Genomic DNA, 71,013 nt, shown 5'->3' with positions numbered 1-71,013 from the left:
ACTACAGGTGCACCGAGCTACTAGAGCTACACCGAGCTACTAGAGCTTCACCGAGCTACTAGAGCTACACCGAGCTACTAGAGCTTCACCGAGCCACTAGAGCTTCACCGAGCTACTAGAGCTTCACCGAGCTACTAGAGCTTCACCGAGCTACTAGAGCCACACCGAGCTACAAGAGTTGCACCAAGTTACTAAAGCTACTTGAGCTGCACGAGCTTCATATCTCGTATTGCCGTTCTCCACACACACATCTAAATTATGTCAATATGAGAAGAAACATCATTAAAATCAACATCTTAAGTTTGGTATCAGCTCAGAGGAACTGTGTCTTCAGTTCCCAGTTGAAACTCGTCATCATTCTTATTGGTGTGTGGCTTCAGCCTGGAGAGAAATGCTGACAGGCATCTTCTCCACTTGGATGTCCTCTCGTTTGTGTCAATGAGAGTTTCTCAAACAATTCATGAAAATGTCCACTTCTGCTGTTTTTCAAAGGGACTTTTTATTCCCCAGAAGCTGCCTGGTTAGTGGCTCACAGACAGAGGAAGTAGATATGAGATTACATTGTGTGACCTGTTCTCCCAGCTGCTGCTCAGAAGAACTGAAGTTCCATTTCCACATTTGGTTTACCATATGCAAAGATGCCACTTACAGTCTGTGTCAGTGTCACCTAAAAAGGCAGCTACCATTTTAGTCGTATTTGGATGTCCTCTACAGAAATGTTATAGGCCTATTTCTTGGTTTTCAAAGTTATACACTAGGGGTGTGACGAGACACTCAACTCGAGACAAGACATGACACGATCACGAGATGAGATGAGACGAGACGAGATTCCCACTTGACTTATAAGAAAACTAAAATGACAAAATATATGACTGTAAAAACAGACATTTTTCATTTAACAGTCACAAAACAATACAGGTGCATTTTGTGCATAGGTCTAATGAGGGGAGCCCCTAAAATCCAAGTGTGTCCCCTGGAGACAGCTGTCTCTTTATAGGGACATGCTTTGAGGACGAGATGCAGGATATATTTAAAACAAAAGAGTTGGCGCTCATTGTTCCCGCAGTCCAAAAACATGTGAGTCAGGTTATTTAAAGCCGAAGGTTTTTAATCGGTGGCTCTAAATTGCCCCTAGGTCTGAGTGTGAGTGGTTGTCTGTCTCTGTGTGTTGGCCCTGAGACAGAGTGGAGAACTGTCCAAGTGGACCCCGCCCTTGCCCTGAGAGCTGGGATGGGCCCCAGGCCCCCGCCACCCTGAAATGGAACATGCGACCTTCGCACCGCACCGCTCTGGAAAAGCAGTTACTACTGCAACAACACATCATCAGCAGGGTAAAACTCGCCTGTCTCACGTTCCCTGTTAGTGGGTGAACAATCCAACACTTGGAGAATTCTGCTTCACAATGACAGGAAGAGCCGACATCCAAGGATCAAAAAGCGCAAAAATGGAAAGTTTTCCTATCCATCTGCTCTGCCCCTTCTTGTGCTCCTGGGACTCCTCTGGGAGGTCTTATTCCCCCGTTCTCCCGTAACTGTTAATAAAGGAGAAGAATGAAAGCATGGGGATGTCTGACAGTCATGGCAGGAGTGAAGGAGATGCAGACGAATGAATTAAAACTGTCCAAGCCTGAAACGAACAGTTTTAATTCATTCATCTGCATCTAGAGATCGGGGTTTGTGTCTGAATGCAGAACATCCAGGAGCGACACAGGTACTGAGGAATAACCTCCTGACCACTGAGAACACCGAACACCACCGAACACCGGGCCGTCTCTTTCCCAACAGTCGGACCTGCAGTGTGTAGTGTCCTGTCGTGTCCTCTGGCCTTAGGACATTTATGTCAGCAAAAAAACAAACAAGCAAAGAAAGGAAAAACGTGTTGGCAACTTCTGAGTCAAACTGAGTCGACTCTTCTCAGTGAGCCGAGTCGGAAGAACCGAGTCTCCGAGAGACAGAACCAGAGTGATGGGATTCGAACCTTGAGCCCGTTGGTGTGACAGCCTAACGACACGGAGAAAGGACAATGTTAAGGGCTGCGGTGCCTCTCTCTCCGTGCGGGAGTCGCCAGCCTGACTGGGTGCGTGAGAGACGCGTGCGGAGCCCGTCTTACCGCGCTGCTCCGGGCTGTCACGGTCCGTGACCCGCTCCCCCCGCTGCTCCGGGCTGTCACGGTCCGTGACCCGCTCCCCCCGCTCCTCCGGGCTGTCACGGTCCGTGACCCGCTCCCCCCGCTGCTCCGGGCTGTCACGGTCCGTGACCCGCTCCACCTCCATCACCTCCTCCTCCTCCTCCTCCTCCTCCTCCTCCTCCGCCGGCTCCTCGTGTCTGTCCATCGGCTGGAGGCTGAGCGCGCGCTGCAGCATCCTCGCGCCGCTCTGTTGCTGGACCGGACGCACGCGCGGCTGCTAGGCTCCGGTGCTGGACGGCATGCTGGTCCGCCGGCGGCGGATGAGCCCGGAAGCAGCGCCTGTCCCGAGCGTCTGCTCGAGACTACATCCCCGGTCGGAGAGGGGATCGCGGCGGACCGCGGCGCGTGGAAACGAGACGACGCAGCTCCCGCAAACCCCGCTAAACGCTCCAACAACCGTGCCGCGTTCACGTCTCACGGGAAAAAAGGGGACAGCCGGTTTCGTGTTTATGTTCCCGCTTCATTTGGATTTGTGGAAGTTTCATTCTGGTTTTCTCGGAAGCTTGGTGTTGTTATAAGTGGCTGTGAGCGATTCAAAATGTAATTTGATTCAATAATGGCTTTTTTGTAGAATTGTAGCCGCACTTGTTGCCAGACGCAACAGATTTCAAATCCAACCGGTTTTGATGGATCCATGAATCCATGAATGGACACACATACACCGACCCAACAGACTGATGTTATGCGGTGCATTACAGTTCTGCCTCTATTAGTTCTTTCTGTCTGCTGTCCATTGTTCCGATATGTTTTTGGAAGGCAATGATGGCTCTTCCAAACTTTATATTTTCCCACAGGATTTGAATGCACCACTGTTGTCTAGCTGAAGCATCACTTCACCGGCTGGTGCCGCCCACCTCTACCGGGGTCTCTCTCTCACACACACACACACACACACACACACACACACACACACACACACACACACACACACACACACACACACACACAGACACACACACACACACACACACACACACACACACACACACACACACACTGCAAGGTGAATCAACACAACGCATCATTTGACCTGTCGTCCTCACGTTCCCCACAGCCACCAGACGGCATGTTGCAGTAACTTATCACCCGCCCTCCATCCTCCTCCTGCTCCCTCCTCCTTCCTCCTCCTCCTTCCTCCTCCTCTTTCCTCCTCCTCCTGCTCCTGTCCCTCGATTTAATTCCATTCCACTCCTCTTATAGTTTAAGGCCAATAATATATATATTTTTGTTGTACAGTGAATTATAAAAAGAAAGACGTAAAATTTAGTTTAAAAATTAACCATCTTCCATCCTCTATCCGCTTTAGAGACTCCCTTCATGTCTAAAAATGCCACTGCTCAATATCTTCAAACTAATTGTTTACTTTTTATGTATATTTGCTGTTTTTCTTACTCTGGCGACCGCTCTGTTGCTGTTCTTGACCCGAAGCTCTGGAACTCTCTTCCTCTGCATTTAGTCTGTCACTGACCTTAAAGGTGCATTAAGGAGTTTGCACGTTTTATGCGAAACAGCGCCCCCTGCAGGCCTTGGGCGTAACGCAGCTTAGTGAAAAACTCGTCCCTGTGGCTCGCGTGAACGGAAGAGGGGAACTCCGTCTTTGCTCGTTTAGAAGCGCTCAAGTAAGATGTAAGTGTCTTCTCCCTGGTGGAGTCTGTGTGGAGCTGCAGTGCTAGAAGCCAGTCTGTTCTGACTTTCTGGAAGATCCTGCTCAGTTGTTGCTCACTAAGCATCTGGCGGAGTAATGGCGGACAAAACGAAACTCAAGGAGCCGGAGCGCGCATTACGTCATTCCTTTCAAATTCTCCCCAAAAAAACTCTGGAGCCGGACCGGCACTGTGACTTTCAAGTGACAGTTTAGCCTGTTAGAGGTTCTGGTAATGAATATGTCAGGGCACATTGTACACAGCATTAAAAATGTGTAACATTGTGTAGCGACCGCGGGGGTCACTGGAGGCGCTAGAGAGCCACTGCCCCAGAACTGACTGTTCTGGGGAGGCCCCGGGGCATGATGGGAGCTCCCCGTTCGGGACTTTCAGGGCCATATGTGGGGGTTCTGTGGTTAATTTGTGTTTCCTTTCATTATGGTTGTGTTTTGCATTATTGTTGTGTGCTGTTTGTGTCCTTTTATTTTACACGTGTCGGACCGTGGGTCTAGGGGGTTGCTTGGGGGGTGACCTGGGGCCTACAGGCGCTATTGTTTTGTCTCGGTGTTGTTGTGTCATGTTCCCTTGCTTGGTTGTTTCCACAATAAAGCTTTGGTTGAGCAATAGAGCAGACCTCGCCTCGTCTTCTTGCCCACAAGTCACCGCTCAAACGCCACAATATTTATGGTGGAAAATAAGTATTTTTAAGGTTGTAAAACTCCTTAATGCACCTTTAATGTTTTGAAATGTCATCTGAAAACGCACTTTTTCCATTTAGCATTTGAAGTTTAGCCCCTTTTAGAACTGTGTTTCTTAAAGTGTTTTTATTTATTTATTTTATTTTACTCTGTTAAGCGCCTTGTGCTCCTTTTGGTGGTTGGAAGGTGCTTTATAAATAAAATTTGATTGATTGATTGATTGACTTTTTCTTCACTTATTGAACAGCATGTGTAGTGCAACCGAATTGGAGCACAGACTGCAGAGAGCTGTGTGTTCTTGGTGTCTGTGAGCGTGACTGATGGTGTGTGTGATGGAGTGTGTGTGGTGTGACGGTGAGTAAATGGGTGTGTGTCTGTGGCAGAGTTGGGGTCCGTTACTCAAAAAAGTAAAGAGTTACCCATTACTCGTTACTTTTGAAAAAAGTAGTGTCTTACACTACTTGATTACTCCATGGAAATAGTAACGAAGTTACACTACTCGTTACTGCGTAGTGCTCCGCGGAGCTGTGCTCCGGTATATCCTCCGCGGAGCGCCGCCATGCGCAGATCTGTGGATCAAAACGTTATTTTAACTGATTTAAAAGAAAACACGTCTTTTAAAATGTTTTATCACCATTGGGATTTGCTTCACGTGCTGATACGCCGTCCCCTGGACCACTGGAAGGAGGATTTTGTCCACTTTCATAGTCCGGCTCTGACTGACTTCCAGCTAAGCTTTGAGCTAAGCTACTACGATGCTAACAGCTGGGAACCAGAGACACAGGGATTTATGAGCTTGTCTAACTTTGTCAATGGTAGGGAAAGGGCGTGGGTCCCTAGTCTTCGGAGTGTTCATTTAAAAGGGGCATTTACAGTAGGAGGGAGTGCAGTGTGTCAGTGGGGCACAGATTTTCCTGTGACGGTTCCATCAGCCCTGACCCGGAGGAGAGAGCCAGCAGCTGCTCGTAAGGCCAGCGTTCATCTACTGGTGGTAATAAAAAAAACTCCGCTTAAATAATAATACTTTGGTTGCTCTATTTGCAGTCATTGTAAAAGTAACGATCGTAGCGTTTCATTTGTAACGCTAGTTTAACTACCAATCGAGGAGGAGTAGTGCCGTTACACTACTCGTTCCCATCAAAAGTAATTTAACTACTTGTAACGTTCGTTACTTGTCTTTACATACCCAACTCTGGTCTGTGGGGGGGTATAGTTTGCTGTTTATTGTTGTATATCGTTTGCATCAGTGTTGTGTTTTATGTTTTACATCACGTCTGTACGACTGTATCTGTCAGCATCTAACTTCTGTTGTCTTGTAGATTTGAGAACAGCATGGTTCACCTCAGGAGGGGGTAATCCTCCCAACAGACACAGAGATAAAAATAAAAGCAGTAAACTCCTCCGCCTCCTTCAGCCAACAGGGAAAAGTGTTCAGACACTTTTATTCTCTCATGTCACAGAAAAAAATTATTCTTATTAAATGAAAAATGAACATCACCAAACTGACTCATTCAGCCCCCCCCCCTCCCCTCCTTCCTCTCTCCCTCCCCCCAGCCCCCGGCCTCGGGACGCTTCCAGCCGTGTAACTCAGCCTCGCGGCTCTGAGCTTCAGCTGCAGCAGAGGCGTCGAAGCCGTGAAACCCGAGACGCCACGGAGGAAAAGCCGCCCAGCGTGAGCAGGACAAGGCGGAGGAAACGTGCTGAACAGATGGACAGATGGACAGACGTGGACTCCTACCTTGTCTCCGCGGGTCAGAGCGAGGTGCTGGATCCTGGACGGTGAGCCAGGCACTGTCCTCTCACCTGTGGCTGATGGGGAGGAGGAGGAAGTGGCTCGGCCGTCCTCAGGTGAACAGGCTCCTCCCACACAGACGCCTCAGAGACGCGCCGTCGAGGACGGGGCCCGCTTTGCAACGTGACAGTCTCAGGTGTGATCCCAAAGCCCAGACACCCAGGGTGCAGTGGGACCCACCACCCCGGCCTGCTCCCCGGACGGGTCACGGGTTTGATACCTGCTTGTTGCGAAGGGTCTGTCGCCAACAGAGCTTTCAGCCGACAGGGAGTCTCCAGAGGTGAGACCAACATTCCCAGCCAGGCATGTGAGGACTCGCAGCGCAGACTGCCAGGTAGCTCCCAACACGCCTCCACCTCTGAACTCCTCCCAAATACCTCCGGCCCTTCAAGACCACGCCTAAAGAGGATCCTCGTGTTGCTCCACACTGTCTGCCTCAGGAGGCAGAGGCAGCCAAAGCCTTCACACAACAAGCAGTATCCTCCATTAAACGTGTCCTGTCCACACATTTCAATATTCAAAGTGCCCTGAGATCGGGGACGACAGCAGAGGTCAGAAGGCCAACCACGTCCTGTCCCTCCTCCAAATATGTCCAACACTCACAGCTTCGCTGCAAACTACCTGAAGAGCCAGATCAGGATGATGTGTTGTGATTGATTGATAGAACGCAGCCACGTGCCGTTTGACTGGATTACAGGCATGTGGCCTCATGGTCAGACAGGCGAGCTGAGGCGGCGTCACGTCCTGCTAGGGAAGTTAGCATCAGCGGCTTTCACAAGCCTGTCCTGGGCTTGCTGCAGTGGTCTTTTGCACTGGTCCGTATTCATTTATATCAACAACAACACATCGTCCGTCGAGTGAAACTGGCCTGTCTCTGCAAGAGTCAACCTCTGTACGAGCACCTCCGGTCTCAGCAGTTAAATCTCACCAGTATGTTGAATTTTACAGCAGCCTCCTGTCAGATCTGAGCAACCTGTGAAACTGTGTGTGTGCGTGCGTGTGTGTGTGTGTGTGTGTGTGTGTGTGTGTGTGTGTGCAGCTGCAGTACAGTCATGCCAGAGCGTTTGCATGAAGCCAGTGGATCCACTGTGTTTGTCTCTGACTGAGACTTTCATAGCCCTGAGTGTTGTTTTGCACAGACCACACCTACACTTCTCATGAAGTCTCCACAGGAGGAAGCTGTGGCTGGCACAATAGAAACACTACACACTCATGACACACACAGCACAAAAATCTCAGCTGCTAAGCAGAAAGCAGGTCTGAATTTTGAAAATATTACAGTGTCTGCTTCTGCAAATTATATCTGCATTCTCTGCAAGGAATTCTGAAAGATGGCTTTGATGAAGTGATCTTCCCATGTCTACTCAGTCACTTTACGTTCAATATCACAAATGTGACAAACAATACAAAAAACCTTTCAGAGTGGGGATTTTTAGTAACTCTACATCTCCTCTATAGTGACTCTACATCTCTAAAGTAACTGGACATCTGCTCTACAGTGTCTGGTTTGACAGCACAGAGTAAAAGACACTAGTGGTCGTGCATGGTCCTGTCACGTCCTGCACTTCATCTCTCAGTGGCTTAACTGAGTGGTGCTGGTCGCCCCATGTCATTTTTATGGACTGTTCCTTCACTGTCTGCGGTCGTGAGTGAAGATACAGTGACAGCGAGCTGCCAGATGAACATTACTTGTTATATTCGACTAATGTTGTAATATTCTGCAGCATCCCAGAAAAACAACTGTTTCCCAGGCATGGTCCCCCCACTTCCTGTACACACACACACACACACACACACACACACACACACACACACACACACACACACACACGCTCAGTCTTGTATTTCTATCCTTGTGGGGACCGTCCATTGACTCCCATTCATGTCTAGCCCCTAACCCTGACCCTTACCCTAACCCTAACCCACACCACAACAAAGCCTAACCCTAAAGAAATGTTTTTACCTTTTACTTTTTTCAGTAACAACAACATGGTCAAGAAAACACTGTTTCTCCTACTTAGGACCGGAAAAAGGTCCCACAAGGCACGTCGTTCCACGTTTTGCTATCCTTGTGGGGACATTTGGCCCCAACAAGGATAGAAATACGAGAACACACACACACACACACACACACACACACACACACACACACACAGGTTTGTATTTCTATCCTTGTGAGGACACTCATTGACATAATGTATTTCCTAGTCCCTAACCCTGACCCTTACCCTGACCCTGACCCAGACCACAACACAGCCTAACCCTAAAGAAATGTTTTGGACCTTTTACTGTTTTCAGTAACAACAACATGGTCAAGAAAACCCTGTTTCCCTCATTAGGACTGGAAAAAGGTCCCACAAGGCACATCGAGCAGGTTTTCCTATCCCACAAGCATAGAAAAAGGCGTACACACACACACACACGGGTCTGTGGACATGTTTGTTGTTGCGATGTTGTTGACTTCATAACATGTAATCACAACATAGACACATTTGCATGGTTCAAACCAGCCTGAGACAACAGCGGCATCTATGGCCCAGTTTACATGGTTGTTTTTTTCAATACGATTGAAAACAATCGTATTAAACGCATTTCAATCAATCAATCAATCAATCAATGTATTTTTGTATAGCCCAGTATCACAACAGCAGCTGCCTCAGAGGCTTCAAGATGTTACATTGGTTGGTAAAAATAAAAACAGTGAATAAGCATAATGTTAATATGTCAAATTCACAGTAACGAGACAAAACGAAGCAACCACCGCCTTACACCCTCACACCCGGCAAGAACAAACTCCAGAAACCCAGTGGGAGAAGAAGAAATCTTGGGGAGAACCACAGTATGGAGGGATCCCTCTCCCAGGGACGGACAGCTTTGGCAACAGCTAGCATGAGACAATAAGAAGTAAAGCCTAGGACTATGTTGAGTATGCAAGGAGGCATACAAAGAGGTCCCGGTTCAGTCCTGGTTCACCAGGACCCTGGGTGAAGTGGATTATACAGAGTCCTCCCAAATGGACGACACATCGGAGACATGAGCACAAAGTCTCACAGGGAATTTCCAGGTTCTGATCTGTAGCCCTGCAGCCAGCAGTCCTCGGCGCCCAGCAGAGTGTTTTCTTTTTTCTTTTTTTCTGCTGGATATCTGCTCAGTATCGTACAATCCACTCAGGTGTTTATATGACACATTTACGATCCGCTTCACCGTATATAATCCCATTACATGGCCAATGAAAGCTCAGTTTTGTGGAATGTAGATCAAAGATTAGTCCTCTTCTCTAGGTAATCCTGTTGTTGGACCTCCAGACCACCATATATATACCTTATATATACCTGGATAAGAAAGGACAGAGCAGACTGTTTTTCCTGAGGAGACTTAAATCCTTTGACCTGTGTGGTGACATGCTGTACATTTTCTACCAGTCTGTTGTGGCAAGTGCTGTTTTCTTTGGGGTTGTCTGTTGGGGTAGCAGTATGACAAAAAGAGACAGCAATCGGCTGGACAGACTGATCAGGAGGTGTGTGTCTGTGATGGGGAGGAAGGTGGACTCTGTTGGAGCAGTCCTGGAGAGGAGGATGGGGGCTCTAATGCAGAGTATCTTGAGGAACTCCAAACATCCACTGCACCACACAGTTGCAGCTCAAAAAAGTGAGCGGAGTAACAGGCTGCTGTCACTGCGCTGCAGAACTGAGGCTTCAAGAGGTCGTTCATCCCCTCAGCAATCAGGCTGTATAACAGATGTGCCTGAGCCAAACCAAGTACACTACGAGCACTTTTATTTATTGTACTGTTGTTATTTATTATTTGCATGTGAATGATCTGTGTGCTGCTGGACACCGGAATTTCTCCCTTGGGAGATAAATAAAGTTTTTATCTATCTATCTATCTATCTATCTATCTATCTATCTATCTATCTATCTATCTATCTATCTATCTATCTATCTATCTATCTATCATAAGGCCCCAGGTCTCTGTAGACCTCCTGGTAGAGCTGTGTTAACTCTCTAGTAGCTCTGTGTGTTGACTCTCTAGTAGCTCTGTGTGTTGACTCTCTAGTAGCTCTGTGTGTTGACTCTCTAGTAGCTCTGTGTGTTGACTCTCTGGTAGCTCTGTGTGTTGACTCTCTAGTAGCTCTGTGTGTTGACTCTCTAGTAGCTCTGTGTGTTGACTCTCTAGTAGCTCTGTGTGTTGACTCTCTAGTAGCTCTGTGTGTTGACTCTCTAGTAGCTCTGTGTGTTGACTCTCTAGTAGCTCTGTGTGTTGACTCTCTAGTAGCTCTGTGTGTTGACTCTCTAGTAGCTCTGTGTGTTGACTCTCTAGTAGCTCTGTGTGTTAACTCTCTGGTAGCTCTGTGTGTTGACTCTCTGGTAGCTCTGTGTGTTGACTCTCTGGTAGCTCTGTGTGTTGACTCTCTAGTAGCTCTGTGTGTTAACTCTCTGGTAGCTCTGTGTGTTGACTCTCTGGTAGCTCTGTGTGTTGACTCTCTGGTAGCTCTGTGTGTTGACTCTCTAGTAGCTCTGTGTGTTAACTCTCTAGTAGCTCTGTGTGTTGACTCTCTGGTAGCTCTGTGTGTTGACTCTCTAGTAGCTCTGTGTGTTGACTCTCTGGTAGCTCTGTGTGTTGACTCTCTAGTAGCTCTGTGTGTTGACTCTCTGGTAGCTCTGTGTGTTGACTCTCTAGTAGCTCTGTGTGTTAACTCTCTGGTAGCTCTGTGTGTTGACTCTCTGGTAGCTCTGTGTGTTGACTCTCTGGTAGCTCTGTGTGTTGACTCTCTAGTAGCTCTGTGTGTTGACTCTCTGGTAGCTCTGTGTGTTGACTCTCTAGTAGCTCTGTGTGTTAACTCTCTGGTAGCTCTGTGTGTTGACTCTCTGGTAGCTCTGTGTGTTGACTCTCTAGTAGCTCTGTGTGTTAACTCTCTGGTAGCTCTGTGTGTTGACTCTCTGGTAGCTCTGTGTGTTGACTCTCTGGTAGCTCTGTGTGTTGACTCTCTGGTAGCTCTGTGTGTTGACTCTCTGGTAGCTCTGTGTGTTGACTCTCTGGTAGCTCTGTGTGTTGAATGTCTCTCAACTCTCCCAGCTCTGTCATGACCTTTGATCTATTCAGGGTGAACTGGCTTCTTGCCAGTTCACCCTGGCTGAGGATAATCCTCGTCTCTCAGGATTATCCTAAGTCCTTGTGACCAACTCAGGGTAAAGCTGTCACAGACAATGGATAATGAAATGGATGATGAAAACTGATTAGTCAGAGCAAATAGAAACATGTTCAACTGTTGTAGTGATTTCTGAGTCAGATGAGTAACATTTCAATATGCTGTTGACCTGCACTCCAATCTACAGAAACCTGTTTGAACAGGTCTGTGTGTAGGAATCCCTGTGGGTGAAGGTGTGTCCATGGAAAAATACAGTCAGGACAGGGTCCTTCTTTCACTGTGTTCACTAGAAAACAAACCTGACGGACTGGTTTCAGTGTGTGCTGCAGGTGTGTCCATGTAGAGACACACCTGGCCTCAGATGACATGTGGGGCCACCATGGAGGACACGTGTGCTTCAATACTGACATCTAGTGGAGGCATATGGAGCTGTCTGGCAGCTGCGTCCTGGGCAGGTAAATGCTCCGGCCAAATTGGTCAGTCAGTGAATTTTATTTAAATAGCACCTTTCACAGGTATGGTCCAACAAAGTGCTTTACAGTGAGCATAATAAAACATAAAGCACAGTAAAACAGAAAACATAACCAATTAAAGTTAAAGGTTAAAAGAATTTCCTTAAGCTGGTTTTTAAACATCTTCAGCAGAGCCACCAAATCAAGAACAGGAGACCTAAGAGAGGCTATAGAGACCACAGCTCTGAGCAGCTGATTCGACAATGTGGAGAACATGGTCCACTCAGACTCAATGTCCCCAGCCTCCCTCAGGACATGAGAGAAGCTCTCCTGGAGGTGGGAGTTTCAACCCTGCTGACAGAGGGTTCCACCAGACGTTCCCAGAATAGTCAGAACAGTTACCACAGGGATAACTGGATTGTGGCGGCCTAGCATTTATAGCGACGTCGCTCTTTGATCCTTCGATGTCGGTCCTATCATTGTGAAGCAGAATTCACCAAATTCCCCCATGGGGTCCCAGTCAGAGCATTGTCCAGCACCCCTCACTGGACTCCAAGAGGGCTGGGTACTCTGCACTGCTTAGCTTGTGAGGGAGGTTGACAGGTACTGGCACAGGACACCGTCAATTACTCTACCAGTGAGCATCCAGGGACTCGACATCGAGAGAGTGAGGACTTACAAGTACCTGGGAGTTCACCTTAACAACAAGCTAAGCTGGACTGGTCAGATACCACTGACTCTCTGTATCAGAAGGGTCAGAGTCGTCTGTACCTGCTGAGGAGGCTCGCATCTTTTGGTGTGAGCAGACCATTGCTGAGGACCTTCTATGACACCGTAGTGTCGTCAGTGATATTCTATGAGGTGGTGTGCTGGGGGGGGTTGCACTGAGCGAGACAACAAAAGACTCAAGATCCAGCTCAGTCTGTGGCTGCCCCCTGGACTCCATGGAGGTAGTGGGAGAGAGGAGGGCTCTGGCCAAACTACTGTCCATCTTGGAAAACTCCTCCCACCCTCTGCACCAAACTGTGAACTCGTTAAAAAGCTCCTTCAGCAACAGACTAGTGCACCCGAGGTGTAAGAAGGAGCGTTTTCGCAGGTCCTTTATTCCACCGTCTGTCAGACTCTTCAATGCTGCTGTATAAATTCCTCTGTGTGGTGTTTTTGATGTGCTTTTGCCTCCTCCGGTCTGCATACTCAACCATCTGTTTATGGGCTGTGGCGCATGCCCCATCCTCCTGTTTCTGGTGCCAAGGATGTGCACGGTGTTGCCTGCAAAATGTGTGAAATGCTTGCCTGCAAACTTTTTTGCACTTTGTGTTCTTGTTTCTCTATTTATTGATATTTATTTGCAATGGTGGTACTTCTTCTTTGGGCTGCTGTGACAGTGAAATGTCCCCATCGTGGGATCAATAAAGTCTTATCTTATAAAGTCTTGTATGAGATATAGTGGGGCTCAACTCCACCCACAGCCTGGGCTCTGGAACTCAACCTCTCGAGAAGGGCCACTTCTCCCTCGAAAATGCCTCTACTCTGACATTTTTTTTTTTAATTTGAATTAATTATTCCAAATAAAATAGTTCTGAATTGAAGTATTGTCCTTCGTGTTAATGGGAACAATAATTCTGAACTGAATTAGAATTAGAAATTAGAAAGAATTAGAAAATTCCAGAGGAAATTTGAAGAGTGTGTGAGCGTGTGTGTGTGTGTGTGTGTGTGTGTGTGTGTGTGTGTGTGTGTGTGTGTGTGTGTGTGTGTGTTTGTAAGACTCCTCCATCTTCACTGTGAGCTCTGAGCTGAGACCAGCCATGTTTTGCTCTGACCACGTCTCACACCAGGTGAATCTAATCAGCCCAGCTCCTCAGCTGCTCTGTGGTACATGGTGAGGGCAGAAACATGACAGGGAGATGACTTGATCAGGCTCCAACCTCCCACCTCTGACCATGATAGAGTCAGCAGGTGTGTCTGTTGCCATGGAAACCAGCTGCACCCAGCAGGTGTGTCTGTTGCCATGGAGACCAGCTACACTCAGCAGCCATGATAGTGAATGAGCAGTTGTTCATCCAGTTTGCATGGTTGAAGAAATGTTGGTTCTCCAGAACCCAGAGGTGAAATTGAATTACTTTTCTTTCTTTCTTTCTTTCTTTCTTTTTTTTTTACTGTGAGCCTCAGAAGCCTTTCATGGAATTATCCTGAAATGTTCATGTCTGCAGGATCATCCATGTAGCCACAGCGAGTTTGTAAATGTGTGAACTTTTGGATTTCAGGGAGAAATTCTCTCTTCAAAATGTATTGGAGCAGATGGGAGAAAATTCTGCACTCTCCTCAAACAAATGCATCTGAAGAGAGAACCGTTTGAGATAGAGACGAAAAGAAAGCATTGTGACAATCTCAAGGAAAAGACTAACATTTTGATGTATAATTTGTTAAGATTGAGCAAGTGCCCCTGTCCCGCTCTAGCCCTCTCCAATACACATCCACTATAAACTAAAAAAGCGACTGAAATTCTCACCAAACTTGAAAGCTCACAGTTGAAATTTGGTAGAAAATATTGTAATGAGGTTTTCACATCTGGATAGAGGACAAAAATGGCAACATTCTGATTTTTTAATTACGTTTCTACGTCAAAGTATGGCGAGGCACGATGGACTTGTTCGGGGGTGAATTTTTTTCATTTTTTTCAGTCAGGTCTTTTCTGCTTACATGGGGGCAAAATGTGGGGAATTTTCTGATAATTCTTTTGCAGGAATGTAAAGAAAAGTTAGGGCACACTATTCCTGAAATTTTTCCAAACCCCTTTTTCTTTTCTTTGTGCCTGCCATTGGCAGAAAGATCACTATTCTCAAGCTTGGAAATGCATGATACGACCTCTATAATGGTTTTCTTGTAGAGAGTAGCTACTGGCTTCAATGTGGAGCTGCTCGTTTGACCCATCCTGTCATGCAGTATATCATGGCATTCATGTTCAATTTGGGAACATCAAAAATTACCGCATTTCTAATATATTTAAAATTGACAAGGTTAGATTTCTCCCTGTTGCTCACTTCCTTGATGTGCGCTTTAAAGGGGACATATTATGCTATTTTTCAGTCACGTAGTATTTAAGTTTGTTCGCCTGAAATTCATCCTTTGTTCTGAGTTTTAGCAGTCTAAAAAGTGGCTCTGACGAGCCCTCCTCAGAACAGGCTGTTTCTGAGCCTGCTTTCCGGTATGCACTTGAAAGCATCTGGCCCCGCCTACTCACACACACGCACACACACGCACACACACACACACACACACACACACACACACACACACACACACACACACACACACACACACGCACACACACACACACACACACACACACAGTCTTGTATTTCTATCCTTGTGGGGACCTTCCATTGACTCCCATTCATGTCTAGCCCCTAACCCTGACCCTTACCCTAACCCTAACCCACACCACAACAAAGCCTAACCCTAAAGAAATGATTTTGCACTTTTACTTTTTTCAGTAACAACAACATGGTCAAGAAAACACTGTTTCTCCTACTTAGGACCGGAAAAAGGTCCCCACAAGGCACGTCGTTCCATGTTTTGCTATCCTTGTGGGGACATTTGGCCCCAACAAGGATAGAAATACGAGAACACACACACACACACACACACACACACACACACACACGGTGGGGGCACAGTCAAGGGGAGGAGTTAAATCTGCTTATTTCAGGATAAGTGGACTAAACCCAAACTTGACCGTTTCAGCAGACATTTTCACAATGTGGTGCAGAAAGACAGGGAGGAAAGAGACAGTTTTCAAATTTGAATGTCATAACGAGGCCACGGCAACACCTCAGGAAAAATTTGACTTTCCAAGTACCACCATTATGACCAAAGTAAATATCGCACCCCAATCCTGGAGTTAATCGCGATTAAAAAATTTAATCGTTGCCCAGCTCTAGTTTTTTTTTCTGTTTATATCATGTGTTGTTGGTGTGACATCGAGAGCACTAGAGCCTCTCAGAGGAGCAGCCCTCCCGCTGCTGGTGTGCGTTGCCCCGCGGTGCGCCTCCGCTGGGCACCGGAGCTTCGCAGCCTCCCGGCGAGGAGAGACTTCCAGGACCGGCCCAGCGGCCGCGCGCGAGCCGTGCGTCTCCGCCGGCTTCGGGACTTGTGGAGCTTCCGTGGAGCAGCTCCGGGCCGTTTACCCAATCGGCCCCAACTCGGCCCCTGGAAGTCAGGCACTCAGGCGCTGTGACAGCCGAGGCCGAGCCTCTCTGCTGGGGAGATGGGCTCCATCACGTTCCCATAGGAGCTAATTGTGGCTAAGTTAGTGAAAACTGTCAGCTAGTCTACCGTCTTCAGGTGGGTCAGCTGACCCACCTGAAGACGGTGGATGAGCTGACTTTATAACACTGGCGATGGATGAAAAAATACAGCCGAAATGAGCAACCTATCCAGGGGCTGGCCAAAGGCTGGATCCTCTTCTGGGGGGGGGGGAGTGGTGTTCCTCTTCATGACGTCGAGGTCAGGGACGGCTCGGCTTGGGGCCGTGGCGACAGTAAACCCTCGTCGTTATAATCCACAGGGAAAACGAAATGTCCCCGTATCGCAGATTTGAAGGAAGCCGGTGCTTCTTCAGACTCCGGTCTCTTCGCCCCTCCCCTCGCCATAACTTTTCTTTTGTTTTTCTCCTTCCTGTCTCAGTGTGAGACACTGAGCCCAGCTTCGCTCCTCAGTGAGAGACTCCGCCCACTCGGCCATGTGCTCGGCTCCCATTGCACAGTCGCTGCATATTAACGAGCGGGGCGGGGTTTGTACAGAGTTGGGTGAGGAGGGGAGGAGGGGTGTCTGCAGAGCCGGAGAGCAGGCGCTGGGCTGGATGAATGCATCCTGCGGCTGTTTGAAATGAATTTATTGTAGGACCGAAAAAGCGCGCTTCATAAAGGCGAATTGAGCCGTGCAGGTTTGATTTTAAACTGTAAACCGCTGCACCCCTAGTAGCAATGCACTTTCCCCTTAACTTAGCTATGGATCAATTAAAACCCTGATTGCCTGATTGTTCTTTTGGGTTCATTAATCATATCTGCCTGATTGGTCATCTAAAAATCCAAGATGGCGGCCATAATTTGACCTGCCTAAGTCACCTTATGCTCCGAAACGCAAGCAAATTTGACAGTTGTAATGTCAATTTATCAATTTCTAAACAGGATAGAACAGTTTATTAATAGTTTAGCAACGGTTTTGTGAACAAAGGGGCGTAATATGGCCGATTTAAAGGTTGTATAGAAGATCTTTATTACTAACAAAAATGAATTAAAGCTAAAAAATGGTGTTATTAAGCTGTAGCAGCCTTGTTTTTATCGTGATCAAACAAACAAAATAAAAATTAATCAACTCTGGACGTTGTAAAACCAACATTACTTTAGCTAATCAATAACGAGGTAGCCATGTTATCTATTGGTTTTCTAATGTGTCAGTCAACCTCTCTACATTTGTAGTAGCTGTCATGCTCCTACGCTCTTTTCGTCCCCCCTCCCCCACACGCTCCACCCCGCTCCACCATGCCAGGCTCTGCTGCCGCTATCAACACCTTTTCCCCTGTACACTTGAGACAATTTTTCTTAATCATAGCTGCAACGTGCTGCCATTTGGTGAAAATGTATGTTTAATCTTAAAACAAGACTTGTATGAAACAGTCCGGAGAGTGAGAGGAGGAGGGGGGGTTGTTTAGCCTGCAGGCTGCAGCCACACAGATCAGCTGTGAGCTCCGAGTCTGCTCCAGTCCTGCAGCTCCACACAAACCTCCCCGTCCTCCTCTGATCCACAGAGACCAGGGACGGCTCAGGGACAGGACTTGGCGCAATGGAGATGGAGACTTTTCTCTGAGGGGATGGAGACTGTTCTCTGAGGGGATGGAGACTGTTCTCTGAGGGGATGGAGACTGTTCTCTGAGGGGATGGAGGCTGTTCTCTGAGGGGATGGAGACTGTTCTCTGAGGGGATGGAGACTGTTCTCTGAGGGGATGGAGACTGGAAGAAAACTGTTCTATGAAGGGATGGAGACTGTTCTCTGAGGAGATGGAGGCTGTTCTCTGAGGGGATGGAGACTGTTCTCTGAGGGGATGGAGACTGTTCTCTGAGGGGATGGAGACTGTTCTCTGAGGGGATGGAGGCTGTTCTCTGAGGGGATGGAGACTGTTCTCTGAGGGGATGGAGGCTGTTCTCTGAGGGGATGGAGACTGTTCTGTGAGGGGATGGAGACTGTTCTATGAAGGGATGGAGACTGTTCTCTGAGGAGATGGAGGCTGTTCTCTGAGGGGATGGAGACTGTTCTCTGAGGGGATGGAGACTGTTCTCTGAGGGGGTGGAGACTGTTCTCTGAGGGGATGGAGACTGTTCTCTGAGGGGATGGAGACTGTTCTCTGAGTGGATGGCGACTGTTGTCTGAGAGGATGTAGACTGTTCTCTGAGAGGATGGAGACTGTTCTCTGAGAGGATGTAGACTGTTCTCTGAGAGGATGGAGACTGTTCTCTGAGAGGATGGAGACTGTTCTCTGAGGGGATGCAGACTGTTCTCTGAGGAGATGGTTGACTGTTCTCTGAGGGGATGGAGGCTGTTCTCTGAGGGGATGGAGGCTGTTCTCTGAGGGGATGGAGGCTGTTCTCTGAGGGGATGGAGATTGGATGAAGACTGTTCTATGAAGGGATGGAGACTGGAAGAAAACTGTTCTATGAAGGGATGGAGACTGTTCTCTGAGGAGATGGAGACTGTTCTCTGAGGGGATGGAGACTGTTCTCTGAGAGGATGGAGACTGGATGAAGACTGTTCTATGAAGGGATGGAGACTGGAAGAAAACTGTTCTATGAAGGGATGGAGACTGTTCTCTGAGGAGATGAGGCTGTTCTCTGAGGGGATGGAGACTGTTCTCTGAGGGGATGGAGACTGTTCTATGAAGGGATGGAGACTGGAAGAAAACTGTTCTATGAAGGGATGGAGACTGTTCTCTGAGGGAATGGAGACTGTTCTCTGAGGGGGTGCAGACTGTTCTCTGAGGGGATGGAGACTGTTCTCTGAGGGAATGGAGACTGTTCTCTGAGGAAATGGTTGACTGTTCTCGGAGAGGATGGAGACTGTTCTCTGAGGGGATGGAGACTGTTCTCTGAGGGGATGGAGGCTTTTCTCTGAGGGGATGGAGACTGTTCTCTGAGAGGATGGAGACTGTTCTCTGAGGGGGTGGAGACTGTTCTCTGAGGGGATGGAGACTGTTCTCTGAGGGGATGGAGACTGTTCTCTGAGGGGGTGCAGACTGTTCTCTGAGGGGATGGAGACTGTTCTCTGAGGGGATGGAGACTGTTCTCTGAGGGGATGGAGACTGTTCTCTGAGAGGATGGAGACTGTTCTCTGAGGGGATGGAGACTGTTCTCTGAGTGGATGGAGACTGTTCTCTGAGGGGATGGAGACTGTTCTCTGAGGGGATGGAGACTGTTCTCTGAGAGGATGGAGACTGTTCTCTGAGGGGATGGAGGCTGTTCTCTGAGAGGATGGAGACTGTTCTCTGAGAGGATGGCGACTGTTCTCTGAGGGGATGGTTGACTGTTCTCTGAGAGGATGGAGACTGTTCTCTGAGGGGATGGAGACTGTTCTCTGAGGGGATGGAGACTGTTCTCTGAGAGGATGGAGACTGTTCTCTGAGGGGATGGAGGCTGTTCTCTGAGGGGATGGAGGCTGTTCTCTGAGGGGATGGAGGCTGTTCTCTGAGGGGATGGAGATTGGATGAAGACTGTTCTATGAAGGGATGGAGACTGGAAGAAAACTGTTCTATGAAGGGATGGAGACTGTTCTCTGAGGAGATGGAGACTGTTCTCTGAGGGGATGGAGACTGTTCTCTGAGAGGATGGAGACTGGATGAAGACTGTTCTATGAAGGGATGGAGACTGGAAGAAAACTGTTCTATGAAGGGATGGAGACTGTTCTCTGAGGAGATGGAGACTGTTCTCTGAGGGGATGGAGACTGTTCTCTGAGTGGATGGAGACTGTTCTCTGAGGGGATGGAGACTGTTCTCTGAGGGGATGGAGACTGTTCTCTGAGAGGATGGAGACTGTTCTCTGAGGGGATGGAGGCTGTTCTCTGAGAGGATGGAGACTGTTCTCTGAGAGGATGGCGACTGTTCTCTGAGGGGATGGTTGACTGTTCTCTGAGAGGATGGAGACTGTTCTCTGAGGGGATGGAGACTGTTCTCTGAGGGGATGGAGACTGTTCTCTGAGAGGATGGAGACTGTTCTCTGAGGGGATGGAGACTGTTCTCTGAGGAGATGGTTGACTGTTCTCTGAGGGGATGGAGACTGTTCTCTGAGGGGATGGAGGCTGTTCTCTGAGGGGATGGAGGCTGTTCTCTGAGGGGATGGAGGCTGTTCTCTGAGGGGATGGAGATTGGATGAAGACTGTTCTATGAAGGGATGGAGACTGGAAGAAAACTGTTCTATGAAGGGATGGAGACTGTTCTCTGAGGAGATGGAGACTGTTCTCTGAGGGGATGGAGACTGTTCTCTGAGAGGATGGAGACTGGATGAAGACTGTTCTATGAAGGGATGGAGACTGGAAGAAAACTGTTCTATGAAGGGATGGAGACTGTTCTCTGAGGAGATGGAGACTGTTCTCTGAGGGGATGGAGACTGTTCTCTGAGGGGATGGAGACTGTTCTCTGAGGGGATGGAGACCGTTCTCTGAGTGGATGGAGACTATTCTCTGAGGGGATGGAGACTGTTCTCTGAGTGGATGGAGACTGTTCTCTCAGGGGATAGAGACTGTTCTCTGAGGGAATGGAGACTGTTCTCTGAGGAAATGGTTGACTGTTCTCTGAGAGGATGGAGACTGTTCTCTGAGGGGATGGAGACTGTTCTCTGAGTGGATGGAGACTGTTCTCTGAGGAAATGGTTGACTGTTCTCTGAGAGGATGGAGACTGTTCTCTGAGGGGATGGAGACTGTTCTCTGAGGGGATGGAGGCTGTTCTCTGAGGGGATGGAGACTGTTCTCTGAGGGGATGGAGACTGTTCTCTGAGAGGATGGAGACTGTTCTCTGAGGGGATGGAGACTGTTCTCTGAGGGGATGGAGACTGTTCTCTGAGGGGGTGCAGACTGTTCTCTGAGGGGATGGAGACTGTTCTCTGAGGGGATGGAGACTGTTCTCTGAGGAGATGGAGACTGTTCTGTGAGAGGATGGAGACTGTTCTCTGAGGGGATGGAGGCTGTTCTCTGAGAGGATGGAGACTGTTCTCTGAGAGGATGGTTGACTGTTCTCGGAGAGGATGGAGACTGTTCTCTGAGGGGATGGAGACTGTTCTCTGAGGGGATGGAGGCTGTTCTCTGAGAGGATGGAGACTGTTCTCTGAGGGGATGGAGACTGTTCTCTGAGGAGATGGTTGACTGTTCTCTGAGGGGATGGAGGCTGTTCTCTGAGGGGATGGAGGCTGTTCTCTGAGGGGATGGAGGCTGTTCTCTGAGGGGATGGAGATTGGATGAAGACTGTTCTATGAAGGGATGGAGACTGGAAGAAAACTGTTCTATGAAGGGATGGAGACTGTTCTCTGAGGAGATGGAGACTGTTCTCTGAGGGGATGGAGACTGTTCTCTGAGGGGATGGAGACTGTTCTCTGAGGGGATGGAGACCGTTCTCTGAGTGGATGGAGACTATTCTCTGAGGGGATGGAGACTGTTCTCTGAGAGGATGGAGACTGTTCTCTCAGGGGATAGAGACTGTTCTCTGAGGGAATGGAGACTGTTCTCTGAGGAAATGGTTGACTGTTCTCTGAGAGGATGGAGACTGTTCTCTGAGGGGATGGAGACTGTTGTCTGAGTGGATGGAGACTGTTGTCTGAGGGGATGGAGACTGTTGTCTGAGGGGATGGAGACTGTTCTCTGAGTGGATGGAGACTGTTCTCTGAGGGAATGGAGACTGTTCTCTGAGGAAATGGTTGACTGTTCTCTGAGGAAATGGTTGACTGTTCTCTGAGAGGATGGAGACTGTTCTCTGAGGGGATGGAGACTGTTCTCTGAGGGGATGGAGGCTGTTCTCTGAGGGGATGGAGACTGTTCTCTGAGAGGATGGCGACTGTTCTCTGAGAGGATGGAGACTGTTCTCTGAGGGGATGGAGGCTGTTCTCTGAGGGGATGGAGACTGTTCTCTGAGAGGATGGAGACTGGATGAAGACTGTTCTATGAAGGGATGGAGACTGGAAGAAAACTGTTCTCTGAGGGGATGGAGACTGTTCTCTGAGGGGATGGAGACCGTTCTCTGAGTGGATGGAGACTGTTCTCTGAGAGGATGGAGACTGTTCTCTGAGGGGATGGAGACTGTTCTCTGAGGGGATGGAGACTGTTCTCTGAGGGGATGGAGACTGTTGTCTGAGTGGATGGAGACTGTTGTCTGAGGGGATGGAGACTGTTCTCTGAGTGGATGGAGACTGTTCTCTGAGGGAATGGAGACTGTTCTCTGAGGAAATGGTTGACTGTTCTCTGAGGAAATGGTTGACTGTTCTCTGAGAGGATGGAGACTGTTGTCTGAGTGGATGGAGACTGTTGTCTGAGGGGATGGAGACTGTTCTCTGAGTGGATGGAGACTGTTCTCTGAGGGAATGGAGACTGTTCTCTGAGGAAATGGTTGACTGTTCTCTGAGGAAATGGTTGACTGTTCTCTGAGAGGATGGAGACTGTTCTCTGAGGGGATGGAGACTGTTCTCTGAGGGGATGGAGGCTGTTCTCTGAGGGGATGGAGACTGTTCTCTGAGAGGATGGCGACTGTTCTCTGAGAGGATGGAGACTGTTCTCTGAGGGGATGGAGGCTGTTCTCTGAGGGGATGGAGACTGTTCTCTGAGGGGGTGCAGACTGTTCTCTGAGAGGATGGAGACTGTTCTCTGAGAGGATGGAGACTGTTCTCTGAGGGGATGGAGACTGTTCTCTGAGAGGATGGAGACTGTTCTCTGAGGGGATGGAGGCTGTTCTCTGAGGGGATGGAGACTGTTCTCTGAGAGGATGGAGACTGGATGAAGACTGTTCTATGAAGGGATGGAGACTGGAAGAAAACTGTTCTCTGAGGGGATGGAGACTGTTCTCTGAGGGGATGGAGACCGTTCTCTGAGTGGATGGAGACTGTTCTCTGAGGGGATGGAGACTGTTCTCTGAGGGGATGGAGACTGTTCTCTGAGTGGATGGACACTGTTCTCTCAGGGGATAGAGACTGTTCTCTGAGGGAATGGAGACTGTTCTCTGAGGAAATGGTTGACTGTTCTCTGAGGGGATGGAGACTGTTGTCTGAGTGGATGGAGACTGTTGTCTGAGGGGATGGAGACTGTTCTCTGAGTGGATGGAGACTGTTCTCTGAGGAAATGGTTGACTGTTCTCTGAGAGGATGGAGACTGTTCTCTGAGGGGATGGAGACTGTTCTCTGAGGGGGTGCAGACTGTTCTCTGAGGGGATGGAGACTGTTCTCTGAGGGGATGGAGACTGTTCTCTGAGGGGATGGAGACTGTTCTCTGAGAGGATGGAGACTGTTCTCTGAGGGGATGGAGACTGTTCTCTGAGTGGATGGAGACTGTTCTCTGAGAGGATGGAGACTGTTCTCTGAGGGGATGGAGACTGTTCTCTGAGAGGATGGAGACTGTTCTCTGAGGGGATGGAGGCTGTTCTCTGAGAGGATGGAGACTGTTCTCTGAGAGGATGGCGACTGTTCTCTGAGGGGATGGTTGACTGTTCTCTGAGGGAATGGAGACTGTTCTCTGAGGGGATGGAGACTGTTCTCTGAGGGGATGGAGACTGTTCTCTGAGAGGATGGAGACTGTTCTCTGAGGGGATGGAGACTGTTCTCTGAGGGGATGGTTGACTGTTCTCTGAGGGGATGGAGACTGTTCTCTGAGGGGATGGAGGCTGTTCTCTGAGGGGATGGAGGCTGTTCTCTGAGTGGATGGAGGCTGTTCTCCGAGGGGATGTAGATTGGATGAAGACTGTTCTATGAAGGGATGGAGACTGTTCTCTGAGGAGATGGAGACTGTTCTCTGAGAGGATGGAGACTGTTCTCTGAGGGGATGGAGACTGTTCTCTGAGGGGATGGAGACCGTTCTCTGAGTGGATGGAGACTATTCTCTGAGGGGATGGAGACTGTTCTCTGAGTGGATGGAGACTGTTCTCTCAGGGGATAGAGACTGTTCTCTGAGGGAATGGAGACTGTTCTCTGAGGAAATGGTTGACTGTTCTCTGAGAGGATGGAGACTGTTCTCTGAGGGGATGGAGAATGGAAGAAAACTGTTCTATGAAGGGATGGAGACTGTTCTCTGAGGAGATGGAGACTGTTCTCTGAGGCGATGGAGACTGTTCTCTGAGGGGATGGAGACTGTTCTCTGAGGGGATGGAGACCGTTCTCTGAGTGGATGGAGACTATTCTCTGAGGGGATGGAGACTGTTCTCTGAGTGGATGGAGACTGTTCTCTCAGGGGATAGAGACTGTTCTCTGAGGGAATGGAGACTGTTCTCTGAGGAAATGGTTGACTGTTCTCTGAGAGGATGGAGACTGTTCTCTGAGGGGATGGAGACTGTTGTCTGAGTGGATGGAGACTGTTCTCTGAGGAAATGGTTGACTGTTCTCTGAGAGGATGGAGACTGTTCTCTGAGGGGATGGAGACTGTTCTCTGAGAGGATGGAGACTGTTCTCTGAGGGGATGGAGACTGTTCGCTGAGGGGATGGAGACTGTTCTCTGAGGGGGTGCAGACTGTTCTCTGAGGGGATGGAGACTGTTCTCTGAGGGAATGGAGACTGTTCTCTGAGGAAATGGTTGACTGTTCTCTGAGAGGATGGAGACTGTTCTCTGAGGGGATGGAGACTGTTGTCTGAGTGGATGGAGACTGTTCTCTGAGGGGATGGAGACTGTTCTCTGAGGGGATGGAGACTGTTCTCTGAGAGGATGCAGACTGTTCTCTGAGGGGATGGAGACTGTTCTCTGAGGGGATGGAGACCGTTCTCTGAGTGGATGGAGACTATTCTCTGAGGGGATGGAGACTGTTCTCTGAGTGGATGGAGACTGTTCTCTCAGGGGATAGAGACTGTTCTCTGAGGGAATGGAGACTGTTCTCTGAGGAAATGGTTGACTGTTCTCTGAGAGGATGGAGACTGTTCTCTGAGGGGATGGAGACTGGAAGAAAACTGTTCTATGAAGGGATGGAGACTGTTCTCTGAGGAGATGGAGACTGTTCTCTGAGGCGATGGAGACTGTTCTCTGAGGGGATGGAGACTGTTCTCTGAGGGGATGGAGACCGTTCTCTGAGTGGATGGAGACTATTCTCTGAGGGGATGGAGACTGTTCTCTGAGTGGATGGAGACTGTTCTCTCAGGGGATAGAGACTGTTCTCTGAGGGAATGGAGACTGTTCTCTGAGGAAATGGTTGACTGTTCTCTGAGAGGATGGAGACTGTTCTCTGAGGGGATGGAGACTGTTGTCTGAGTGGATGGAGACTGTTCTCTGAGGAAATGGTTGACTGTTCTCTGAGAGGATGGAGACTGTTCTCTGAGGGGATGGAGACTGTTCTCTGAGAGGATGGAGACTGTTCTCTGAGGGGATGGAGACTGTTCGCTGAGGGGATGGAGACTGTTCTCTGAGGGGGTGCAGACTGTTCTCTGAGGGGATGGAGACTGTTCTCTGAGGGAATGGAGACTGTTCTCTGAGGAAATGGTTGACTGTTCTCTGAGAGGATGGAGACTGTTCTCTGAGGGGATGGAGACTGTTGTCTGAGTGGATGGAGACTGTTCTCTGAGGGGATGGAGACTGTTCTCTGAGGGGATGGAGACTGTTCTCTGAGAGGATGCAGACTGTTCTCTGAGGGGATGGAGGCTGTTCTCTGAGAGGATGGAGACTGTTCTCTGAGAGGATGGCGACTGTTCTCTGAGAGGATGGAGACTGTTCTCTGAGAGGATGGGGACTGTTCTCTGAGGGGATGGTTGACTGTTCTCTGAGAGGATGGAGACTGTTCTCTGAGGGGATGGAGACTGTTCTCTGAGGGGATGGTTGACTGTTCTCTGAGAGGATGGAGACTGTTCTCTGAGGGGATGGAGACTGTTCTCTGAGGGGATGCAGACTGTTCTCTGAGGAGATGGTTGACTGTTCTCTGAGAGGATGGAGGCTGTTCTCTGAGAAGATGGAGACTGTTCTCTGAGGGGATGGAGGCTGTTCTCTGAGGGGATGGGGACTGTTCTCTGAGGGGATGGAGGCTGATCTCTGAGGGGATGGAGGCTGTTCTCTGAGGGGATGGAGGCTGTTCTCTGAGGGGATGGGGACAGTTCTCTGAGGGGATGGAGGCTGTTCTCTGAGGGGATGGGGACAGTTCTCTGAGGGGATGGAGACTGTTCTCTGAGTGGATGGAGACTGTTCTCTGAGGAAATGGTTGACTGTTCTCTGAGAGGATGGAGACTGTTCTCTGAGGGGATGGAGACTGTTCTCTGAGGGGATGGAGACTGTTCTCTGAGGGGATGGAGACTGTTCTCTGAGAGGATGGAGACTGTTCTCTGAGGGGATGGAGACTGTTCTCTGAGTGGATGGAGACTGTTCTCTGAGGGGATGGAGACTGTTCTCTGAGAGGATGGAGACTGTTCTCTGAGGGGATGGAGGCTGTTCTCTGAGAGGATGGAGACTGTTCTCTGAGGGGATGGAGACTGTTCTCTGAGAGGATGGAGACTGTTCTCTGAGGGGATGGAGGCTGTTCTCTGAGGGGATGGAGACTGTTCTCTGAGAGGATGGAGACTGGATGAAGACTGTTCTATGAAGGGATGGAGACTGGAAGAAAACTGTTCTCTGAGGGGATGGAGACTGTTCTCTGAGGGGATGGAGACCGTTCTCTGAGTGGATGGAGACTGTTCTCTGAGGGGATGGAGACTGTTCTCTGAGGGGATGGAGACTGTTCTCTGAGTGGATGGACACTGTTCTCTCAGGGGATAGAGACTGTTCTCTGAGGGAATGGAGACTGTTCTCTGAGGAAATGGTTGACTGTTCTCTGAGGGGATGGAGACTGTTGTCTGAGTGGATGGAGACTGTTGTCTGAGGGGATGGAGACTGTTCTCTGAGTGGATGGAGACTGTTCTCTGAGGAAATGGTTGACTGTTCTCTGAGAGGATGGAGACTGTTCTCTGAGGGGATGGAGACTGTTCTCTGAGGGGGTGCAGACTGTTCTCTGAGGGGATGGAGACTGTTCTCTGAGGGGATGGAGACTGTTCTCTGAGGGGATGGAGACTGTTCTCTGAGAGGATGGAGACTGTTCTCTGAGGGGATGGAGACTGTTCTCTGAGTGGATGGAGACTGTTCTCTGAGAGGATGGAGACTGTTCTCTGAGGGGATGGAGACTGTTCTCTGAGAGGATGGAGACTGTTCTCTGAGGGGATGGAGGCTGTTCTCTGAGAGGATGGAGACTGTTCTCTGAGAGGATGGCGACTGTTCTCTGAGGGGATGGTTGACTGTTCTCTGAGGGAATGGAGACTGTTCTCTGAGGGGATGGAGACTGTTCTCTGAGGGGATGGAGACTGTTCTCTGAGAGGATGGAGACTGTTCTCTGAGGGGATGGAGACTGTTCTCTGAGGAGATGGTTGACTGTTCTCTGAGGGGATGGAGACTGTTCTCTGAGGGGATGGAGGCTGTTCTCTGAGGGGATGGAGGCTGTTCTCTGAGTGGATGGAGGCTGTTCTCCGAGGGGATGTAGATTGGATGAAGACTGTTCTATGAAGGGATGGAGACTGTTCTCTGAGGAGATGGAGACTGTTCTCTGAGAGGATGGAGACTGTTCTCTGAGGGGATGGAGACTGTTCTCTGAGGGGATGGAGACCGTTCTCTGAGTGGATGGAGACTATTCTCTGAGGGGATGGAGACTGTTCTCTGAGTGGATGGAGACTGTTCTCTGAGGGGATAGAGACTGTTCTCTGAGGGAATGGAGACTGTTCTCTGAGGAAATGGTTGACTGTTCTCTGAGAGGATGGAGACTGTTCTCTGAGGGGATGGAGACTGGAAGAAAACTGTTCTATGAAGGGATGGAGACTGTTCTCTGAGGAGATGGAGACTGTTCTCTGAGGCGATGGAGACTGTTCTCTGAGGGGATGGAGACTGTTCTCTGAGGGGATGGAGACCGTTCTCTGAGTGGATGGAGACTATTCTCTGAGGGGATGGAGACTGTTCTCTGAGTGGATGGAGACTGTTCTCTCAGGGGATAGAGACTGTTCTCTGAGGGAATGGAGACTGTTCTCTGAGGAAATGGTTGACTGTTCTCTGAGAGGATGGAGACTGTTCTCTGAGGGGATGGAGACTGTTGTCTGAGTGGATGGAGACTGTTCTCTGAGGAAATGGTTGACTGTTCTCTGAGAGGATGGAGACTGTTCTCTGAGGGGATGGAGACTGTTCTCTGAGAGGATGGAGACTGTTCTCTGAGGGGATGGAGACTGTTCGCTGAGGGGATGGAGACTGTTCTCTGAGAGGATGGCGACTGTTCTCTGAGAGGATGGAGACTGTTCTCTGAGAGGATGGGGACTGTTCTCTGAGGGGATGGTTGACTGTTCTCTGAGAGGATGGAGACTGTTCTCTGAGGGGATGGAGACTGTTCTCTGAGGGGATGGTTGACTGTTCTCTGAGAGGATGGAGACTGTTCTCTGAGGGGATGGAGACTGTTCTCTGAGGGGATGCAGACTGTTCTCTGAGGAGATGGTTGACTGTTCTCTGAGAGGATGGAGGCTGTTCTCTGAGAAGATGGAGACTGTTCTCTGAGGGGATGGAGGCTGTTCTCTGAGGGGATGGGGACTGTTCTCTGAGGGGATGGAGGCTGATCTCTGAGGGGATGGAGGCTGTTCTCTGAGGGGATGGAGGCTGTTCTCTGAGGGGATGGGGACTGTTCTCTGAGGGGATGGAGGCTGTTCTCTGAGGGGATGGGGACAGTTCTCTGAGGGGATGGAGACTGTTCTCTGAGTGGATGGAGACTGTTCTCTGAGGAAATGGTTGACTGTTCTCTGAGAGGATGGAGACTGTTCTCTGAGGGGATGGAGACTGTTCTCTGAGGGGATGGAGACTGTTCTCTGAGGGGATGGAGACTGTTCTCTGAGAGGATGGAGACTGTTCTCTGAGGGGATGGAGACTGTTCTCTGAGTGGATGGAGACTGTTCTCTGAGGGGATGGAGACTGTTCTCTGAGAGGATGGAGACTGTTCTCTGAGGGGATGGAGGCTGTTCTCTGAGAGGATGGAGACTGTTCTCTGAGAGGATGGCGACTGTTCTCTGAGAGGATGGAGAATGTTTCCTGAGAGGATGGGGACTGTTCTCTGAGGGGATGGTTGACTGTTCTCTGAGAGGATGGAGACTGTTCTCTGAGGGGATGGAGACTGTTCTCTGAGGGGATGGTTGACTGTTCTCTGAGGGGATGGAGGCTGTTCTCTGAGGGGATGGGGACTGTTCTCTGAGGGAATGGAGGCTGATCTCTGAGGGGATGGAGGCTGTTCTCTGAGGGGATGGAGACTGTTCTCTGAGAGGATGGTTGACTGTTCTCTGAGGGGATGGAGACTGTTCTCTGAGGGGATGGAGGCTGTTCTCTGAGGGGATGGGGACTGTTCTCTGAGGGAATGGAGGCTGATCTCTGAGGGGATGGAGGCTGTTCTCTGAGGGGATGGAGACTGTTCTCTGAGAGGATGGAGACTGGATGAAGACTGTTCTATGAAGGGATGGAGACTGGAAGAAAACTGTTCTATGAAGGGATGGAGACTGTTCTCTGAGGAGATGGAGACTGTTCTCTGAGGGGATGGAGACTGTTCTCTGAGGGGATGGAGACTGTTCTCTGAGGGGATGGCGACTGTTGTCTGAGAGGATGTAGACTGTTCTCTGAGGGGATGGAGACCGTTCTCTGAGTGGATGGAGAATATTCTCTGAGGGGATGGAGACTGTTCTCTGAGTGGATGGAGACTGTTCTCTCAGGGGATAGAGACTGTTCTCTGAGGGAATGGAGACTGTTCTCTGAGGAAATGGTTGACTGTTCTCTGAGAGGATGGAGACTGTTCTCTGAAGGGATGGAGACTGTTGTCTGAGTGGATGGAGACTGTTCTCTGAGGGGATGGAGACTGTTCTCTGAGGGGATGGAGACTGTTCTCTGAGAGGATGGAGACTGTTCTCTGAGAGGATGGGGACTGTTCTCTGAGGGGATGGTTGACTGTTCTCTGAGAGGATGGAGACTGTTCTCTGAGAGGATGGAGGCTGTTCTCTGAGAAGATGGAGACTGTTCTCTGAGGGGATGGAGGCTGTTCTCTGAGGGGATGGGGACTGTTCTCTGAGGGGATGGAGGCTGATCTCTGAGGGGATGGAGGCTGTTCTCTGAGGGGATGGAGGCTGTTCTCTGAGGGGATGGGGACAGTTCTCTGAGGGGATGGAGGCTGTTCTCTGAGGGGATGGAGGCTGTTCTCTGAGGGGATGGAGGCTGTTCTCTGAGGGGATGGGGACTGTTCTCTGGGGGTATGGTGACAGTTCTCTGAGGGGATGGAGGCTGTTCTCTGAGGGGATGGTTGACTGTTCTCTGAGGGGATGGGGACTGTTGTCTGAGGGGATGGAGGCTGATCTCTGAGGGGATGGAGGCTGTTCTCTGAGGGGATGGAGGCTGTTCTCTGAGGGGATGGAGGCTGTTCTCTGAGGGGATGGTTGACTGTTCTCTGAGGGGATGGAGACTGTTCTCTGAGGGGATGGAGGCTGTTCTCTGAGGGGATGGGGACTGTTCTCTGAGGGGATGGCGTCTCCTCTGAGGACTGCCGGTGTTGGTGTACGGGTGTATTGTTTGACCTTTCTTTGGAAGCAATGTAGTCGAGTCTGGCTCCATCCAGACCAGTCGCTGCACTTGACTAACTGATATTGGACAGTGACTTAAATTTCCTCGTCCTAGCACCGTCAAGTCTCTGCAGGATTTCCTCGGCTTGGTGAACTATACAACCGCTTTATCGCGCACGCAGCTCGCCTGATGCGCCCCTTGTATGAAGCCCTAAGGGGTGCGAATGCTATGTAGGATGTGGACTGGACCCCGGAGAGGATCCTGGCATTTCAGAGGCCAAGGCCACGCTCTCCAACACCGCCATGCTGGCGCATAATTCGGTTCCTGCTGGATGGGCGGCGGTTCACTGCTCTTGTGGACCACAAACCCCTCACCTTCGCTATGGCCAAGACCACAGAGCCATGGTCTGCCAGGCAGCAGGGCCCTCCCTCCCATCTAAGAGTTCACCACAGACATTCGGCATGTTGCTGGGAAAAGCAACGCCGTCGCTGACTGCCTCACCAGGGCACAGGTGATCTCTGTCCTGCTGGGGGTGGATTATGCTGTAACGGCTGTTGATCAGGGGGTGGATTCGGAGATCCAGGCGTACAAGACAGTTGCTACAGGGTTGCAGCTGCAGGATGTGGAATTCCAGGGCTGCAACTAGACCACACATGGGAAAACTACGGCCCGCGGGCCACATACAGCCCGTTAGGCTTTTCAATCCGGCCTGCCAAACTCGTCCAAATTATAGTAAAAACATCATTAATTTTCCCCTTTCCTGCAATGCCCATATTTCCCCAAAAGATGGCGCGCTCAAAAAACAGTGTCCGGTGTTGGAGAGGCGCCACTCTGTGTTTCACCTGGTCTGTCGCCATCAGAGCCCTTCTGAGAGACCAAAGAGAAGGACAGTGGACAGTGCCTGCCGAGTGTTTAACAACAACAACACTGTTCACTCTGAAATCAGTGAGTTTTTCTGCTGTTATGAAAAAATCCACATGGAAAGTTTGGAGGAGTGTCTTTTAATCAAAAGCACTATGAGCATTTCCGCACAGCAGCAGTACAGCAGCTTCATTAACATATCGGTCTGAATTTCCATTTCTAGTTTCAGCTCCAGGTAGGATATTTAATCCAGCCTGTCTGTGTGCTTGACGTGTTCAGTTTGCTAGTACTGAGCTTGAAAATATGTTTTCAATGTTGAAAGGGATTCCATTTATATTTTCCCAATAATTGTTGATTTCTTTAACTTTGTACCTTTGATTGAAACGTATTAAAACAGACATAATCTCCAGGTTGTAGAAATCACAGTGAGTATGCTATTTCAGTCTATTTACATTTTCTCCTCCCAGTATTGTGCACAATAGTGTAGAAACACCGTATCTTGCTCGTTCCTTGAGACAAAGTTATGAACTGATAAGGACTGTTTTTTATATTTAAAAGTGTCTTCTCAAAAAGGACTGACGCTTCAAACTGATGTCTACAGAAGAGCATTAGGGCTGGGAAATGGAATTTATAGTCCTCACCAACTTTTAGCCCTTACATCTCTCCAAAAAATAATGAACCAGGATTTAAAAAAATATATATTTCTGATTAAAAGTTCTTTAAAAGGCATGACGGAAATTATTCACATGGATGGCTGTATTCAAAATATTTTTCGGCAGTGCTTTACTATATCCGGCCCAAACGGTCCAATACTCCTGACCCGGCCCCTCTGTCAAATTTTAGAACTCATTGTGGCCTGCAAGTCAAAAAGTTTGCCCACCCCTGGACTAGATGCTCCTTTGCGATGTCTCCACAGGACAGCCCCGCCCCATGGTCCCTGTGGTTTGGTGACGCCAGGTTTTCAATACCATCCATGTGCTGCCAGATGCTGGAGTGAAGGCATCGGTGAGGCTGGTGGGGGCAAGGTCATCTGGCCGGGCCTCAGGAAGGACGTTAGGAGCTGGGCGGCTTCCTGCATGGCGTGTCAGCGTGCCGAGATTCACCACCACACCAGGTGGTGGAGCCATTTTTTTGTTCCAGAGAGGAGGTTCGACTACATCAATCTGGACTTGGTGGGTCTGCTGCCCCCCTCCGAGGGCTTTACTCAACTCCTGATGATGGTGGACCGGACCAGCAGGTGGCTGGACATGGTCCTGCTGACTTTCATGACATCGGCAGAGGTGGCACGGGCCTTCATTAGGGTGGCCACCTGTCCCGTTTAAGGCTGTTTTGTCCCGCTATTTTAGTGTTTGTCCCACGTCACGCATATCAGGACAATGTCCTGCTTTTCCATTCATTGGCAAAAAAAAAAAAAAGAATACAAACAAAATGAACCAGCCCAGAGCGGGTCTGTTCCTCTACCTGTATGATCTGGTCTGCGCGAGCGGAGAGCATTTCATTTCGACCAATGGTTGCAGGAGACAACGATGACGTCCGTCCAATAGCTGTGTTTTAAGGTACTACGTCAAATGTTACGCCCCAAACAAACACGAGGGAGTGAGGGAAGTGGAGCGGCGGGAGAAGATGTAAATGAAATGATGAGTGGACCACAGTCAAAAAAGAGAAAGTGTTCTTTCAAAAAGGAATGGACGTCTTCACACAGCTGGGTGAGACCAACTGACGAGCCGACAAAGCCCTGTTCAGCTCCCTGAGCAGCAGCAGCTTCTCCTGGTGGAGGAAATGATGTCAAACCACATGCTGGATGTGATTCTCATCAACAAAAGGTCCGACAGCAAGAGACTTCTAATATTATTGAGCCTCTGCAGTGAAAGAGAGGACCTCCTGGAGGCTGGAAGGTCGAGCACAAAGTAGAAATTCAAGAAGAACTGAGGTGAGAGTCATATATTTATGTATTTAAATGGTCAAATAATCATGTTTTATTGTGTATGTATCTAATGATGCTGATATTTGTTGGCTGTTTTTCCTTCTGCGTTTCAGAAATGTGCCCTGAGCCTCTACACAGTGCTGCAGGAAGCTGACCTGCTGAGAGAAAAGACAGACTGTTTCTTCTACCTTGGACATTACTGTTAAACATGGCTATGCAAAAGCATGAGATTTTATGTTGATATATATCAACATAAAATCTCATGCTTTTGCATAGCCATATACATATATATATATATATATATATATATATATATATGTATATGTATATGTATATATGTATATATATATATATATATATATATATATATATATATATATATATATATATTTTTTTTTTTTTTTTTTTTTTTTTTTTTTTCCACTGGTATTTTATTTAAGCCAAGATTTCCACACAGTGCGCTAGTTGGGGGTGTTGGAAGCGCATATAGGCCTGTTGGTTATTGTCCTGTATACTTGAGAGGCTTCATGTTCGGCCTTTTCAGAGCTTTTAGATGGATTATTAATGTTAATGTGTCAATATATGTTTCACTTAAGTAAGTAAAACACATTTGTTACTTCATTCTGTGTGATGTTTTCTGAAAATATAGAGGCCACATATGAAATATTTTGTTTTCCTGGTCTTGTGGTCTAACTGTGCAGTGTATGGTCAGGGTTTACAGATGGCTGCGTCCATCCCACCTTGTCCCTCCAAAACATGCCAGGTGTCCCACTTTCTGTCTTTCTGGAGGTGGTCACCCTAGCCTTCATATCCACCTGGTTGGCCCATTTCGGCCGACCGCTGGACGTTACGTCACACAGAGGTCCTCAGTTCACCTCCGAGCCCTGGACGGCGGTGGCGAGGAGCCTCGGGGTGAAGCTGCACCGCACCACGGTGTTCAACCCTCAGGCTAATTGGCTGTGCGAGTGTGTCCACCGCTCTATGAAGGCTGCCCTCTGTGCCACCCTCATGGACTGCAACTGGGTGGACAGGCTGCCGTGGGTCATGCTGGGTCTGCGTTCGGCCCTGAAGGAGGATCTGCAGGCATCCTCTGCGGAGCTGGTCCCCGGAGAATCTCAGACTTTGGGCATAGTACATAGTATAGACTTTGGCATGAGCTGAGCACTCGGAGTGCTCAGCGGTTAGCTGCTAGTAGGAGGGCCCCGACAGACGGTGGATATCAGCGACACAACTTGAAACCCCCCCTATAATTTACACTGACACATCGGGAACCTACCTAATGGGGCCATGACTGCATTTGCACTTCATACCACTAGATGTGCTGTTTGCATGTTCAACCTTATTTTACACAGAAGAAGGGCGTCTGAAGTGCAGGCTCTCTCTGCAGAAAGAGAAAAACCCGGCAGGACGTGATGATGTGTTCAATGATCTGATGCACCGTTTTTCAGTAAAAGAGAAGAACTGAACTTGTTCCTCTGGACCCGGGTTGAACCGATAAAAAGTGGTTGTAAACAATAATGGTCCACATGTGGCTTAATAATAATGGCTTTATGTCTGCACTTATGAGTGCTTCCCATTTGTTAACACGTGATTATATCATTATTATTATTATTATTGTTGTTGTTGTTATCATTATTATTAGTATTAGTATTATTACTGTTGTTGTTGTTATTATTATTATTATTACTGACGGCACTTTTTGGCTCTGTATCTGTCCTCTGTTCTTGGTGTAGTGCGGCCCTGTGACACATCTGGAAGGCCATGCGGAAAACATCCCAGCTGCCACGGGTCGTGGGTTCAGCCTCTGGCGGCGACACAGGAGCAAAACCTGGCGCAAAGTGCACCGAAACACTGGCGGGCCGCCTCCGGCCCTCGGGCCTCATGTTTGACCCCACTGCAGTGTGGGATGAACCGCCGCAGCCGGGGTCCGGGGAGCGGGGCGGCGCCGCGCCTCCTGCCCGGGGGAGTCCGCTCCTCCTCGGCAGCAGAGGCGTGCCGGCGCCGCGCCGCCACTTCCGTGTTCCGCGCAGGAAGGTGAAGCGGACACACCCGGCGAGGCCGCCGCGTTCCACCGGGCCCAGCAGACAGCGCATGTTCGGGTCAGAAAGTTGGAGTCGTCGCTGGCTGGAAGCTGACGGGGGTCCGGACACATGGCCGACAACCGAGGAGCAGATCCCCGGGACGGGGACCCGGAGCCGCGGGGCGCCGAGGGGGGAGAAGGTCCGTGCCTTTCACACCAACACGCGTCTCTCTCTTTCTTTTTCCCAGAGGCCACACCGGGACTGGATCGGTAACCCCAGTCTGCCCCAGTTGTCGGTAAAAACGAACTTTATGTCGGGAAGTGAATCAAGCAGCAGCTCCGCTCCTTCACGGTTCACTGGAGACTTTCTCACCGCCTCCCCCGGAGAGCAGCGCTCTGGAGCCGGGAGAGACACGGGTCTGCACGGCCTGGAGGCCCGGAGGCCCGGAGGAGGCCCGGGGAGGCCCGGAGAGGCCCGAGAGGCCCGGAGGAGGCCCGGAGGAGCCCGGAGGCCGGTGAGAGACGACCGGAGGAGGGTGAGAGGCCCAGAGAGTGACCTGGAACCCTCGGACCTCGAACCGCTTCCACACACCGTGGGAATAGCCTCGAAGTCCCACCACGGGGTTTCAGAGCAGCCTCGCACCCCCTCCAGGGTGACGGGACTGAGTGGAGACTGTGTGCTGTCCTGTGCCTTCTGTGGCCTCCGTTACGCCGTGTTTCCACCAGAAACGGTGAACGCGAATTCATTCGTGCGTCAAATGAAATGTCCCCGCTCTCCACGCTCCGGTTTGCTGGTGGCTCATTGGGCCACATCGGCCGCTCTGTGTGGATGTGGTGGAGGCCCTTGCTGTTGCTCAGGGCCCACAGTGCATGGATGTTTTGGGCTTTCAGTTGTTTTCAAGGTTCTGATTAACTGTCATGCATTGTTTCCTCAACTAGAGGGCGCTACAGCGGCTCAGACAGCAGGACTGCATGAGTGACCAGCATTGTTCCAGTACAAACTCTAATTGGCCCAGAATCAGTCCATTCATGGATCAAACGCCTGCCAGGATCAGCAGGTTCTGCACAAACGACTGATCCCAACTTTAGCTGTCAAAGGAGTTGTCCTGCTGTGTGACGAGGGTGACCACCTCCAGAAAGACAGAAAGTGGGACACCTGGCATGTTTTGGAGGGACAAGGTGGGATGGACGCAGCCATCTGTAAACCCTGACCATACACTGCACAGTTAGACCACAAGACCAGGAAAACAAAATATTTCATATGTGGCCTCTATATTTTCAGAAAACATGACACAGAATGAAGTAACAAATGTGTTTTACTTACTTAAGTGAAACATATATTGACACATTAACATTAATAATCCATCTAAAAGCTCTGAAAAGGCCGAACATGAAGCCTCTCAAGTATACAGGACAATAACCAACAGGCCTATATGCGCTTCCAACACCCCCATACTGACAGAATTCAACTAGCGCACTGTGTGGAAATCTTGGCTTAAATAAAATACCAGCGGGGAAAAAAAAAAAAAAAAAAAAAAAATATATATATATATATATATATATATATATATATATATATATATATATATATATATATGCTCGTCAGTTGGTCTCACCCAGCTGTGTGAAGACGTCCATTCCTTTTTGAAAGAACACTTTCTCTGTTTTGACTGTGGTCCACTCATCATTTCATTTACATCTTCTCCCGCCGCTCCACTTCCCTCACTCCCTCGTGTTTGTTTGGGGCGTAACATTTGACGTAGTACCTTAAAACGCAGCTATTGGACGGACGTCATCGTTGTCTCCTGCAACCATTGGTCGAAATGAAATGCTCTCCGCTCGCGCAGATCAGATCATACAGGTAGAGGAACAGACCCGCTCTGGGCTGGTTCATTTTGTTTGTATTCTTTTTTCTTTTTTCTTTTTTTTTTTTGCCAATGAATGGAAAAGCAGGACATTGTCCTGATATGCGTGACGCGGGACAAACACTGAAATAGCGGGACAAAACAGTCTTAAACGGGACAGGTGGCCACCCTATGTGTGACACACATTCCTGATCTTTTGGATTTGCAGCTCAGTTTCTTCCTGATGATGAAATCAGAGCAGTGTCCGTGTTAACCGTGAAATGTCCGGTTCTTCCAGACGTGGTGGATGACCCCATCCTGGAGCAGGGAGCCGTGGTCCTCAGGGGGTGAGTCTCGTCAAACCTCATCATTTAACACGGGACCTGTGTTAGTTCACACTGATTCAGGTTCAGGACCGCAGGCAGGACCTGGAATCAGCCCGATGGTCATAAAGCCAGTCATCCACTAAGTTCAGGGCAATAAACAGAGAGAAAATATAAATTTCCATGATCCGCATTCATCCACAATGGGACAGACGACATGTTGAAAGATGAGACTTCTTGGAAAAGGTTTAGTCATTGTTCTTGATGAGCAGATGGAGTTGTTGAGAAGTTGATGATCTGTTGTGTTTTTCCTGAGGGAGTTAAACTGTGTCGGTCCTCTGCTGCTCCTTCAGGCGTGGCTTGTTGAAGGTCGTACTGCTGAGGTGAATGTGCAGCGTCTGGTTGCTGTTGCAGGTATGTGATCGAGCGGATAAACACCCAGGACCCCAGTCGACAGGTGAGCTCTGAGGATCTGGGAGGACGTCCTGGAGAGCAGCAGGAGCCGCAGATAAAGGAGGTGGTGGAGCAGCTGCTGAGAATCGCAGAAGAGATGAACAGGAACGCTGAGCTGCAGCGGTAAGAGCTATTCAACTTTAGTGAAATAATAACAAAAAGCACTTTGTCTCCTGTATCGCTCCTCGACAGGTACATCTTGAAAATTAAAATAACCACAAAAACATTCAGTATTTTTACTCACTCGTTTCAGAAAGTCAAACGCATGTATGATACAGGCTCATGGCAGAGTGAAATATTTCAAGCCTTTATTTCTTGAAACTTTGATGATGATGATGATGATGGCTGACAGATAATGAAAACCCAAAATTCAGTGTCTCAGAAAAGTAGAATATTGTGTGGGATCGATAGAAACGATATTTCAAACAACGATGTGGGGCTTCTGAAGAGTGCGTTCCTCGATACTGGGTTCATCGGTGCGGCGTGGCACCGATGAACAGCGTAGTCTTCAGGTCAGCCTTCAGGTCGTCTGTATCGTCACGCCTGGCGTCTCCCCTTCCTCTTGACGATGTCCCATCGATGCTCCATGGGGTTCAGGTCAGGCCAGTCTGCTGGCCACTCCAGCGCAGTAACACCATGGTCATTGAACCAGCTTCTGGTACCTTTGGCTGTGTGGCCACGAGCCAAGTCCTGCTGGAAAATGAAATCAACATCCCCAAGAAGCTCGTCAGGTGACACGGCGGCCCGAATCGTCACAGACCGCGGTAACGTCATACAAGCATTCAAGCATTCTGATTCGGAGCCTCTCCGCTCTTCCTCCAGACTCTGGGACTTTGATTTCCAGATGCTAGGGGTGGGCGATATGGCAAAAATGTCATATCCCGATTTTTTAAAATCAATATCTCGATCACGATTTTATCACGATTCTTTTTTTATATTGATTTTTCTAGACTAATTTGCAAGTTTGACCATTTATTTCCCCAATGTTAAAACATATAAAACAAATAAAATGTATTTGAACATGTAAAACCCTAAAAGAAAAAAAGACAATTTAAGCTAAAGAAACTGCCTTTAATTTAATTAGTACAGTCTTTTTCTAACCAAAATGTGCAATGAACACAAACATAAAAAGTCATGAACAGCAACAGAGTGCACTTTTGTAGCACAAAAACTAAACACACTAAACAGACTATTAAAAAGGGTCAATAAAAATGCAAACTTAGCTGGTAAACTTAGCTCTTAAAGGGCAACAATTTAGAACAAAACAATTTAACTTTAATATCTATAACCTGAGTAAATAATACAGTTGCTTGAGAATAATTTTTTGTTCAGAGATCTAAGCTTTTATCTCCTTTTAAAAATGAGGTAAAAGATAATGAACAATAAAGTTACTTTTGTAACATAAAAAACTAAACACATCAAATAGCTTTTTAGCAGTTTTAATGTGATATAGTTTTAATAGTTGCACTATCTGACCACTAGAGGGCTCTGTCTCCATTGAAATACAGCCCCTCATCATCCCATTAAACCACAGACGTTCCACTAGTGATCAGACTAAAGGTTCGTTTCAGCTGTTAGCTTGATGGTGTGTTCACTAAGTGTCTTTTCACATTTCTGTGATTTGTTGTACATAAAATCTCTCATGCTAGCTTGTGAACTGCTAGCGGTAGCTCGCTAGCTAGCGTTAGCATCGGCGCTAGCTTCAGCGTCCCTCCCTCCAGCTTGTTGGGGTGTTTCTATGGCGGCTGATCTCTTGTAGATCCTGTACTGCTGCTGTAAACCAGCTCTGCCTGACACAGCCTCCACCCAGCCTCCACCCAGCCTCCACCCAGCCTCCACCCAGCAGCAGCTCCAGCCAGAGAAGCTCCACAGCGCTCCGCTCGCTGTTAGCTGCCTTTGCGTCCCAGAGTCAATGTGAACGCAGCACTGGCAGGTTTTTTTTTTTTTAATCATCGTTAATGTTGCTCCGTATGTATTTATTATGTGTGTGGAGAACTGCACTAGAGGGAACATTTAGTTGATAATATCTGAAGCTTTCAGGTAACATCATCACTCCAAAAAATTTATATATATAGGTGAAAAAAGAACGAGGAGGAGAACGTGCCCTATAGACGGTGGAACGATCTTTCTGATTTATGAGATCATCCCAACGTTATAATCCTTAACGATCTTATATCGTCATATCGCACACCCCTACCAGATGCAATTCAAAATGTACTTTCTTCTGAAAAAAGGACTTTGGAGCACTGAGCACCAGTCCAGTTCTCCACAGGCCAGGTAAGACGGTTCTGACGTTGTCTGTTGTTCCGGAGTGACTTGACACCTTTGTTTGCCGTGCGTGCGATTGGTCGGTGCGTCAGCGGCTCTCGGTGCGTTGACTCCAGCCTCGGTCCGCTCCTTGTGACGCTCTCCTGAATCGGTGGGTGGATTTGGCTCGACAGTCCTCCGTCATCCCGTCTGCTGCTGCTTTTTCTCACCACAGTTTTTCCTTCCACTCTCTTGAACATGCTTGGATCCAGCGTCTTTAGCCATGAACATTAGTGGCTGCCCGTCCGTGTGGACGGAGTCTGGGACTGTCCTCTGGACATCTGTCAGGTCAGCAGTCTCCCATCATGATGTAGCTACTGACCCAGCTTCTTGCTTCTTCTGACCTGTGCCATTGGCTTTGTCTGTTGACTACCCAAAATGCATTGAGCTCCCGTCGTGTCCTCTCACCACAGCCACGGGAAAGTCTGCCTGCGAGAGACCCGAGACCCGAGACCCGAGACCCACACTGTCAGTTATTGTATCTGGACCAGAGTTCAGGGGAGTTTCTCACATGACCGACTGAAGAGGACTTTCCCATGAAGTCCCTGAAGTGGACTCTGGTCCGGATCAAACAGGACTGATGTGACAGCGCCGTTTAACTTCATTAAGTGAACATGAGCTGGAGCAGGGGTGTTCAACCTGTGGCTCTGGAGCCACTTCAGTCCCTCTGCCTTTGCGACATTATACGTGAATAAACATTGAAGTTATTTTTATATTATTATATGATTCGTCACTCTTGGTTCAAAAGACATTCAAAAAAGGTTCAAGTAAAACTGGGAAAAATAGAAAAAAAATACAAGAAATGGGGAAAGAAATGATAGAATGGATTAATAAACCTGACATGTCTCCAATTTCTAACATAAGTAAATGAAATATGGTGGGAAAAAAAAGCAAACAAAATCGTTTAAAAAGAGGTGAAATTTCAAAACTGTCGTCAAAAAAAGCTTGAAAAGAACAAAACTGTTAAAAAATCAGGTAAAAAAAAAATAGATTCAGCGTAATAAAAGGTTCTATTCTGAAGTTTAGTTAAAACTTCATGAATAAATCATAAGATCTAGTTTCTGTTTGTTCATCAAAACCAAGAATGAATCTTCCTGAGCTGCAGTCGCCTCATTTAAAGGTTGAACGTTCTTTATGGCTCCAGAACTGCTGACTGCTGGCGAAGACAGCCTGACAGGCCCAACCCTGGGACTGTGGCGCCGCTGTGTTTTGACCCCTGTTCACCTCTGACCCCTGCTTGTCTCCGTCAGGCTGATCAGCCAGGTCCAGGGCGACTGCGCGCAGGACATCTTCATGGAGGTGGCCCGGAGCATCTTCGCAGACGGCATCAACTGGGGACGAGTCGTGGCGCTCTTTCACCTGGCCTACAAGCTCATCTACAAGGTAGTGCAGCCTGTCCTGGACCTGTCCTGGACCTGTCCTGGACCTGTCCTGGACCTGTCCTGGACCTGTCCCGGACCTGTCCTGGCCCCGTCCTGGACCTGTCCCGGCCCCGTCCTGGACCTGTCCTGGACCTGTCCTGGCCCCGTCCTGGACCTGTCCTGGACCTGTCCTGGACCTGTCCTGGACCTGTCCTGGCCCCGTCCTGGACCTGTCCTGGCCCCGTCCTGGACCTGTCCTGGCCCCGTCCTGGACCTGTCCCGGCCCCGTCCTGGACCTGTCCCGGCCCCGTCCTGGACCTGTCCTGGACCCGTCCTGGCCCCGTCCTGGACCCGTCCTGGACCCGTCCTGGACCCGTCCTGGACCTGTCCTGGACCTGTCCTGGACCTGTCCCGGCCCCGTCCTGGACCTGTCCTGGACCTGTCCTGGCCCCGTCCTGGACCCGTCCTGGACCTGTCCTGGCCCCGTCCTGGACCCGTCCTGGACCTGTCCTGGACCTGTCCTGGACCTGTCCCGGCCCCGTCCTGGACCTGTCCTGGACCTGTCCTGGCCCCGTCCTGGACCCGTCCTGGACCTGTCCTGGCCCCGTCCTGGACCCGTCCTGGACCTGTCCTGGACCTGTCCTGGACCTGTCCCGGCCCCGTCCTGGACCTGTCCTGGCCCCGTCCTGGACCTGTCCTGGACCTGTCCTGGACCTGTCCTGGACCTGTCCTGGCCCCGTCCTGGACCCGTCCTGGCCCCGTCCTGGACCCGTCCTGGACCTGTCCTGGCCCCGTCCTGGACCCGTCCTGGACCTGTCCTGGACCTGTCCTGGACCTGTCCCGGCCCCGTCCTGGACCCGTCCTGGACCTGTCCTGGCCCCGTCCTGGACCCGTCCTGGACCCGTCCTGGACCTGTCCTGGCCCCGTCCTGGACCCGTCCTGGACCCGTCCTGGACCTGTCCTGGCCCCGTCCTGGACCCGTCCTGGACCCGTCCTGGCCCCGTCCTGGACCCGTCCTGGACCTGTCCTGGACCTGTCCTGGACCTGTCCCGGCCCCGTCCTGGACCTGTCCTGGACCTGTCCTGGCCCCGTCCTGGACCCGTCCTGGACCTGTCCTGGCCCTGTCCTGGACCTGTCCTGGACCTGTCCTGGCCCCGTCCTGGACCTGTCCTGGACCTGTCCTGGCCCCGTCCCGGCCCCGTCCCGTCCCGGACCCGTCCCGGACCCGTCCCGGACCCGTCCCGGCCCCGTCCTGGCCCCGTCCTGGCCCCGTCCCGGACCCGTCCCGGCCCCGTCCTGGACTTGTCCCAGCCCCGTCCCAGCCCCGTCCTGGACTTGTCCTGGCTCCGTCCTGGCCCCGTCCTGGACCTGTCCTGGCCCCGTCCTGGCCCCGTCCCGGCCCCGTCCTGGACCTGTCCTGGCCCCGTCCTGGCCCCGTCCTGGACCTGTCCTGGCCCCGTCCTGGCCCCGTCCTTGCCCTGTCCTGGCCCCGTCCTGGCCCCGTCCCGGCCCCGTCCTGGACCTGTCCTGGCTCCGTCCTGGCCCCGTCCTCAACCTGTCCTGGCCCCGTCCTGGCCCCGTCCTTGCCCTGTCCTGGCCCCGTCCTGGCCCCGTCCTGGACTTGTCCTGGCCCCGTCCTGGACCCGTCCTGGACTTGTCCTGGACCCGTCCTGGCCCCGTCCTGGACTTGTCCTGGCCCCGTCCTGGACCCGTCCTGGACTTGTCCTGGACCCGTCCTGGACCTGTCCTGGCCCCGTCCTGGACCCGTCCTGGACTTGTCCTGGACCTGTCCTGGCTCCGTCCTGGCCCCGTCCTGGACCTGTCCTGGCCCCGTCCTGGCCCCGTCCTTGCCCTGTCCTGGCCCCGTCCTGGACCTGTCCTGGCCCCGTCCTGGCCCCGTCCTTGCCCTGTCCTGGCCCCGTCCTGGACCCGTCCTGGACTTGTCCTGGACCCGTCCTGGACCCGTCCTGGACTTGTCCTGGCCCTGTCCTGGACCCGTCAGCCGGGGCTCCCCGCTGGCTCCCCGGGAGCAGGAGGGGGACAGGACAGGATGACTGTGACTATTAATGTCCAATTTATTTTGATTCACGACAGACCTGGCTCTGGTTTTCCTGTAGCAGATGACTGATATTCATATATTCTAAGTTAAAAACAAGTCTTATTTAACTATTAACTTCATTATCTGTTTAACCTCATATGTGTAGTTAATTTAATGCATGTTATTGATCTTGACCTTTAGACCGTATCGGCCCGAATATAAGACGACTGATTATAACACGCCCCCTATTTTTCAAATATCATTTTGTGAAAATAAAAATGTGTTGACGACAATAAGGTTACTCATAAGAGAACTTTATATTGTACAATTATTTAAACTCAAAAACTCACAACAGAGATAACATTTAATGTGATTTAAGATAAAAAAAAAATTACTGAAGCATTAAATAAATATATTCTCTTTCTCAAAATAAGCAACAATTAAGAACCTCAAAGGTTCAATAACTGCATTAATGATGTAAATAACTGTATAACCATCAAACTCCAGTTCTATTCAGCTTCATGAACATGAATAACTCAGCCTCCTGGATGCTGGGTTCAGTCTGGCCTGTAGAGAACAGTTCTTCAGAGAGGAAGCAGCAGGTTTCAGCTGCTCTGAGCTTTTATTACTTTCTCCTGAAGGCTGGAAAACTGAAACCAACCAGATAAACATAGAAGTGAACAAACACACAAGATGTACCACAACACACATCACTGTCTGAAAACAACACAAGTCAGTATTTAAAATCAAAGCTGCTAGCTCAATGCTAACTATTAAAGGAAACGCCATTGACATGCTAACGGAATTAGCATCTGCGTTGAAACTTCAAAACAAACTGACAAACTCACAAGTTTCCCCTCCATCCTGAACATCAGCTGAGTATACTCGAGTACTGACAGGCAGGTATTCTGGATGCTGTTTGAAATGAACCCTAGAAAAACCACCAGCAGCCACACTGCTCAGTCTTCTTCTCTCACTGCTGCAGGCTGACACTCTGTCCAGCTCACTAGCTCCCCCTAACGGGGGGCGGAGCCACTGCATGCAGCAGAGGCAGTCCAGCTCCCCGGGACTCTGGCTCCACCCAGTCCTCCATTAGAGCACCATCCCGTTTTTTTAGAATACCGTTCCTGGAAAATAATATCGTCTTATTTTCGGGCCAAGATGGTATGTAGGTTTGAGGAAATCTCTTCTGTCAGGGTTTGATTTGACGTGGAAACACAGATTGTGTCAGTTCAACCCTGAAGACTCTGACGGCTGCTTCTCTCTCCAAGGCTCTGACCACCAACCATCTGGAGAACATCCGGACGGTCATCGGCTGGGTTCTCAAGGTCATCAAGGAGCAGCTGTACGGGTGGCTGGTGGCCCAGGGGGGCTGGGTGAGTGCTCCGTTCAGGAAGCGTCCAGCGTTTTGCACTTTGGAGGCTTTCGGACCGCCACGGTCCTAACCTGGGTTTCTGGTGTCTTCAGGAGGGAGTGATCCGGAGCTTCTCCCGGTGGAGGACCGTGGCCGCGCTCGCCTCAGTCGTCTTGCTGGCTTCCTTTGTTTACTACAGGAAGACTCGTTGAGACGGCGTCTCGTCGGGGCGCACCGTCTTCTTCTTGACATTGGTAAAGACAGAACATTTAGCACACTCACTCCTCTCGCTCCACTTCAAGAAGAGGACGTCCAGTACTGTACCAGGAGGTCGAGCAGCCTCCGTCTTCTCAGGACTCCACGAACAAACCCAGTGCCAGGCGTCAGCCGAGGCGGGATTCTGAACCAGCAGCTCCTTCACGGCCCTCCTGGAGGCCTCGACCACAGCAGAACCTCCCAGACCGACCCAGACACCCGAGCACCAGCCGGTCCCCTCGCAGCACCGTCCCCAGCCGACAGCTGCAGTCTGGGTTCTACCGGAAGGTTCTCCTGACATGTACTGTGGTGCTTCAGGACTCTTCTACTCATTCTGCTGCAGAAAAGGTGAAAACTGATAGGAACAACTCCTTGAATTTTTTATTTTTAAGATCATTCCCATTGGTTCATTTAGACATTTGAAGTTGGTATCAACCTGTTTTTAAGTGTTGCAGCAGTATTTGGGGGACGTTTAGATGTGTCCTCGCAGCTCGTCCAATGCGAGGCCGACTGCTGCTGGGACACCGATCGTCTGTTTCTCTGTCTTCTTCAAAGCATCGACGCTGCCAGCAGTACTCATGTTGTATTAACTGGCTTAACTTCAGGAGCCACATGGCACAGAGAAGCCAGACCAACCATGCTAACGGCTTTCCCTTTGTTTTAAGGTAAAAAAAATACAAAATGTCTTGAATCGAATGTCTTTCTAAAACTTCAGTTGACAAAAAACAAAAGGGCAATAAAATGCATTTTTAGAACACTGTATTTCCCGTGGAACATGTGAAAATGTGAAATCTACTGTGTCACAGTTTCCAGGACATGATTTACAACCTCGCCTTCAGCTTGGCTTTGATGCAAGGCTGGCTAGCTTCTCTTTTTGTTTCCTGCCTGCTATATCGCCAAAAAGTGAGTTAATGCAGACTGCAGCTGCTTTGATTAAACAGTTAAAGATGACTCTGTTGTTTGATAAAATGTAAGCTTTGCCAGGTTTCTTTTGGGATGCATGTTTGTCACAGAGATGTTCATAAATACCGCCTGGTGTGCCTTCGTGAAGCTGACAGCAGATGATGAGCTACGTCTGTCACGCAGACGTGACGGACACATCAGGCTGAAGACAAGAGCTTCCACAGCACTTCCCAATGGATCCCTGCCTGTCTTTATATCACATTTATTCACATATATTTACAAAAGAAAAGTAGAGGGAAAGCTAGCTAGCTTACTGCTAGCGTTGTAGCTTTAGCATCAAAGGCAAGCTGAAGGCCACTTTGTTCATCATGTTTCCTAAACCCTCCCACACCGCAGATTTCACATTATATACCAGCAGTTTTAAATGCTAATAAGCCAAAAGTAAAGACCCACATATATTGAGATAAATGTGAAATGAGAACAGTCACGGATCCACCGCCAAGTGTTGTGGAGGCCCTTCTTTTGGTCTGCGTTGACCGTGTGTGTCCGCCATGCCGGCTGACCCCACTGGGATGAAGGGATGCTGAGGAAGGGATGTTCTAAACAGTTTGGAGGAACCCTACAAACTGAATTCCAGCCTGCTGTCTCTGGCACTGCAACATACTTGATATTTTAATGCGGTAATTTTTTGATAGGTAATTTATTCTGAGCTGTCGCTTGCTCTCCTGGAAGTTGTTTCCCCAGCAGCAGGAGAGTTTGTGTCAGTGTTTTTCTCTCCAGTGCATTAAAGGGGAATTCACACTATGTATATAGATTCTGTATTTCATATGACTTGATTTTTCTCAATAAAATATCAGCGTATTTCAAACTCACTGGTGTCACTCATTCATCAAGACGATGAGCCTCAGATGATAGAATGCACATGAAGTGGTGTATCTACTCTATAATGACTCTATATCTGCTCTAAAGTGAGTCTACATGTCCTCTGAGGTGACAGCAGCATCTGGACACTCCTGGTTTTGAGGTGACCACCATGAGTACTCCTACGTTAGCCATCTATGCATTTATCTATGTATGTACGTAGGCGCCCTAGAGGGCTGGCGATAGCACTGCACATCATGTCCCACGCTAAATTCTAATTCACTCTTCTTCCATGCGTAGGGCAAGACTATCCTCCATGAACTGTTACGGGTGAGACGACACGCGGTACTGGGTTCACCATCACGAGATGAGATTTCCACGTTAAACGTAAAGCTCGTGTCCGGAGTTTTGAAAGAGAGGTTTTTTTTTAATCCAACGTCTCAGGTTCCGCCCTCCCTCTGCTTTCATGAGCGACCAAGCCACGCCCCTTTAATCGTGCACGCTCATTACCTGTGGGGTGAAAATGAGAGCCTCCAGTCCTACAGCATCCTCCATGTTGAGCTGTTTACGGTGGATGTTCAGCAGACAGTGGATATATCTGCTGCAGAGCTAACTCTCCTCTGCTGGGCGAGCGGCCGTGCTCTCTGGCTGCTCCACACTTTGATTGACGGCACGACAAGGTGGAAGCTCGAAATCTATTGGCTGACGCTGACCGGCGCTTTTTCGGATAACATGGGGGTCTATGAGACGAAGGCGGAGCTCTTAAATAAATTTGCATATTGCTTTATGCTAATGTTATAGTATCGAACCAGACTGACACATTTAAGCTCTGTTGAAAAATGATAATACGAGGGGGGACCCAAATGTTTCCGGACTGATTCTATTAATAAAAAAATACAATGAATTTCCGACTTTGGCCGCTAGATGTCGCTACAGGATAGCCTCATGCATAACTGTGCCAGGTTTGGTCTTCCCCCGTGATGCGGTCAGCTGACAGTCACTGTTTATGTTGACAGAGTTACACCCCGCTCTTCAATTTTTCAAGATGGCGGATATCCACGGATATGCGCTCTGTCAAAACGTTTTGTTTTTTATTGGGAAAACAGCGGCAGAAACACTCACCATGTTGCAGACATTCTTTAAGAAGGATTCTTAGGGTGTCTGAGTGGTTTGGGCCCTTTAAGAGTAATCAGATTACATCAGGAAGACCAGGTACGCAGAGGACAACAATCCACTTCCAGAACAGAGGAAAACGTCACAAAAACTGAAGAAGACGTCCTGGTAGATCCACGCAGGACTTTTGATGACATTGCAGAACTGATCGGAGTATTGTAGAGATCCAGACAGATCATCCTCAGGCGGTTATTAGAAGCAGTGAGACGAAGGCTCCCGGAAATGGCCGCATCATAACAGACAGCAGACCACAGGACGCCCCGTTACGCACAGAAATAGCACCAAATGTTGTGCGTAAAGCATATTTTTGGACTAAAACCGTGACCAGCCAGCCTCCCCACCGCCATATTCCCCTGATCTGGCCCCGGGCGACGGCTTTTTGTTGTCAAAGATGAAACTGGAGCGGCAGCGGAAAGGTAAGACAGGCATACAGGCGGGGGGGGGGGGGGGGGGGGGGGGGAATCGAAGTTCTATCTTATCGGTACAGTTACGCACGGTCATGGCGACTCTTCTGAACAGTGAAAATCTCGGGTGCAGCGTTGTATTCAAGCCAAAGGAGAGTATTTTGAAGGTGACAGTTTCAAATAATTGCGAAGATTAAAAAATAAAAAGTTATAACTACAGTCCGGGAACTTTTGGGTCCCCCCTCGTATATTCAAAACGAACAGAAACTCCGGACACGAGGTTTAAGAAGATTAAAATGACACAACTTTTGACTGGACAGGTGTTAATTTAACAGTCACAAAACAGTGCAGGTGCATTTTAAAATATTTTATAATTTTCAGCCATGTATGATTGAAGCATGAGCTTTGAACTTATTTCCACAAATACAATGACAACGTCAAGGCTCCAGCTCCCAGCAAGTCCCGGTCTGGTGGAGCGCTCCGGCTCCCAGCAGGTCCCGGTCTGGTGGAGCGCTCCGGCTCCCAGCAGGTCCCGGTCTGGTGGAGCGCTCCGGCTCCCAGCAGGTCCCGGTCTGGTGGACCGCTCCGGCTCCCAGCAGGTCCCGGTCTGGTGTGGTGGACCGCTCCGGCTCCCAGCAGGTCCCGGTCTGGTGGAGCGCTCCGGCTCCCAGCAGGTCCCGGTCTGGTGGACCGCTCCGGCTCCCAGCAAGTCCCGGTCTGGTGTGGTGGACCGCTCCGGCTCCCAGCAGGGCCCGGTCTGGTGTGGTGGACCGCTCCGGCTCCCAGCAGGTCCCGGTCTGGTGTGGTGGACCGCTCCGGCTCCCAGCAGGTCCCGGTCTGGTGGACCGCTCCGGCTCCCAGCAGGTCCCGGTCTGGTGGACCGCTCCGGCTCCCAGCAAGTCCCGGTCTGGTGGAGCGCTCCGGCTCCCAGCAGGTCCCGGTCTGGTGGACCGCTCCGGCTCCCAGCAAGTCCCGGTCTGGTGGAGCGCTCCGGCTCCCAGCAGGTCCCGGTCTGGTGGACCGCTCCGGCTCCCAGCAGGTCCCGGTCTGGTGGACCGCTCCGGCTCCCAGCAGGTCCCGGTCTGGTGGACCGCTCCGGCTCCCAGCAGGTCCCGGTCTGGTGGACCGCTCCGGCTCCCAGCATTTCCCGGTCTGGTGGACCGCTCCGGCTCCCAGCAAGTCCCGGTCTGGTGGAGCGCTCCGGCTCCCAGCAGGTCCCGGTCTGGTGGACCGCTCAGGCTCCCAGCAGGTCCCGGTCTGGTGGAGCGCTCCGGCTCCCAGCAGGTCCCGGTCTGGTGGACCGCTCCGGCTCCCCGCAGGTCCCGGTCTGGTGGACCGCTCCGGCTCCCAGCAGGTCCCGGTCTGGTGGAGCGCTCCGGCTCCCAGCAGGTCCCGGTCTGGTGGACCGCTCCGGCTCCCAGCAGGTCCCGGTCTGGTGGACTGCTCCGGCTCCCAGCAGGTCCCGGTCTGGTGGACCGCTCCGGCTCCCAGCAGGTCCCGGTCTGGTGGACCGCTCCGGCTCCCAGCAGGTTCTCTAGTGCTGTCTTTTTGGGCGGAGATTGTGTGACTCTCTTCCTGTGAGCTCCAGCTGCCTCAGCTCTTGTCTTTAAACATTCATTCATTCATTTCCTGCTGCTTGTCCTTTTTCAGGGTCGCAGGGCTGGAGCCAGTCCCAGCTGCTGTGTGCGAGGGCGGGGTTCACCCTGGACAGTTCGCCAATCTGTCACAGGATGACACATAGACAACCATTCACGCTCACATTCACACCGAGGGCCAGTTCAGGGTGATCAGTTAACCCGGAGAGAACCCACGCACACACAAGGAGAACATGCAAACTCCACACAGAAACTCCACAAATTTTCTGTTGATGGGAACATAAATCGAGTAAACCAAGTGTTGCGTACACGCTCACACACACAGCCTCTCTCTGTAGCCTCGGGAAGACGGCCTCACTCTGATCCCCGTCCGGCTGAGGTAGGTCTGGAACCCTGGGTTACCCTACTTCGTCACGTCCATGAATAACTGCAGCTGCTTCTGCTCGGACATTCACACTGCAGTAACTGTTGAACGCCAGTGAAAAAAAGAAAAGACACGTTTCAGCTGCTGGAGCAGACGAGTGACGCCAGGAGCACTGAGGCCAGCTTGAGTTGTAAGGTTTATAGTATGAGTAAAGCACTTAATGCGCTGCGCCAATCCCACTGCAGAGTTACTTGCATTATCAATTCAATTCAGTTCAGCTTTATTTATAAAGCGCCAATTACAACATCATCATTTCTAGACACTTTTACAAAGAAAAGCCAACAGATCCACATGAGCAGCATAAGGGAATGTGGAAAGGAAAAACTCCCTTTTAACAGGAAGAAAGCTTTGCAGAACCAGGCTCAGAGGAGGAGAACCCTGCAGAACCAGGCTCAGAGGAGAACCCTGCAGAACCAGGCTCAGAGGAGGAGAACCCTGCAGAACCAGGCTCAGAGGAGGAGAACCCTGCAGAACCAGGCTCAGAGGAGGAGAACCCTGCAGAACCAGGCTCAGAGGAGGAGAACCCTGCAGAACCAGGCTCAGAGGAGCAGAACCCTGCAGAACCAGGCTCAGAGGAGGAGAACCCTGCAGAACCAGGCTCAGAGGAGGAGAACCCTGCAGAACCAGGCTCAGAGGAGCAGAACCCTGCAGAACCAGGCTCAGAGGAGAACCCTGCAGAACCAGGCTCAGAGGAGCAGAACCCTGCAGAACCAGGCTCAGAGGAGCAGAACCCTGCAGAACCAGGAACCAGGCTCAGAGGAGCAGAACCCTGCAGAACCAGGCTCAGAGGAGCAGAACCCTGCAGAACCAGGCTCAGAGGAGGAGAACCCTGCAGAACCAGGCTCAGAGGTGGCGGCTTTCTGCTATTCCAGTTGGGGTGAGGGGACAGAGAGAGAAAGAAACAGCACAGACAGGTATATTTCTTGTATAAACAGAGAGTTCATAAACTACAAGAGAAACAGTGGTCAACGACACGTAGTTCCGAAACATGACATGAAAGAATGGAGAGAAGTGAAGCAGAACTGGGAGCCGGTTCCACTGGTAGGAGCCCGGGGTTAGGGAACCTCCTGAACCCACTGGGTCTGGGTTCTCATTCAATCAGTGGATCAGCTGTTTTGATTGATGCCCATTTAGAAACTACAGTCAGTCACAACAGTGATGATGTGGTCTGGTCTTTTCAGCTCCCAGTCCGCCACAGCTGCTTGTAAAACTTCACCTGTTTGCCCCTCGTGGGACTCGAACAGGGGGCCAGACTGCAGTACGAACTCTCCACTTCCCAGTCACTGTGGGCTGTAACTGTGATGAGGCTTTGCATACGTCTCAATGTCCATCTGTCTGATGTTGAGGCGATGCTTTCTGCGTCTTTCAGGATCTGTACAGCCTTGCTCTTGGACTCTTCGCAGAGCTTTGGGAACATTGTGCAGGTAAAATTCATGCAAGACGGGACGGTGTAGTTCAATTCCACTGTGTGGAGACGTTGGCAAAATGCCAGACGTTCCACCACAGAAAACAGCCTCATGCCAGCTGCAGTGAAGACGCTGATATGTGTCGGTATTGTTGTGGCTCTGGGGATTGACTCTGGAAGTTTAGGTGCAGCGGCTGCTGCTGTCTCTGGCTACTGCTGCGGCTTTCCATCTCCTTCTTGTTAGTTTCTTGAGGACTGCATGCAGCAAAGGTGAATTACTGCCCCCCACAGGTCGCAAATAGAGGTTCAATAGCTTACAGTCTGACAGGCTTCTGCCCTGTGTGCACCAGACGGCTTTTCACTGAAACCAGAAATGTCAATGAAATTTCATCTCGCCGTTGACTGTGCCATCCACCGGTAAAAAAAATTTCTAAATTAGGAATGGCAATTCAGCACCCCTCCGGATACACGGCCTACACAGCCACTGAGGACGCTTACGCCCAGCATGCTAAAGAGTAAATCTTTGGTTTAAATGCAAAAACATCAGCTACATAGTCATTTACTAGTCAGCTGAACACACTACTTAAATTCCTTTCTTATTTAAACTTTGATGTATGTCTTCTGGTTTTTGAGACACGGTGGTCTCGCTGTTGGTTGTTTGTGTTTCACTCAGTGATACAGTCCTAATGTGTTCAAGCTACTGGGATCTGGGATGATTACCATTTGAGAAGATCTCATTTCGCCATATAAATCATTCACATGACAATAGCACAGTTGTATTTTTTCTTTATTTTCATAATTATTTTTTATTATCAGTGCTGTCAGAGTCCAGGAAACAGACCGTCTCATCATCACACACATCCATCAGGAGGGAGACTAAATGAAGCTCAACACTTCTAATCTGATATTCACTGATATCTGTGACCACTCCTATGCATCCACATGCATTTCTCAAAGTTTTCAGTTTGCTTTGTCTTAAAGCTTTAACATAAGCAGGACACGCCCAGAACATGCAGGGATGAAGTGAATGAAACTGACAAACACAAACAACAGCATATCCATGAACACTGGAAAAGCTTTCAAACACACACACCATCTTCATTTCAGTGGCAGAAAATCATTTTTGTGTACTCTGATATTTTCAGAAAATACAATATCATCTGCATATAGTGAAGTCTTTTCCTTCCTTTCTTCTCAATGAGGCAGTAAAACCTTCCAGAACAAACACGTTGTGGCTCCATATTGTGAGGAGAAAGATCTGGTACTGGGCAACATCTGGCATCCTCATCACGTTATACTAAACAGAGCAACCTCTTCCTCTCCGGTCAACTTCTCATGAATCAGACAGACTCTCCCTCCCTCTCTCCCTCTCTCCCTCTGTCTCTCTCTGTTATCCTCACAGTGTGTTTGGAAATGTGGTGGAAGTTGCTGGAGGTGACCAGGTGAGTTTGGAGACACTGCTGGAGGTGACCAGGTGAGTTTAGAGACACTGCTGGAGGTGACCAGGTGAGTTTAGAGACACTGCTGGAGGTGACCAGGTGAGTTTGGAGACACTGCTGGAGGTGACCAGGTGAGTTTAGAGACACTGCTGGAGGTGACCAGGTGAGTTTAGAGACACTGCTGGAGGTGACCAGGTGAGTTTAGAGACACTGCTGGAGGTGACCAGGTGAGTTTAGAGACACTGCTGGAGGTGACCAGGTGAGTTTAGAGACACTGCTGGAGGTGACCAGGTGAGTTTGGAGACACTGCTTGAGGTGACCAGGTGAGTTTAGAGACACTGCTGGAGGTGACCAGGTGAGTTTAGAGACACTGCTGGAGGTGACCAGGTGAGTTTAGAGACACTGCTGGAGGTGACCAGGTGAGTTTGGAGACACTGCTGGAGGTGACCAGGTGAGTTTGGAGACACTGCTGGAGGTGACCAGGTGAGTTTAGAGACACTGCTGGAGGTGACCAGGTGAGTTTAGAGACACTGCTGGAGGTGACCAGGTGAGTTTAGAGACACTGCTGGAGGTGACCAGGTGAGTTTAGAGACACTGCTGGAGGTGACCAGGTGAGTTTAGAGACACTGCTGGAGGTGACCAGGTGAGTTTGGAGTCGCTCTGCAGGACGCTCCCCTGATGGTATTTGGTTCCGTCTCCGCCCTGGAGCGGAGCTTGCTGGAGCCGGCTGGGCCTGCATTCGGCCCCGTGTTGAACGGCGTGCAGGAGGAGTGCACGGACACATGTACAAGCAGGACTCTGCCGCCGTCTCATCTCTTGTGGAAACTGGGGCTGTGAATGATCTGAGACAGTTTCCCGTAGGAGTCCATGGCGTCCGGCGGCGCGTCGGTCTGTGCGGCGCCGGGCGGCGAGGGGGCTTCGGGTCGTGGAGACGAGGTCTGATCCAGGGTGTTGATCCTGGGGAGGAACTGAGCCAGAGCTGGCACCCCTCGGTGCGAGCCCCGCTGGCCCCGCTGGCCCCGCTGGCCTTGCTGGAGGCCCCCCAGGCTGAGCAGGACCCCGTGGGCGGCAGACGTGTAGACGCTGTGTCCGTCGGCCAGGATGTGTTCCCTGAAGGTGCAGTCGTCGGGGCTGTACGTCAGCTGGAACAGAAGAACATGGTTCCACATCAGCCTGCTGTTTGGCCGCCGCTCAGTGCGCACCTTGTTTATCCGACTCCGTCACGTATTGATTTTGTTCACTGTGACTTTCCATGTTAGTTTATCTCCGAACTGTTGTCTAACATCCGCTGGCCGCCCATATTTAATCTTTATCCATTCAAAAAACAAGTGTTGTAGGACTAACCCAGAGGTCTGCAACCTTTACTACCAGCAAAAAGCATTTCTGTCTATCATGTTCCATGACATTAAAGTCACATAACATCGTCAGCCTTCAGCAGAAGATAACAGCTCATAAATTTTACCTCTACATTTATGTTTTAGTTCTGACATTCCAGCACTCCAGTCTTTACGTTTTCAAGCAGTTTTCAGTGTGTTTAACCATTCCGCTGTTTTGCAGTTTTAACAGTTCTATAACTATTTATTTGATCGGAGGTCTGGTGCGTAAAAAGCGTGGTGAAATGCAAACGTGAAATATGTCTAATTTTGGTCAGTTTCTCAGATTTGTGACTGTTCAAGTATTGAAATAGGGAAATATGTTTTAGTGGTACGTCAGGGTTCAAATCTTCCATTTGCATGTATTTCAGTGTTTGCTGAGTTAAAGCAGTTATTTACAATAGAAGTTGAGGGAATAGTGGTTGATCTTTAAACAGGTTCTGTCACTTGCTGTAGTTTTCTGTTTACAGTGTGTCTCTTCAGGTTTTATTCTCACACTTTCAGGATAAATGCATCAACCAGGAGTTCTCACTGGGACCAGGGGCTCCTTATGCTTTTAGAGGAAATGCTCCAGAGCTCAGTCCTATCTCCATCATCTATGAAAACACGTCTTTTTTCTTGCATTCTAGTGATTTGTTAATAAAACATGAATGGAGTCAGAGGTGATGACTGGTTTCCAGTCATGAACTGCTGGTCAGATTTTGAATGTGAAGATGATGTTCACAATCACAATGATTTTGTGAAGTGTGGGTGGTGCTGTTTACTCTGAGCAGTCAGAGGCCAAGGTTAGAGCTTTTCATTCAGCTTATTCTCTTTGCAAACACAGCCGACCTGCTCCACTCTGGACAAAGGTTGGTGGACGGCTCTCTCTAAATGAATGGCTGAGTGGCTGCGCTGTTTTCTCACTCAGAGAAAAAGAGAAAAATTCCCCTCCTGCTTTTTGTTTTTCACTCACTTTACTTTTAATGCTATAGCAGCAAAGAGAACAGAGCACACACACACACACACACACACACGCTCAGTCTCGTATTTCTATCCTTGTGGGGACCTTCCATTGACTCCCATTCATGTCTAGCCCCTAACCCTGACCCTTACCCTAACCCTAACCCACACCACAATAAAGCCTAACCCTAAAGAAATGTTTTTGCACTTTTACTTTTTTCAGTAACAACAACATGGTCAAGAAAACACTGTTTCTCCTACTTAGGACCGGAAAAAGGTCCCCACAAGGCACGTCGTTCCACGTTTTGCTATCCTCGTGGGGACATTTGGCCCCAACAAGGATAGAAATACGAGAACGCACACACACACACACACACACACACACACACACACACACACACACACACACACAAACCCCACATGAGCAGCTTTAAACGGGCTTCTGACGTCTCTCCTTTACATTTAAGAAAAGGCTATGGAACTTTTTTTACTTATTGTCTGGAACACAATCAGACTCACACACAATCCAGAAAATCAGTATGATGTCTTTCTCTTTTGGAGAGGGGACAGGATGAAGGTTTAGCATGTCCCGCTTCAGTAGGAACTACTTATCACGGACTCATCGATCAAGTTAAAATTCCGTTTTCATGAGGATCAACAGATTTTTAATTTTTAAAAAAGACCTTTTCATTATATTTATGTAAAAAGTCTAAACATAAATTGAAGTCAGCTCCGTTATCTGGCTGACAAACACTGGATTTATTCACACTGATTATTCTTCATGTCACAATACATTCCCGATGTCTAAAAGTACCTCAGCTCTTGTTTTCAGTGGCTTTTCGGCCAGTTTCAGTGTCAGTTTCCATTGAGGTGTCGCAGGACAAAGTGACTTGACAGTCAATAAAACACACATTTTATTTTAGGTGGTTGTATTAATCAAAACTGTGTTATGTTGCATTTCTGAAGCTTAGCACCTTTTTTGTAATTGTGCATTAAAAATTTAGTTTGACCTTTTTAAAATTTCTATTTCTTAGTCTTAGCTATGCCAAACATTCCATCTGCTTTAGTTTCAGCTGATTTCTTTTCTTTGTTGTGTGGTTTCAGGTCTTTCTAAAAAAAAAAGTCTATTTCGTACCTTTCAGTCACTTCAGCTGCTGAATCCACTCAGCTTGTTTGTAGCTGTTTGACACTTTTTAAGCTGTTCTTCAGAGGTGCTGTAGTTTCTGCAACTGTTTCGGTCGTAGCTGTCATTGGTGACGTTGCCGTTGTGGACAGTTGTTAGATATTCTTATTGTACATTGTACATTATATATTATATATATACTGTTGTCGGTGCTCCTGGTCCTGGGTCTGCACTACCAAGCTGGATTGACATACTCTGGATTTTTCTGTGTTTTCTGGGTTGTATTACTCCTAATGCTTGATTGGCGGTATACAAAGTGGGCTAGCGACTCAGTGATTCAAGCCGGATTTTTACGGTGGCGGTCATATTAGCATCGAAGCAATCACAAACCAGTCTTTCTACAAAAACATGAACAGTTCAAACATCAGTGTTCTTCCTTTAGTTTGGAACAGACGTTCCTGAGTGTTCTTCAGTTTAAATTAGGGGTGTCAACTTTCCATGTTTTCCTACTCGTGTAACCGGGGTTTCTAACTGACGTGTAACCAGTTACACGTGACGTCAGAGATTAGTGGCCTTTTTCTATCGCAGTTGCAGTGCATGACCACTAGAGGGCTCTGTCTCCATTGAAATACAGTCCCTCATAGTCCCATTAAATCAGATTTTCCAGTAGTTATCAGACAAAAGGGCCGGCATTTCAGCTATTAAGTTGCTGAGATGTTCACTCCATGTTTTGTCACATTTCTGCGATTGTATGTAAAATCCCTCATGCTAGCTTGTGAACCGCTAGCGGTAGAGTAGAACTTCCTGAGTGTTCTTTTTTTTTTTTTGTTTAAATTTTAGTTTGGAGCAGAACGTCCTCAGTATTCTCTATTTCAAACTTTAGTTTTAAGCAGAATTTCCTCACTGTACTGGTTTTAGTTTAGATGTTCCGTTCAGGTTTTTGGGGGGCTCAGTTCCCCGTTGGAGAGTATTTTCTTTTGGAATATGAATTCCTCACTACAATGCCTCCAGTAGTTCCATAAATTCCTGTTTTTGCATTTCTGCCATGTGTGTCAAACATACATACATACATACATACATACATACATACATTAATTAATTAATTAATTAATTAATTAATTAATTTGTTTGTTTGTTTATTTCATTCTTTGAAAAAAAATGAAAAGGAACAGAAAGAAGTAAAACTTATAATGTCTGCCCCCTACCAACACAAAATAATTGACAAAACAACAGTTTACATCAAGGTTTGATTCTAAACATAACCATCTCACAAGGTATTCACAAAATCAAAGTATTATAACTTCTTATAGTACAGCAGTATTTATAACTGTTTAATAATTGTTCTTTTAAACATTTCTTGAAACTATAAATGGACTGAGACATTTTAATTTTAGTCAAGATAGTTCCACAGACTGATTCCTTGGATTGCGATACATCTTTCTTTTGGTTTGGTTCTTGACTCTGGTAATGAAAAGACTTCAGTTCCTCGTAATTCATATCGACTTTCTCTCCTTTTAAATCTGTTTTGCAAATTATCTGGTAATATTTTTTGTTGAGCTTTATACATAGTTTTACATTGAGCCTCACTCCTCGTGGAGCTAAACAGACTTGAGGACAAGTGAAGAACCAGAAGAAGAACATCCTTCAAAGCTCAGTGCCCAAGGATTGTTTTTAATTTTGTTCAAGGATTGAATCTGTTCTAAAAACTCATCTTCTCAGCATCCACCAATCAGGATCATCTAAGAATGGGCAGGGTATTTTCTAAAGATTGGATTGGCCAGGAGACAGAGCTTAAATAGTGGCTGATCTCTCAAAGCGATCTCTGATCCAGAAGGAAATGACCATGGTGACTGACTCCTCATCTGCCTCCATCAAAACTTCCTGTTGATTGATCGATAGTGGGGGTCTATTTAGGAAATTGTGTGCTGGTCCAGGATCACTTTCGCCTGCTTGATGAATCCATGGGTTCTCATCCTTGCTTGGTCTTTTGTGCAGCAAATTAAACCTGAACCATCTTGTTTTGGATTAGATGAGCCTGGATCAAGCAGGTCAGTTCAGTGGTCAAGGCTAGCTTCTTCCATCTTTGGCTTCTTGCCAAAGTCAAACCATATCTATGAAGAGCTGATCTTGAAAGAGTCATTGAAGCTTTCGTTCCTTCACTCTGGGGCTACTGTAACTCTCTGGACGAAGGCACTGACCAGTCCGAACTGAAGCGTCTGCAGCTTGTCCAGAATGCAGCAGCTCGTCTCCGAACCCGAACAAAGACAACTCAGAGTCATCTCATGAGAGAACTACGATGAGTTTCAACATGTTTTACAGTGAAAAGTAAATATCAAGTGACTGTTTGATGGTGCTGTTTTCACACACATAACTGTCTTTTTTATCTATAGCATGTTCATATTTTCATATGATATATGTATGTGATGGGGTCACTAGGTGCAGTGACCCCCAAGCTGGATGCATGACTCCAGGAAATACCGGGAAAACATCTGAGATCTCTGTCCAGAAGAGCACAGTGCTAGGAACAGCTAAGACCCTGCAGAACCCTCAAGCTCCCAGGCCCCTGGTAGAGGACCCCAGCTGGAAGGAGATACCTCCCAGGAAGGGCCAGAACACCATATTTTAAAAAAAATATTCATTTGGTTTTTGAAGCAGACAATGGACTATGACCGGAAACTGTACAACTGTACAACAACAACATAGCTGTCTGGAAATGCTGCGGTTTGATCACCATCCCCTGATCAATATTTAATTCTCTGATCAGTAAAGCCGCTCCTTCATCCACGGATCATCAACAAAAGAACTCGACTTGTTAGTGAAAAAAGTCTCCACCTCCTGGGTCTAATGGACCCGAATTGACAAAGACCAACTGATTTAAAAACTAAACGATTGTTTTAAATGACAGAGGGCCAACATCTGGTAAACTAAACCAGCTGAATGACTGAATGAGGAAACAAAACTGTGTGGCTGAAAGTGGGCGGAGTCAGAGAGAAGCTTCAGGTTAGGAGGGAAAAGCCTGGTCCAGACCAGGTTAGTTCCTGAGAATCTGTTCCTCCAGTAACTGACTGATGGGTTAAGTTTCCTCTCTCTGTTAAAAAAGTTAGAATTACTCATTATTGTCTCATTAAGTTACCTCTTTCTGTGAAACAGGCTTGACTCCAGACTAACTATAACTTATAGTTAGTAGTTACATCTCCAAAAAAATAACTGAGTTACAATATTTTAAAAGTAACTTATTACTTGGCAAAGTAACTATTTCATTACTTTGAAAAAGCATGTTCAGTTTAATGGTTTTGAGGTGATGTCATCATCTAATTTGACCTAGACATGCAAATTAGACAATGATGTCATTTAGAACGTTCCTGACAGGGTTGCTACAGTGTATCCGTTTTAAAGCAACATTGTTTTTTTTTAACACAATAAAGTGCATCATATTTAACTTAATTATTAAGTGTTTAATGTAAATATCATTTTTCCACATTGTGTATTTTCCTTTACATTTTTATGGCATTGCAATATTTATAAAACAACTCACCTTTCAATTTAATTCAGAGTTATTTATATAGTGCCACGTACAACACAATCATTTCTCCAGACTCTTACAGAGAAAACCCAAGAGTTCCACATGAGCAAAAATAAGAGACAGAGAAAAGAAGGAAAGGAAAAACTCCCTTTAAAAGGCGGGGAGAAGGGAAACACCCGCAGTGGTTGACCCAAGGTCCAACAGTCCTCATCATGAAGGACCCCCAGAAAGGAACAGTACCCTCCAACTACCGGCCTAGAACCTGCCTCAGCACCACATGGAAACTCCTATCTGGCATCACAGCGGCCAAGATGAACAGGAACATGGAATAATACATGAGCAGAGCCCAGCAAGGAACTGGCAACAACAGCAGAGGAGCCAGGCACCAGTTACTGGTTGACAGGACGATCGCACAAGACTGTAAGACCAGAAACACCAACCTGTGCACTGCCTGGATTGATTACAAGGCAGCCTCTGACTCAACGCTGCACACATGGATCCTGGAATACCTGAAACTATACAGCATCAACAGGGAACTTAGAACATTCCTCGGAAACTCAATGAGGTGATGGAAGACAAATCTGGAAGCTAATTGGAAGCCAGTGCCAGAGGTGAGTATCTAATGTGGTAGATACCAAGGAGACTCTCTGTTCCCCCTGCTGTTCTGCAGAGGCCAGAACCCCCTTGGCCAGATCATCACCAGTGGATACTGGTTCCAATTCCACATTGGAACAACTGTCAAACTGTCAGCCACTTCCTCTACATGGACCACATCAAACTGTAGCCAAGAGTGAGCGTGACATCGACTCCCTGAGTCACCTCACCAGTGATGATTTGGGGATGTCACTGGGACTAGATAAGTGTGGGGGATGGTATCAAGGAGAGGGAAGATGATCACTACTGAAGGGATTGAACTACCAGAAGGGAACATCAGAGATGTGGAAGACAGCTACAAATACCTGGGATTTGCATCCTGGGTTGCAAATGGCAACCAAGGATGAAGCCGCCACAGCCAAATACCTCCAGGGGATGAGACAGGTCCTGAACAGTCAGCTGAGTGGCAAGAATCAAATCCAGACCATTAACATGTCCGCCCTACCAATCAATCAATCAATCAATTTATTTTTGTATAGCCCAGTATCACAACAACAGTTGCCTCAGAGGGCTTCAAGATGTTACATTTGTCGGTAAAAGTAAAAACAGTGAATAAGCATAATGGTAATACCAGTAATCAGATACCCTGCTGGCATAATATCCTGGCCACTGGAAGAGATGCTAGCTACAGATATCAAGATGAGGAACCTCCTCGCAATGCACAGAGAATTCCACCCAAAGTCCAGCGGCCTGAGGCTGGACACGAAGCGCAGTGAGTGAGGCCGAGGGCTGTGAGCGTCAGAGCCACCATCCAGGAGGAAACATTATCCCTCCAAGAATCCATCCAGAAAATGGCCACCAATGACAACCTGGTAAGTGAATGCCTCAGACAAGAGGAACCCTGTGAGAAAGAGGAGCTGGAGGAGGGATCATAGAAAGACAAACCCCTACAACGGCATGTTCCACCACAAACTGAAGGAGAGGCTGACAGAGAGAACATTCCAGTGTCTGGAAAAGGCAGGACTGAAAGAACAGAGGCTCTGATCATGGCTGCACAAGAACAGGCCCTAAACACAAGATCACTAGAACCCGGGGTGGATCACACTAGACCAGACCCCAGGAGCAGACTGAGACAGGAAGCCCTTGAAACAGTACAGACCATCACAGCAGGGGGCAAGATGCTGGCAGGAAAAGCAAACATGGAATGCCATAACCAGGTTGAGGCATAGTGTACAGAAACATCTGTGGCGAGTTTGGACTGGAGACCCCAGAGTCTAGATGGGGGTTGTTCTCCACCCAACCAAGATAAGATCCTGGAGGACTTCAAGATTCAGACTAGCAAACTGGTGATGGCCAATCAGCCTGACATGGTGGTGGTGGAGAAACATGAGAGAAGAGTATGGCATCATTTTAGTGGCAAAATTCTGCGTGCATAAAAATCATAGTCGTGCACAGTTAAACCACTCTCTGTGCGCTCGCGATGCCTCTCTGCGCGCGGTCACTTTCTACGCGTGCAACATCACTTTGTGTGTGCGCGCGATCTCTTTCTGCACACACAGTGACATGTCTGTGGCATCTGCTCGCACGGTGCTGTTGAGTTTTGGCGCTCTGGGGACAGGCTTTGAGTTCACGCCACTCAACCCCCCCCTTCTGATTGGCTGCTCCAACCGTCTACTGTCTTCCGGTAAGAGCCAATCAGACGTCAATTAGGGTGTGCCATCATTTTTGGTGGTAGAATTGGAAAATTGAGGAGTAAAACTCACATAACATAACCTGTGTTACAGAGATTTGATTACTGTGGAGGAGACCTGCTGCAGTGATGGATGTAGCAATCTCCAGTGACAGAACATCAGAAAGAAGGAACAGGAACAGGAACAGCTGGAGAAATACCACGGGCTGAAAGAGCAGCTGGAGAAGATGTTGGGTGTGAAGGCAACAGTGGTGCCAGTAGTGATGGGGGCACTAGGGGCAGTACCCCCCAAGCTGGGAGGATGGCTCCAGGAAATACCAGGAACAACATCTGAGATCTCTGTTCAAAAGAGCACAATCCTAGGAACAGCTAAGATCCTGCAGAACCCTCAATCTCCCAGGTCTCTAGTAGATCCTGCAGAACCCTCAAGTTCCCAGGCCTCTGGTAGAGGAACCCAGCTAGAAGGAGATCCTGACAGTGGGTCTCGTTGAACGTGATAACAATGTGTGGTAAGCAGAAGTTGACTTCTGACTGAAAAAAGGGCTGAGATTGAACAAATCCTGGAACTGATCTTTGTCTGGTAACCTATGATGAAACATATCTCACGTTACTCTACCCCACCTTTGTGCAACCGGATCCTGGATTAGTTCATCCAAGATATCCCAGCCTAATCCCTGATCTTGGTTTTGTGTAGCAGGCCTCTGAACTCTGAAGGAGGGAGAACCAAGCTGAAAGTGGTGAATCACAGAAATGCAACCGCGCCTCATGTTATTGTCAGTAACGGTAACGGCGTAACGCTGGGACAAGTTATCAGTTGGAAAACTTGTTAGTGAAAACAGTAACGTTACTCCGTCAGCTCTGTTCTTGATGTTATTTGTGTTTTTGATGCTGTTGGTTGCTGGAATTGTTGTTGTTTTTGATGTTGTTGGCGTTGCTGGTCATGTTGATTTAAAACAAGGCATTTTTACAGGTTTGTTGTTGTGCTGATTTTGACAAACTCGACAGCCTGAGATGAAGTCTCTGATCTGGAAGTCCCTTCCTGTCCTCCAGAGATTTTTTTTGTCACTGGTATTTTTGTAGCGGTGAAATAAACACCTTTGAATTGACAGCTTTGACTTTGCCATATGTTTTTGAGATGTTTCCCAGAAGGAACCCTGTAACACTGATGTTGGTGTCGCAGTTGTTTTTGTTGCTGTTGGTTGCTGTTGCTTGATGTTGCTGGTGCTGTTGCTGGTTTTGAGTGTTATCGCTGGTGTTGCTGACGGTTCTTACCGATGAGTAGAGCGTGCCATCCCCCCCCATGCACAGGAAGTGTGAGGTTGCCACCCCGATGAAGACGACGGAGCCCAGATCCACGGGCCGAATCTCCAGCAGACCTGCAGTGAAACAGGACACCACATGAACGCCGCCGCACGCGTCAAGGTGAACACACAGCGACGGGCGACACTTACTGTGCACGCTCTGATCCGCCGAGCCCCGGATCTGTCCGTCCCCACTGATCAGCAGGTGCAGCCCGGACCTGGTGGCGAACAGGTGCCGGAGGCGGACCACCTGGCCCCAGCCTTGGGTGATGTGAGGGCCGGGGTCTGACAGGGGCATGCACACCCCTCTGGCTGCAAACAGTACATTGGCAAGAGAAACCGCGATCAGCAGCAGTCTCATAATGGTTGAAATCCCAGCGTGTGGCTTCTCCCCGCGGCTGGCAGACACACCGCCTTTTAAACGTGGCTCTTATCAGCTGCAGATAAGCCTCTTCCTCCTGTCCAGTTCCCAGAAGCTGATCACAACACACCCCTGCACCATCCAACTGAATCCCAGCTCTGCGCGCTGGCCCCTCGGGGAGGCCTGCATCAAAGCACACCTCCAGAGATAAAGCGCACTACAGCTGGATCAACACAGCTGGACTGCCACAGGTACGGCCTCGGAGGGGGTCTTCTCGGTCCACCGCCAGAATACACCAGGACCCTGATTTCTCACACGTCACTTTATAACTTTTCGTCTTTTTAAGCCAGTTCTATATTTGCTGATTTGGCAGTTTAGTCAGATTGAAAGTTTAGGAGCTTTAACTCTGGTAGTAATTCTACCTACGAACAGTTTCCTACAGATGCCATGTGTTTTCATTCAGGATTCTGTTGCGTAATTCGGTTACATAAAGTGCTTCCAACAAAATGCAATTTTTTTCCCCTTTTTTTCATGGATGGGGTAAAGTCTATGGGCTGGTCTGAATGCAGTGGTGCTGTGGGACTGGGTCACTCCACACCAAAACCACAGACTCCTTTACGCTCTTATCACATCATGTTTCCGCTGCTGCACCAGGCGAGTTAAACTGTAATCAGAGCAAATATCGCCAAACTGCAACCCAGATTTCAAAACAACCTGTCCAAATAGTATCTTTCATTTGTAAATTGATCGTCTGCTGCAGATGACTGTCGTGGCACCCAGCCACAAATTTGAAAAGAAATACGGAAAGAAATATTTTGGGGAAGTCCTTGAATGGGCTTCAACAGCTCAAATTTATAAAAGTAATTAAAACAAAGGTTTAAAACAGCTCAAAAATCTGAAATGGGCCTAAAAAAGAGAACAGCCCCTTTTTTTCTTTGATATAATGATGATGATGGTGATGGTGATCGACTTCAGGAGGAGGACACTTCCACACCCACTGGTGAACATCCACTGAGACAGTGGACATTTCCAGGTACCTGGGTGTTCACCTCAACAATAAACTGGACTGGTCCCACAACACCAACGCTCTGTACAAGAAGGGTGGAGTCGCCTCCACCTTCTGAGGAGACTAAAGGTGTGTTCACACCGGACGCGTTGCAAGCGTCACGGGCATCACTGACGCCTCAAAGTTGACGCTCAGCCTCTCCTCCACCACAGCCCGGTGTCGCCAGATATGTCATATATGCAGATATATGCTCGGTAAATGCACGCGTGTCTAGATACGTGCGTCTAGAAATCTATGTCTATAGATCTATGTCTCGGTAAAGCCGGAGCTACAGAAGCCGCATTGTTGTTGTGACTGCTAGTGGCTTGGCAGAGGAGGAGCAAGATATGTTCAGTAGCGGCGTAGGGCTGCCGGCGAAGGAACGCCGTGGCGGTGACGGGGGAGCGTACTGAAGCCTTAAAGTGTGGAATTCGACGCGTGTTCAAATTACACACGACGCTTGCAACGCGCGCGATGCGCGGCAGCTCACTGGCGGGAGTGGGTATGGAGTGAAATTAATGCCAAAACCTCTCCAACACAAAAAATGTGTTTTATTCACAGCCAATGATTCACAAACTCAGTGTGTTTTGCAAAAGCAAAATGTCATTCACAACTAATGCACTTCGGTTTGTTCATCAAAAAAAGTTCCACAAATTAAAAAATGTATAACTGCACTTACATTAAAATATCTTTCAAGATTAATTATTTTTTTCCGAGTACAAAAAACAATTCTGCGGGTTGGAGAAACAATTGGCTCCCCGCCGTCACGTGGCTTTTGGCAGTAATTTTGCACCTTCCTGATTCGCATCCGCAGGACTTAGGATTTATTCACAACTGCCAGTGCGTAATTTGCAGGCCACAACAGGAGGTGGCGCTGTGCGCGTTCACGTTTACAGTGTTAACAGTGTATGATCACGTACAGTGCTGCGACAGAATTAAACACGAGGAAAAATGGACCGAAACAGAAAGGCGACGGACCGTACGGAGACCAGCTGGACCCGGTTCAGACCCGGTTGGGCTCACTTACCTCCTCCTACTCCTGTTGTGGAAAAGGCTGCCTGGAAGTGAAATGTCCATCAAAGCATCGCAGCAGCACGGCGCTACAGGCTGTCAGGGCACCAACTTTTGTCTGGACTTCAGTGAGGCATTTTGTCTTGAAGAAGACAGTAACACTACAGCCAGACACAGAAACACTACAGCCAGACACAGTAACACTACAGCCAGACACAGAAACACTACAGCCAGACAGACTCACATCTTTGTGAGGCTGCAAAGTTTTGTGACTTAGTTGTGTGGACCCGGTGGACTGCAAGGTGCACATTGTTTTCCTCAATTTTGTTTGTAGTGTTATTTGTTTATGCACAATCTAATCGTACTTTATATATTTGCAGTGATATTTGTTTGCACAAAGACTTTTGCACCTTATTTGAACTGTAACTGTAACTTTAACAGTGTTGCTGCTACACAAGACGGTTGGTAATAAACAGAAACGACTTTGAAACAAGAAATGGTGACATTATTGCATGGGTGAATGGCGCAGTCTCACAGAGGATTTCCCATTAAAATGAAGTTTCATAAATAGCTACTGAGCTTCAATATTTATTTTCACAGAGTCTTATTAACTTATTAAAGTAGAAGGCTGGGTTTTGTCACCATATGAGCAGTAACAGGTGAGGAGATTTACCTGTCCTGACATAATGGAATGTTCAGGATAAACATTAGAATGAAGCAGAGGAAGACTGTTAGCCATCAGTTTTATTTACAGAAAAACAGAAGTTGGTCACATATAATCAAGATAAACAAAACAAGCGGTTCATCTCAGCACATGGACTTAATGTCACCATTCATATGTTCACAACGGACACACTGCTCACTCTCCACCATGTGTTTCTGTTGTGGAGCTTGATACACATCAGGTGTGTGAGCTGCAGGTGCAGCAGCTGCAGTAACTGCCGTCAGAATCTCCTGTCTCCTTTTTCTCCGTTGGATTCTGTGTTATCCGCAGCTTTCACCTCCATGTGTCGAGATGTAACGACAGCTTCAGTCTGGATGAGTTTCATTCATCAGCAGCTCTCCTGAAAAACACACACGAACATTATGACTTTTACCATGAGGTCAGTTACAGTGTGCTCTCAAAGTCAGTCTCCTCTGAGTGAGGACAACTATCATATAAATTCAAGTTAGTGGAGGAAAGAGAGAGTGCGAGCTAGCGTGGCTAACGCTAGCAACCAGCTAACACTGCTGACACCGCTACACGGGTTAGCTCCGGCAGTGACCAAAATGACACGTAGCCACGAAAGATAATTTAATTTTTCATCAACAATGACCACAAACTCAGCTGCTGGCTGCTCAGGGCGCGTTGTACTGGGGCGACTGACCGACTGACTCTGTGGTCCTGGCCATGGTGGGTGGTGCTCTGCGTTAAACGGCATCAACAGCGCCACCTCCTGTTGTGGCATGCAAATTACGCACTGGCAGCTGTGAATAAATCCTCCTGCGGATGCGAATCAGGAAGGTGCAAAATCACTGCCAAAAGTCACGTGACGCTGGGGAGCCAAATGTTTCTGCAACCTGCAGAATTGTTTTTTGTACTCGGAAAAAAATAAGTAATCTTGAAAGATATTTTAATGTAAGTGCAGTTATACATTTTTTAATTTGTGGAATGTTTTTTTGATGAACAAACCTAAGTGCATTAGTTGTGAATGACATTTTGCTTTTGCAAAACACACTGAGTTTGTTTGTGAATCATTGGCTGTGAATAAAACACATTTTTTGTGTTGGAGAGGTTTTGGCATTAATTTCACTCCATAAGTGGGAGGAGCTTGTGTCCTGCCTTCATGTTGACAATGGCAGGATCGGTGCAGAAATCACTTTAGCTCTAAACTCTTCAAATGTATAACTTTATCGTTTTTTTTTTTTTTTAATTAGGTGACAAAGTGATCGTTTAGAGCCCGAGTGTGTCGTTTGTTTGTCTGAATACCAACTGTTTATGATTTTGTTCGGACGAATTCGGCGAAATGTGAGCCAGCTGCAGTGAGCGGCTCCAGCAGGAGGAGTCAGAGAAGCAGGAGAGAAGCAGAGCACACAGGAACCCTGGACCCGCCACGGGGCCCCCCGGCTGTTCCCCCGACCCAGCAGCCCTCCAGGCCCGGTCGGGCTTTGGCGGCGGGCGACGCCGATCACACCTTCGGGCGCCCCCGCCTCTCCGACCGGCTCCCCGGCGACCCGCAGCAGGACCGAGACGCGCGGTGTCACCCAGCGGTCCTACGGAGCGGGCCCGCTCCGGGCGTCGCACCGAGTCGGCCCCCCGGTGCAGCGCGCCGCCCCAGCGGCGGGCCCGCCGGCGAGCCTCCGCCTCTCCCGGGCCCAGTTTGACGAGCTTCTGGCCCGCGTCAGCGCTCAGAGTGCTCGTCTTTGATTGGATGACGCGCGCGTTGACGCTTCCAAAGTTCAATTTTCCCAACTTCAGGCGTTGACGCCTGCAACGCGTGTCGCCAACGCTCGAAACGCTCGGAAAGTGACGCTCGACAAGCGCCTGACGCGCGTTAGGTCCGTTGAAGCTCGTCCACCATAGACTTTGAACGTGAAAGCGACGCCCGTGATGCTTGCAACACGTCCGGTGTGAACGCACCATGAGGCCCTTCGGAGTGTCCAGACCTCTGCTCTGGACCTTTCATTACTCTGTGGTTCCTCTGCTGTCCACCACGCCGTCATCTGCTGGACCCCGGGCAGCACAGAGCGGGACAGGAAGAGACTCAACAAGCCGGTCAGGAGGGCCAGCTCTGTCCTGGGCTGTCCACTGGACTCTGTGGAGGATGTGGGTGAGAGGAGGCTCCACAACAGCTCCATTGCACCGGGCGTTAGAGGAGCCTAGCCGACTGAGACACCCTCAGTGCAGGACGGAGCAGGTCCCTCATGTCCACCGCTGTCAGACTGTACAACTTCACTGTGTAGAACATCAGCAATGACCCTGGACATTAAAATATCCTGCAACCATGGTCACTTTAACCCCCATAAGAAATCATGGACACTTTAGAACTCATTCACCCTGCTGTATCCATTCACTCTGCTAAAACATATTGTATATATTACCTTATTGGCCCAAATATAAGACAGTATTTTTTTCCATAAACTGCATTCTCCAAAATGGGGTGGTACTATAATGGAGGACTAGATTGTTGTTACACATCCGCTTTGCTAGATGAAGCCAAAGTACCAGTGACCAGAAAGCGAATGGAGCATCACAGTGATCTGATGAAAAATGGAGGAAGGTGACCATCTGGAAGGAAGGAGCTTGAACTCAAGATAAGTGAGCAAACAACTGAGGTGACGTTTTGATGCCAACTCTAAACTGATGGTTCAACAAAGCAAAGTCAGCAAACTACTGCCAAGCCGCCAAGATATATTAGACTGAATTATTAATGCTCATGAAGTTGAATAGAACTTGAATTTGATGGTCATAAAGTTATTTACTCATTAATGCAGTTACTGAACCTTTGAGGTTCTTATTTGTTGCTTATTCACTGAGTCATAGCCTCAGATTTAGAGAAAGGGAATGTAGTTTTTGATTTATTACTGCAGTAATATTTCTTGATCTTAAATCACATGAAGTGTTGTCTCTGTTGTGAGTTTTCCAAGAACTAACTGTGCAATAAAAAGTTGTTTTATGAGTAACCTTATTGTCTTCAACATATTTTTATTTTCACAATGAAAATAGGATTGAAATTGAAAAATAGGGGTCGTCTTATCATCGGAGTCATCGTATATGGGACCAATATGGTGTATATTGTATTGTATATTGTATTTTGTATATTGTATATATTATATAGTTCCTGTTATATTTTAAGATTCATGTTTTACATACAGTTAGATCTTCTTGTTTTTAGCTTACTATTTTCATCCTTATTGCGATTTGCACTATTATGTGTTCTTCATTTGCATCTTTCATGTCATCTTCATTTGCGTCTTGTATGAGCCTCTTGCACCTATACATTTCCCCACTGTGAGATTAATAAAGTCTGGTCTATAAGGACGCCCCACTTCCGTCAGTGCTTCTTTGCTGCTCTTCACTCCTCGCAGGTTTTTTCAAGTTGTCGTTACAGCCGCTTCATGCTAGCTGGAGCTAGCGTTAGCTGCCTGGTACTAACTCTAACAACACAAACACCCAATCAAAGTAACACATTCAGACTAGGAGCCAGACTTTAGCCTGTAAATTATGGTTTATCAACTATAAAAGGAAGAATTGAAAATAGTACATTTAATCAAGACAGAAGGTTTGTCAGTGCACGATTTCGACTTCAGCCCTAAAGAATCATCTCAATGCAGAGCTCAGAACTCTGCAGCTTTTAGCGCTGGGCATTTCATATTCAGTGGTTCTCCTGTGAACTGGTGACACACTT

The 71,013-nt window shown here is 48.7% G+C and overlaps 3 protein-coding genes across 6 annotated transcripts in view; 1 reads left to right on the top strand and 2 right to left on the bottom strand.

Moving 5' to 3' along the window:
* ano1a (anoctamin 1, calcium activated chloride channel a) overlaps positions 1 to 6,635 on the bottom strand; it is a 48,178-nt gene extending 41,543 nt beyond the window's left edge. For 2 of the 4 annotated variants that reach the window (XM_030088287.1, XM_030088306.1), the window contains exon 1: positions 6,267 to 6,635. The gene's annotated coding sequence lies outside the window, so the exon portion shown is untranslated. Of the gene's footprint in view, positions 1 to 2,109; positions 2,192 to 6,266 lie in introns of those variants that run through there. The other 2 variants (XM_030088297.1, XM_030088315.1) reach the window with 1 other exon arrangement.
* A 28,803-nt stretch (positions 6,636 to 35,438) lies between these two features.
* LOC115392671 (apoptosis regulator BAX) lies at positions 35,439 to 47,233 on the top strand. The gene is made up of 6 exons (XM_030097341.1): positions 35,439 to 35,723; positions 37,666 to 37,714; positions 38,105 to 38,266; positions 41,701 to 41,833; positions 45,121 to 45,225; positions 45,317 to 47,233. Exons 1-6 carry the CDS (start codon positions 35,654 to 35,656, stop codon positions 45,413 to 45,415), a joined length of 618 nt encoding a protein of 205 aa, XP_029953201.1. The 5' UTR covers positions 35,439 to 35,653; the 3' UTR covers positions 45,416 to 47,233.
* Positions 47,234 to 54,471: 7,238 nt separating this feature from the next.
* On the bottom strand, positions 54,472 to 64,569 carry fgf19 (fibroblast growth factor 19). Its single transcript, XM_030095732.1, has 3 exons — positions 64,359 to 64,569; positions 64,180 to 64,283; positions 54,472 to 54,804 (listed from the first exon to the last, which is right to left on the bottom strand). The coding sequence occupies exons 1-3, from the start codon at positions 64,567 to 64,569 to the stop codon at positions 54,472 to 54,474; spliced, it is 648 nt and encodes a 215-aa protein (XP_029951592.1).
* Between the last annotated feature and the right edge of the window lie 6,444 nt (positions 64,570 to 71,013).

The sequence above is a fragment of the Salarias fasciatus genome, chromosome 1, assembly GCF_902148845.1.
Source record: "Salarias fasciatus chromosome 1, fSalaFa1.1, whole genome shotgun sequence".
NCBI classification, from domain to species: Eukaryota; Metazoa; Chordata; class Actinopteri; order Blenniiformes; family Blenniidae; genus Salarias; species Salarias fasciatus.
This window is presented reverse-complemented; position numbering and strand designations above follow the sequence as displayed.

Bases quoted from the DNA above. Each gene is read 5' to 3' on its own strand.
- fgf19 (XM_030095732.1), bottom strand. From the start codon at position 64,569: ATGAGACTGCTGCTGATCGCGGTTTCTCTTGCCAATGTACTGTTTGCA. The intron at 64,284-64,358 runs GTAAGTGTCGCC...GTTTCACTGCAG, and splicing joins GGCGGATCAGAGCGTGCACA to GTCTGCTGGAGATTCGGCCC. The intron at 54,805-64,179 runs GTAAGAACCGTC...CTTCTGTTCCAG, and splicing joins ATGGCACGCTCTACTCATCG to CTGACGTACAGCCCCGACGA.
- LOC115392671 (XM_030097341.1), top strand. From the start codon at position 35,654: ATGGCCGACAACCGAGGAGCAGATCCCCGGGACGGGGACCCGGAGCCG. The intron at 35,724-37,665 runs GTCCGTGCCTTT...CGGTTCTTCCAG, and splicing joins GGGCGCCGAGGGGGGAGAAG to ACGTGGTGGATGACCCCATC. The intron at 37,715-38,104 runs GTGAGTCTCGTC...TTGCTGTTGCAG, and splicing joins GGAGCCGTGGTCCTCAGGGG to GTATGTGATCGAGCGGATAA.